Source organism: Ambystoma mexicanum, chromosome 10, assembly GCF_040938575.1.
Source record: "Ambystoma mexicanum isolate Mex_15411 chromosome 10, UKY_AmexF1_1, whole genome shotgun sequence".
Lineage (NCBI taxonomy): Eukaryota > Metazoa > Chordata > Amphibia > Caudata > Ambystomatidae > Ambystoma > Ambystoma mexicanum.
Genome location: NC_090932.1, coordinates 1,575,047,759 through 1,575,119,847, shown reverse-complemented (window position 1 = coordinate 1,575,119,847; position 72,089 = coordinate 1,575,047,759). Strand labels below are relative to the sequence as shown.

Sequence of the window (72,089 nt, the reverse complement as noted above, 5' to 3'; positions counted from 1 at the left end):
GCGGGAACCTTGTCAGGAAGCAGTCCACGGCTGCTGCGGCCCGCGGCTGAGGAGGAGTAAGAACCCTGACATCAGGGACCACCCATATGGCCCCAAGTCCCGGCGCCGCATGGATTGCGGTGATGGAAATGCTTTAGGAACAGTCCCAATGCTGCAGGGGCAGGCGAAACTGACGGCAGGGAAACCCGGTCTTAAGGGAGGCGGGACCAAACCTTCCCAACCAATAACAGACGAGCTAGGCAAGACGTCTGCTCATTGGTGGGATTTTGAAACCAGTGAAGTATATAAAAGCCCGCCTTTCCTAAACAACGCTGTCTGTTATATTCACAGGACACCGAGAAGGAGCACGCAGGCAACCCCGAGTGGTGGGCCTATCCAGATAACTCGAGTTAGAGGACAACAGCCTTATCCCAAGGGCAATTGGGGAAGGAAAACCCCTTGGTGAAGCAACCGCCAGAACTTTCAGTTTATTATTGGTTTACTACACCTTTCAGTTATTGACTCTTTTCCTGATCAACCATACAGCAATAATAAAGATTATTGCAGCACTTGTCTTGTCTCCGTCTTTCATTTCCACAACTGGCAACGAAGGTGAGATAGGCGGCGGCGCGATGGAGGCATTGATCAAAATGCTGTCGGAAGGACAGCAGCAACTGCAGCAGTTGGTTCAGATACAAACCCAACAAGCAGCTGCCGACCGCCAAGCCTTCCAACAGGCGTTGCAGTTACAAAGCACGATGCAAACTACTGCACAGGATAAGCATCATGACACTATATCGAAGCTAACCGATATGGTGGCTAGCTCTAGGACGCAACCAATGGTCCCATCCACATTACTTCAAAAGTATAAAGACGGCGAGGACCCTGCCTTCTTTTTTAAGAGTTTCGAAAGGATAGCCAAGAACGCACAGTGGCCCCCCGAACGATGGGTACATTATGTCGCCCCCTTGTTATAAGGCGTCATGCAAGGAGCCTACCAGGCGGCAAACCCCACCGGTAATACTCCCTAGTGAGATAAAGGCGGCTGTACTGGATCGCCTTGGCCTTGATGAAGAGGCCTATCGAATTCAACTAAGGGACATCAAGTTACGGCCTGGGGAAAGCCCACGGCAGTTGTATTATCGAATAAAAGACCTGGCGGAAAAGTGGCTGTCAACTCCGACAGCCGTAACTCAACCGATACTTGACAAAATTATACTTGAGCAGTTCGTAGAAGCCCTGCCAGGACAAATGCAGAGGTGGGTGAGGCAACATCACAGACCCTCCCTAACCGAAGCGGTGGATATTGCCTTGGCGTGTCGAAAGGCTGGGTACCACAGGTTTCCACCCACAGGGATAACAGCACGCATAGCAGTACCAATGACTGATGCCCCACTGACCAAAGGGGTCAGACCACAACAGTTGAGATGGAGACAACCCGAGGAGGCGGTTCGGAGACCAGAAGATAAGAGGTCTGGAGTCGAAGACAAGTCTGTTGGGGCCAGTCCAGATATCGGCAACCTCAGTGCTTTGAGTGCAACGAATGGGGCCACATAGCCCGGTTCTGTCCCAGGAGGAGACCCGCTGAATCAATGGATATTGGATACCTGCACGCGCTACAAGAAGAAAGCGTACCCGGTCCTTACATCGTGGACATACGAGTCGACGGCAGACCCACACGTGGTCTACTTGACAGCGGCAGCCGGCAAACCGCCATATCACCTACTGTAAGTAGCAAACCAAACTTACTTAACATATCCGTACCTATTAAATGTATACATGGAGATATAAAACATTATCCGATGAAAAATGTGGCTATTGAAATAAACGGGGAATTGTCACCCTTGAGGGCTGCCGTCCTACCTTTTCTGCCTGCCCCGGTAGTCATAGGGACTGATTTACCTAACTTTGACCAGGCACTGATGATGAAAGAGGGGAGAAGAGAAGTAGGTCCCGAGCCGGAACCCGGAAGGGGCATGTCTAGTCCAGGAACCCTCATCAATAAAAAGAGACGAAGCCGTATGGACTGGTGTCAGGCTTGTTATATGACTAGAGCCATCGACTGGAAATTAGAGGATAATGAGGATAGCATTAGGGCAGAAACCCTAACGGACAACACCCTCAAGGTAGCCCGAGAGAGGGCTACACAAGAAGGGGATCCAGATCTTTCCAGGGGACCAGGATTTGTGCTTCATCAAGCTCTACTGTACCGAAGATATAAAGCAGATGATGGGACTGTTAAGGAACAGTTAGTTTTACCAAGAAAGCAACGCACCATAGTACTGCAATTAGCCCACAACCATCCTTGTGGAGGCCACATGGCTTCGCTGAAAACGCAGCAAAATATACTCAAACGGTTTTATTGGCCGGGAATCTATGGGGAGGTGGCCCAGTTTTGCAAAAGATGCCTTACCTGTCAACTAACGAGTGGAGTAAAACCAGCTAAAGCTCCTCTACAAAAGATGCCCCTTATTAGAGTGCCATTCCAGAGAATCGGCATGGATATTGTCGGTCCATTGGATCCAGCCAGTAGAGGGTATAAATACATGCTGGTCGTGGTCGACTACGCTACACGCTATCCTGAAGCATTTCCCCTTAAGGGGACGTCAGCCAGACAACTATGTGATCAACTCATACCCTTCTTTGCCCGAGTCGGCTTACCCTCAGAAATCATCACTGACCAAGGGACGAATTTCATGTCGGCTTTACTACGACAGGTGTGCGAACGCCTACACATCAAGCAGCTAAGAACATCCGTGTATCATCCCCAAACCGACGGCTTAGTCGAAAAATATAATAAAACGATAAAGAAAATGTTGAGAAGGGTGATAGGACCAGATTCCCAGAATTGGGATAGGGCGATACCTCTTGTTCTGATGGTCCTCAGAGACACGCCCCAGTCCTCCACAGGGTTTTCCCCCTTTGAGCTCCTGTTCGGGAGACAACGCCGAACAATCCTAGACCTGGTTAAGGAAGAATGGGAGGCCTCCGAAGAAATGACCCTAACCGAATATACCGAGGAACTGAAGGAACATTTAAGCGCAGTGCGTGCTTTGGCAGAAGCCAACCTCTCTCACGCCCAAAACATACAAGAGAAAAACTATAATAAGGGGAGCAGAATGAGGTGTTTCAGCCCAGGAGACTAGGTACTCTTACCTACCAGCACCAACAAATTACTGGCCAGATGGAGAGGCCCGTATAAGATCACGGATGTTCTCAGTCCCGTGACCTATAGGGTGCACCAACCCGACTGAACCAACCCGGACCAAATATACCACATCAACTTGTTAAAGGAGTGGAATGAACCCCTAGTATCAGCACTAGGAACCATCGGCGACATAGAAACGTTGGAAACCGTGAACCCGGACCCCGGTTCCCTGGACCACGTCCAGTGGGGGAACGCCCTATCGCCAATCATGAGAACGGAGTTAATGTATAGGCTACTACCCTACAGAAAAGTCTTTTCCACCTTACCAGGGAAGACCAAAATACTTGAACATGAGATAAAAACAGAGTCCGGACAGGTGGTACGGCTCAGACCCTATCGGATACCCGACGCCCAGAGACCAATCATAAACACTGAGGTGGATGAAATGTTACACCTAGACATCATTGAGCCTTCAGTCAGCGCTTGGTCATCGCCCATCGTTCTGGTCCCTAAACCAGATGGCTCAATCCGCTTCTGCATGGACTACAGGCAGCTGAACAGCGTGTCTAGTTGCGAAGCATATCCAATGCCACGGATGGACGAGTTGTTAGAGGGACTCGGCGCTGCCTGGTATCTGAGTTCTCTAGACCTAACAAAGGGATACTGGCAGATCCCTTTGTGACCCCAGGATAAAGAAAAAAACGCCTTTTCAACACCGAGGGGACTGTATCAGTTTAAGTTTCTTCCTTTTGGCCTACATGGGGCACCTGCCACCTTCCAAAGACTTATGGACATCATCCTAAGACCGCATGAAGGATATGCAGCGGCCTACCTTGACAATATCGTAATATACAGCAAGACCTGGGAGGATCATCTGAACCACTTGGAAACGGTTGTAGCCGACCTACATAAGGCAGGTCTTCACATCAATCCAAGTAAGGCCACTATGGGAACTCATGAAACCAAGTACCTCGGACACGTGGTGGGGGGTGGAATGCTGAAACCACAGATGTCCAAAACAGAGGCCATTCATCGCATCCCGACACCTGTGAACAGATAACAAATACGGGCTTTTCTGGGGCTCGTTGGTTATTATAGGAGGTTTATTCCCGATTTTTCTTCCATAGCCGCGCCACTCACTGATGCGCTAAGACTCAAAGGGAACCCAAACCTGACCAATAACGAAGCCGCCCTAAGGGCCATAGACCTTCTAAAGGGAAGGATCACATCTGATCCAGTATTGTGTTGTCCCGACTTTCAGAGGCAGTTCTTTCTCCAGACTGATGCCTCGGACCAAGGCTTGGGCGCCGTCCTGTCTCAGGAACAAGAATCGGAACTGCGGCCCATATGCTTCATCAGCCGAAAGTTGCTGCCACATGAGTCGGCCTACTCCACGATTGAAAAGGAATGCTTGGCCATCAAATGGGCGATTGAATCACTCAAGTACTATCTGGTTGGTCGTCGGTTCACGTTGTTCTCGGACCATGCACCTCTGCAATGGCTTGCCCGACACAAAGATACCAACCAGAGGGTTCTCCGCTGGTTCCTCTCCCTACAACCCTCTGACTTTCTGACTCTACATAGACCAGGCAGATTTCAGCTGGTGGCGGACTACCTGTCCAGGTGCTCTCACTGGCCCGATCGGCCAGATCCCAGAGTGAGTATGTGTGAGTATGAAGAGGTGCGGGCAGCGGACTTGGGAAAGGCCGCCAATTCGCACACATCGGACGAGCACGGCGGGCCTGACAGGAGCGGAGCCGCCACAGCAGAACGCTACGGCAGGGTTAGCTACCCACCTTACTGGAGTCACCAACCCGGACTGGGAAGGGGGCGGGAACCTTGTCAGGAAGCAATCCACGGCGGCTGCGGCCCGCGGCTGAGGTGGAGTAAGAACCACGACATCAGGGACCACCCATATGGCCCCAAGTCCCGGCGCCGCATGGATTGCGCTGATGGAAACGCTTTAGGAACAGTCCCCATGCTGCAGAGGCAGGCGAAACTGACGGCAGGGAAACCCAATCTTAAGGGAGGCGGGACCAAACCTTCCCAACCAATAACAGACGAGCTAGGCAAGACGTCTGCTCATTGGTGGGATTTTGAAACCAGTGAAGTATATAAAAGCCCGCCTTTCCTAAACAACGCTGTCTGTTATATTCACAGGACACCGAGAAGGAGCACGCAGGCAACCCTGAGTGGTGGGCCTATCCAGATAACTCGAGTTAGAGGACAACAGCCTTATCCCAAGGGCAATTGGGGAAGGAAAACCCCTTGGTGAAGCAACCGCCAGAACTTTCATTTTATTATTGGTTTACTACACCTTTCAGTTATTGACTCTTTTCCTGATCAACCATACAGCAATAATAAAGATTATTGCAGCACTTGTCTTGTCTCCAGTCTTTCATTTCCACAGAGTTGCAGTAAACTATTGACCTGGGCAATTGGGGTAGGATACCAGATGGAATTTGTACCCTAGTGCTCTAACAAGGCTGTCTGTGACCACTGGGGGAAGATGACGGGTCACGCAACGCACAGGCAGCCCAAAATCAAAAATAAACGTGCACGCAACCCCTCGTAGACCACATGCGTGAAAAAATGAACCGGCACTACGCTGTGGCACCCAGAAACACAAAAATAAGCGTACGCATAATACACGCAGCCTACAATGACCTCTGAAGGGGAACACGACACACGGGGCAAGCACAGTTGCTAAGTACGTGCGGAACTCACCGTCTGCCTGGAAAAAGAACGTGAAAGACATGGACAAGCTCCACCAGGACACCACCTTCGGTGGCAGTGAAGCTGGTGGCCCTCTGCCTCTCTGGCTGGGGGTTGTCAGTGGTGCCAGATAGAGATGTGCCTGACATGGCAACCCCAGAGGCAGGAGTGGGTGGGCAACTGGGTCCTGGGGCTGGGCTGTGGAGTGATGGTATCCCAGTCGGGAGTCTTCTGTTCCAGCAGGGGTGGACACAGCAACTGGACCCCTGCAGATGGCTGATGTGCAGGCACCAAATAGCAGTGCACGTGGGCAGCAGACAGTCAGGCAGCAGCAGGTGGGAGCGTGCTCGGGGCTCTAGGGGGCAGGAGCGTGGTCTTCCGTGCGTGTATGCATGGCCAGCTTGATACGGAGTGATTTGGCACGTGAAAAATGTGCACGTCAGCGTGTGATTCGAGGAAAGGACCTCAGCGCGTAAGCCGGTCAGCACATGTACGCGATTTCATTGGACCAAAGGCCCTTAGCACGTAAGCGCGTCTGTGACGTATCGCGCATGGGCATTGCCCTTTCGCGTGTCAAACTTCACGCGAACCCCAGGAATACACGTACCCCACTCGCACAGGGCCCTTTCGCATGTAAAACTTCACGCGAACCCCAGGAATACACGTACCCCACTCGCACAGGGCCCTTTCGCGTGTGAAACTTCCCACGCACCCCTGAAATACACGTACCCAGATCCAATCACGTGTGTGACTTCCCGCAAACCCCCGTAATACACGTACCATGCTGAAATCGCGTGTGAAACTTCCCGTAAACCCCAGTTATACACATACCCCACTCGCACAGGCCCTTTCGCGTGTAAAACTTCCCGCAAACCCTAGTTATACACGTACCCCACTCGCACAGGCCCTTTCGCATGTGAAACTTCCTGTGCACCCCCGATATACACGTACCCGGATCCAATCGCGTTTGTGACTTCCCACGAACCCCCGTAATACACGTACCCTGCTGAAATCGCGTGTGAAACTTCCCGTAAACCCCAGTTATACACGTACCCCACTCGCAGAGGCCCTTTCGCGTGTGAAACTTCCCGCGCACCCCCAAAATACACGTACCCGGATCCAATCGCGTGTGTGACGTCCCGCGAACCCCCGTAATACACGTACCCCCTTCGCACAGGCCATTTTGCGTGTGAAACTTCACGCGAACCCCGTAATACACGTACGCTGCTCCAATCGTGTGTGAAACTTCAATTGAACCCCAGTTATACACGTACCCCACTCGCACAGGCCCTTTTGCATGTGAAACTTCACGCGAACCCCAGTAATACACGTTCCCCGCTTGGCTTTGCTGTTTGGCAGCCCTGTAAAGTGGTCCAGGGTTAGCGTAGCCCTTTGCGCTGGATTGGGGATTTTGATGGCTTTTCCTTGCGTGAGGGTGTTCTTGGGGGCGTAACTGGCACTGCTGCAGGGTCGCTGCGCCACTCTGCACCACGGCTGGTTTTGGAGGCTAAAATCCATGAATACGCTGTGCGCGGAAATCGATTTTAACGCACGCGGCTGGTGCAGACATTCGCACGCGCACACTGTGCGCCAGCCGCGCGCGACACTTTTGTGCGAAATTCTATGAATTACCCTGTAAATCACTGCATCCAATGAATGACTTAAGAGCATAACCGCTAACAATTTAAACGACCAGCATTGCCTCAGAACCGAGCGAAGCGCGTTCAGGTCGCAATATTCACACATTCGTGCAAGTGAAGGCATTGACATCGACAGCTGCTGAAGGGCCTCTTAGAAACGTGCAAAGCCTAATTCCGCGTTTCATCGTTTGTTGCTCAATGTATTGGGCCTTCCCTGCGCACACTGCAGCTCTGACCCCCTTTCCTTTTGCATATGAACCGATAGCGCTGTCCAGGCGTCCAAGCTAACTGGACTCCAGCCTACCTCGAAATGTGAGTTGGGGGGCGGGGCTTCCGCACTTGCTTTTTGTTAGGCAGAGAGGTGAAGGAGGCCGTTCTGGAAACAGGTGACCAGCAAAACTTTAAAGCTGCAAGTTTTAGTAAGGGTTTCCCTCACCTCTGCACAACAAAAATCAAATGCACACATTAGCGACCCTCACCACTGATGACAACGTATGGGCTCTTTCACATTCAAGGGTAGGGGGCTTAGGCTGTTTGTTGTTAAGCAGAGAGGTGAGGGTAGCATTGTTGCATGTTAGCTCTTGTATGTATGCATGTGTGCAAGGAGTCTGTATATGTATTATGTAGTGTGTGTGTGAATGAGCGTATGATGAATGGGGACTGGGTGTGGTGTGAATGAGTGAGTGTACAGTGAATGGGACCATAAGTGAATGGTATGTTTAAATGAGTGAGTGAATGTGTGTGTGTATGTGTGTGTGTGTGTGTTTATGTGTAATGCTGGGCAGAGGAGCTGATATTGGCAGGTAGAGGGTAGGAGTTGAGGGAGCATGGGGGTGGATGGGAGAGGGATGGGTGGGGGAAGGAGGAGGTCGCTAAACATGCCATTTTAGTGCACATCCATGATAAAGTTAGCATGATATGTGTTATGTGGCTAGAATGGCATTTTGGTGCAGCCAGTCTACTAATTTATTACTGTGGCATTACTTTATTTTTACTGGGCATTGTGGCAGGTCGGAAGAAGGAGTTGGCCACATTGAGGACATTTTGAATTATCTTTAATGAAAATATAGAAATAAAGCCTATCTTTCCCTATTGCTAGAAGCAATTTGCAGCCTACTGAAGGAACTAAAGGTGCTTGTGAGATGTGAGGAAGTCCAAAGTACAAATGTCCTCCATCCAAACTAACCCTACCTCACCCTACCAATATATATAACTAAATTTAAGAGGCCAAGAGAATGCCTTTCTTCCCATGGCCTTTTCTTCTCTTCTGATAGTCTGAATCTCCTTTTTCATATTGGCTTCTTGTAGCATTGCCTTCAGCCAAATGTAAAGATGCCATATTGTTCCTTATAGCAGGCAGCAGTTGGGATGGTGAATTTTCTAACCGGAAGGGCATAAATATTTGTCCCAGATATGCCAGAGCGACCGTGCGTAGCGAGGGTGCCCACACCACTCATGGCGGGTTCGGGGGGTTCTCCCCCGTGAATGTTTTTTGAATAATGGGGAGAAATTATGCATTTTAAAGCCCACTTTTTAGAATAATTGGGTAAAAAGCCAAACAGTTTGCAATTGGGTTTTGTTAGTAACACATTTTTATGATGCCTTTTCCCACAATATGTTCCAGTATAAAAACATTTTAATGCTGGCTGTGTCCATACATTTCTATGCTGGCTGCACCATTATACCCTATTATTCCCATATAAGAGCATACTCTATTCAGTTGGCTTGACCATTAAAATTGCATGCCAAACTATGAAAACATGTCCAAACTTGCTGTACTAGAAAGCCAGCCGAGCTACATAATAACACTTATCATGCCTGCGTTATCAAAGATGCCCAATACAAAATCTCATACTGCAATACGAAATTACTAGACTGGCTGCATTGAATGCCAGTCTAGCTACATAATAACACTTATGCTTGTTTTACCAAAGTTGCCTAATACAAAATGTCATGCCACAGTAAGAATAATACCACTGATCCTGCTTGCTTTATCAAAGATGCACAACACAAAATGTCATGCCTCAGTAAGAAACGGCTAGAGTGGTTGCATAAAAATGCCAGTCTTGCTTCATAATAACACTTATCATGCTTGCTTTACCAAAGATGCCCAATGCAAAATGTCATACCAGATTACGAAATGACTAGATTGGCTGCATTGGAATATCAGTCTAGCTACATAATAACACGTATGCTTCTTTTTACCAAAGATCCCTAATACAAAATGTCATGCCACAGTAAGAATAATACCAGTGATCCTGCTTGCTTTATCAAAGATGCCTGATACAAAATGGCACGCCTCAGTAAGAAATGGCTAGACTGCTTGCATACAAAAATGCCAGTCTTGCTTTGTAATACCACTGATCATGCTTGCATTATCAAAGCTGCCCAATATACAATGTCATACCACAATAGGAAATGGCTAGACTGGCTGCATTAAAATGCATGTTTAGTTACATAATAACACTTAATATCACTTATCATGCTTGCTTTATCAACCAGGTGCAGTAAATGAATGCCATGCCTTCTCCTTGCAGCCAGACATTATCACAATAATGATGAATGTGATTATGTGGGATTGTGAGGTGCTGGGGGGCCCAAGGTGTCATGACCTACAGAACACACCCCTTTTGGACTTCCTGGTACTTGTCTCAATGAGGCTTACACTCCCTGCTACTCTCAACTTGGCCGTCCACTGTGAAACACCTTCCTCGCTCTACACGTTGGACGTAGCGTGTTCTATTTATAGACCACGCCTCCCGCGGCTCTGCGCGTCTCAATGCTATTGCGAAGTAGCGACCAGATGTGTGCTCCGTAGCTTTCCTTGGTTCTTTCCCAGCCAACCCCATTCCTAGTCCCTTTCTTTCCTTTCTTGATTCCTGGACTCGTGTGCTGAGTAGCGCACTCTGTAAATTTCCTGGATTCCTGGATCTTTGCATCCAGGAACTTTGAACGCACGCTGGAGTCGGAAGAGACTCATGCAGCCTTATTCAAGACCCGATCTGTCCGCAAGAAGGCATCGACCAAGAAATCCAGCAAGGATCGAACTCAGGTGAGAAGGGGGGAACTCCTTGACAGTTTGAGACGCCACCCGACCGAACTCGATATGGACATGGAAGCGGCTGTCCAGGATTTGATGCGTGGCATGCAAGAGCTATCAACCGAGGTGCAGAATCTAAAAGCGGAAAACGCCACTCTCAAACAATTAGTTCTATCCTGTGATTCTGCCACAAAAGAAAGTGTGTTGCTGGGTGGCATAGTGGACAAATACGTTGGGTCGGCAAAAACCCTTCGCGGATTCCTGGATTCATGTTTGGTCCACTTTACTTTTAAGCCCTACTACTTTTTGACTCCCAGGGCTAAGGTGGGGTTCATAATTTCCCACCTTTCAGGAAACGCCTTAACCTGGGCTACGCCCCTCGTTAATTTCCGGCGATGCTCTCCTAGATGACTATGATGGGTTCATACAAGCCCTTAAGACCATGTTTGACCGTCCAGAGCAGGTCTATAGTGCCCAGGAACGCCTGTTAGACTTTCAGCAAGGATCCCAGGATATGCTCACCTATGTAACCCGATTCAAGCAATTAGTCAAGGAAGCTGATTGGTCCCCTGAGGCGAGTTTTACCCCTTTCAGGAGAGGACTGAATGAGGAGATTAAGGATGAGTTGACCAGAGTGGCTCGCCCAAACTCATTGCACTAGTGGACCTTGCCATGCAAATAGATTTCCGTATCCAGGAAAGGAAGGCAGAGAAGAAGAAATACAGGGGTAATCCTCCGAAAGTGTCCTTTGAGAGTACCACCAAGACGGACACAAACCTAGGCTCAGTCTCTGAACCAGAATCCATGCAGATAGGAGCCTTCCGTGGACCTATATCACCCCCAAGAAAGGATGAGAAGGATTCACACGGGGTTGTGCACGTATTGTGCCTCAGACAAACACTTGGTTAGGGAGTGTCCTCTAGCCCCTCCTCAGCGTTCAGGAAACACCAGCTCCCCGATCCTAGATGGAGCAGAGCTTCGGGAGAGAGATGTTTGCTCCACATCAATTCCATCCTTGAACTCTCCTGGACAAAACAAATTGGTGATACTACAGGCCATCCTATCGCCCTCCAAGAATAAGACCTATCCCATTCTGGCCTTGGTAGACTGCGGAGCTATGGGAATTTTCATTGATCAAGATTGGGTTGTTAGTCATCATATTCCGTACGAGACACAAAGCACCATGCAGCCGGTGGAAGCAATCGACGGAAGACCCCTCACTTCAGGACCCATAAGCCTGCAGACAAAAGAGATCCAGCTTTCTATAAACCATCACCAAGAGCGGATTACATTCGACATCATTAAGTCACCTCATTAGCCCATGGTATTGGGTATGCCCTGATTACAGAAGCACAATCCCTATATTAATTGGACAGCAGTATCATTATTCCTAGGCTCAGAGTTTTTTATGTGCCACTGTCTATTCCTGGATCCCTCCTCGACACCCCCTAAAGAACCACCAAGAGACTAGCAAACACCACTCATGGTTTCCAATATCATACAAGTCCCAGAGGCCTATCAGGGATATGTTGATGTATTTTCAACTGCCATAGTCCAGGCCTTACACCCTTACAGACCTGAAGACTACGCCATAGATACAGATCCCTCAGCAGTGATTCCCTTCGGCAGAATGTTCATCCTTTCCGAACCTGAGAAAAAGGCCCTCCGAGAATACCTGGATACCAACCTTGCCTCGACTATCGTGGCTTAAATCAATGCACCCTCAAAGATCGGTACCCAATGCCCCTGATCTCGGATATCCTGGAAGCTGTGAGAGGCGCCGTAATATTCACGAAGTTGGATCTCCGGGGTGCCTATCATTTGATCCGTGTCCGGGAAGGAGACAAATGGAAAACAGCCTTTAGAACACCCTTTGGTCACTATGAATATCTAGTCATGCCCTTTGGACTAGCTAATGCCCCCGCAGTTTTTCAACGTTTTATGGATAGGGTGTTTTCTGACATGTTATTCCTTTTGGTCATTGTCTATCTGGATGACATATTGATCTTTTCCAAGGATCCTCTAAAGCATGAAGAACATGTAAAGGCAATATTACAACGACTCCGTGAACACAAACTTTTAGCCAAACCCGAAAAATGCTTGTTTCACGTTACTTCTGTTCACTACCTAGGATTCATCCTTAGCCCAGAAGGAATTGGTATGGACCCTTCAAAGGTAAAGGCCATACTGGCATGGCCCGCTCCCACATCCGTGAAACAAGTTCAATCCTTCCTGGGGCTTGCCAACTTTTACCGGAAGTTCATATCTACCTTTTCTGAGATTGTTCAGCCGATCGTTGCTCTCTTGAAGAAAGACACCCCTTTTATCTGGTCTACACCGCAAGATAAGGCATTTCAACGTTTAAAGACAGAGTTCATGCAAGCCCCCATATTGGCCCAACCCAACATAAATCGACCATTCCTAGTGGAAACAGATGCCTCTAACTACGCCATAGGAGCGGTCTTGAAGCAGAAACTTCAGGATAAACTGGAACACCCCATTGCTTACCTTTCACAAACCCTGACTCCCAGCGAGACACATTACTCCGTCCTGGAAAAGGAACTGTTAGCCATCCGCCAAGCCTTCATTGAATGGCGACATCTACTTCTGGGTGCTAGATATCCAGTTCAGGTCCGCACGGACCATCGGAATCTTCAAATTCTACAGTCATTGGAGTGTAGGAACAGTCGTCAGGCGCGTTGGGCCTACTTCTTTGCCCAGTACCAGTTCCACATCACTCATGTTCCCAGATCACAAAACCTGATTGCTGACGCCTTATCTCGACGTCCTGACCATGCAGCTACTGAAGATAGGGCCTATCCTAAGATGTTTCCCCACACGATCTTTGTAGCTCAAGCAGTCAATCTCCTGGAAGAAATTTGAGTGCAAACCCAATCCTCTGATCTCTGGAAGGATATTTCAAGGAAAAATCAATGGAACCTAAGAGTTAAGGAAGGATATTTATTCAAGGACAATGCACTGGTCATTCCTACACAGAAATTACAACAAAGAATAATAAACCTCTGTCATGATACCCTTCACTCCGGACATCATGGCATAACCAACACCCTCCGCCTCATACAAAGACAGTTTTGGTGGCCTGGAATGAAGACCAACGTACAGCAGTACATCAAAGCTTGTACTATCTGTAGTCAAAATAAACTTTATAACAAGAGACCGGCAGGTCTTCTACTGCAACCTACACTGCCAACAAGGCCATGGGAATTCATTGCTACAGACTTCATTGTGGAATTACCACCTTCCCGAGGATACACGACCATCATGGTTACCATAGACTTGTTCACTCATATGGCTCATTTTACACCCCTGTGTAAGCTACCATCCTCGTCCAAGCTTGCTGGAATCTTCCTCGAACACATATTCCGTTTGCATGGACTTCCTTCCAAGGTCATATCTGATCGAGGACCTCAATACGTCTCTCAATTCTGGAAACATCTCTGTCGCATTTTGGGAATCCAAATGCGCCCTCTCATCTGGTTATCATCCCCAACCCAACAGGGCCACAGAACGCGCTAATCAGACCCTGGAGCAGTATTTTCGATGTTTCGCCACGAAGGTTCAGGATGACTGGTCGCTCCTGATACCCGTGACTGAATTCACCTACAACAATTCCGATACTTCAGCACTTAAGACCAGTCCCTTTTATTGTAACCAAGGTTTCCATCCACGGTTCTACCTTCTGTTCTCCCTCATCCTACACCAGTACCTACTGTCGACTCCTGGATAGAAACCCTCATCAACGTACACCGGGAGGCCAAAGAAAACTTAGAGAAGGCCAGAACACAGACTAAGAGGTATGCAGATTCCAAAAGAAGACCAGGCCCTTCTTATGCAATTGGTGATCAAGTATGGTTGTCCTCGAAATTACTACCCCGACATCTACGGCCAAACAAGTTGGCCCCTCGGTACTATGGTCCATTTCCATCAAGGAAATTATCAATCCAGTTTCATACCGGATCAGACTACCAGACTCCTGGAAGAAAATTCACCCAGTATTTCACACATCCTTATTAAAGCCCTACACCCAATCCTCCCGGAAATCCTACCGACCTCCTCCTCTGCTGGTCGACAACCAATTGGAATATGAAGTATCCCGAATATGTGACTCCAGGTATATTTATTTATTTATTTATTCAAATTTGTTGAGCGCACATCAGCCCAGAAGCATCGTGGCGCTTGTTACAGACATCTTAGTTGCAAAGGAAACCGTAGTTACAAGTAGTACATAAATTACAGAGGAAATATATACAATAGCAAGGCAGTATATTTACATGGCCTCTTGAGAGTTTGCTAGTTATTTTGCAAGGAACAAGGTTTTCAGTTTCCTGCGAAAGATGGGAAGTGAGTTTTCCGTTTGGATGTCTGAAGGGAGAGCGTTCCATGTCTGTGCTGCAATGTAGGGAAAACCTAGACCTCCGGCTTTGGCTTTTTTGATGCGTGGGATGCAGAGTAGGTTAGCGTATTGCGTCCTAGTGGGACGTGTGGAGGAAGGTTTGAGGATGGTATCTGAAAGATAGGACGGGGCGGAGAAGGAGAGGCATTTGTGAGTGAGGGTGAGGATTTTGAGGGTGATCCGTTCTTTGACTGGGAGCCATTGGGCTGAGAGCCTGGCCTGGGTGATATGCTCTCTTCTTGGGATACTAAGAGCGGCCTGGAGAGCGTTGTTCTGCGTGATTTGTAGTCTATTTATGTTTTTGGCTGATGTGCCTGCTAGGAGGGCATTGCAGTAGTCCAATTTGGCTCCAATGGTTGCCCTCGCTATGGAGAGGCAGTTAGGTTTAGAGAGGTAGGGCTTGATGGCGTTTATAAGTTTGGTGGTGTGTGCGGATGCGGAAGTGATTGCGCTGACTTGTCTAGTCATTGATAGCGAAGAGTCAAGGTATAAACGGGGTCAGCTTCAAGAACGAGTCTTCGGAGGAGGTATGCTGTCATGACCTACAGAACACGCCCCTTTTGGACTTCCTGGTCCTTGTCTCAACGGGGCTTATACTCCCTGGTACTCCCAACTTGGCCGTCCACTGTGAAACACCTTCCGCGCTCTATACGTTGGACGTAGTGTGTTCTATTTATAGACCACGCCTCCCGCGGCTCCGCACGTCTCAATGCTATTGCAAAGTAGCGACCAGACGTGTGCTCCGTAGCTCGCGGTATTGCTTTCCTTCGTTCTTTCCCAGACAACCCCATTCCTAGTCCCTTTCCTTCCTTTCTTGATTCCTGGACTCATGTGCTGAGTAGCGCACTCTGTAAATTTCCCGGATTCCTGGATCTTTGCATCCCGGAACTTTGAATGCATGCTGGAGTCGGAAGAGACTCGTGCAGCCTTATTCAAGACCCGATCCGTCCGCAAGAAGGCATCGACCAAGAAATCCAGCAAGGATCGAACTCAGGTGAGAAGGGGCGAACTCCTTGACACAAGGGACAAATGCATGTCAGGAGCTGGGGTCACAGGGTACAGACATGGCATTTTCTATTGGCGTAGGTTCCAAGGAAAAACTGCCATGCCCACCCCCTGAGGCCCAAGCGCCTCACAGGCACTCATTGTGTGCATGCAAGGGGCTGGGACCCAGTCATGGTATTTTTTAGTGGACATCTATCAGACAGTGGACAGCAACCAGTGATGGGAAAGGGAGCCGATCTAAGGCTACCAGGCAGAAGACTGCAACAAAGACGCTACAATGTGAGATAAGTGTTGCACTGAGCAAAAGAGAATTCTCATAGGCTAAGGTGGTACACACAAGTTACAATGCAGCCACATAGTCCTTCTTATTACCTTGAGAAGGCACACCAAGAGCTGAGAACCTTTGCGGATCCCAGGCCTGGGGAGGTCAGCTCTAGCCAATCACAGTCCAGGCTTCTAGGGGTGGTTAACAAAGGGCAAGAACCAATGGTAAGACACTCACACTGCATCCTTGTTATAGATAGAGGCTTGGGGATGTACCAGGCCAGTCACCTTACATGGGAGAGCCAGTAGAATAACATGTTTAGGGGATTATATAAATATATAGGCTCCTGACGACCAATCCAGTAGTTTCTGTAGAGGGGCCTGAGGTTGTGACGTCACTATGATGCAATTCTAGGTCAAAACTGGCCTGCGAGCCAGGAGATATTGAGACGTCCACAGATTTCTTCTGTCCTTGTACTGATCCCTGTTGGTTTTTGCTGTAATAAACTGCAGTTTGAACTTGCCGTTTGACTGAGCTCTACGTTCCTTTTGGGGAAGGTGTTGGACCTTCCAAGAGTCTGCGAACTCCTAGTGGCCCTCTGGCATACCTGGGAGTTTATCATTTCAGCTAACAGCTAGCTGTCTTCCTTTATTCTGCTGTATTGTTGCACACCTTGAGGAAGAGCTGGAGCTCCCTTCCCCACCTGCAGGAGCAGCGACATGCCAGGAGGCATGATCGACACCAAGGTAGGCCCCCTGCCATACCATACTGCAACGCTGATGCCTGCAGCATAACATCGTCGCCTGATCACTTTTTACAGTTAACCCTGATATTGCCAGCATAATTTACAAGTAACCCTGCTTTGGGCTCCGTTTCACCCGATCAGCAGCATTCTGCCACTATTGAAATCTCCACCATTGGAAGACACGAGTTAAAAGCTACTCCAAAATGGCCGCCCGCCATGTTTTCTCAAACTTCGTGGTATTCCTCATCTGAGTATCGTGGATGCAACTCTGATTGGCTGTCCACCCGCATTAATAGCCAATAGCGAGCCGGCAGGCTCAAGTCAGCCCACTCTCCAAAGGCGGCTGCATTTCCTGTTGTGAGCCTGTCTGGAGCCGCAGGGAGCCCAAGGCCACAAACCTTACACCTTCACCCCCACCCCTGGGATCACCTACACCTGCTGCCAAACCCTGATCCTAAGACTCTTTTTGCTCGCTTCACCACATTGCTAACTGCACCTGGCGGACTTTGAACTCAGAACCATGTAAGAACTCATATTTTACCGCCTTAAATAGATCGTGAACTGCCCTTCACTTGAGTGAATTTTGAGCATTTTGGGTGAACATTAGGCAGTAGGCTATGACATTGATGTCATAGCCTACTGCCTAATGTCACCTTTAATGCACACCTGTTGCAGGAACACGCAATTTTTTCTAGGTATCATGCATGTATCTCGCCCCAGTGGTGTCTTAGGTCACTACCTGTGTCGCTGCATCTAACTTGCTTGCCAGTATCTAGTAGCACTGTTCATAGGCACTATGCTCCCTTCATTGTGTTGCCCACCTGTGACCTGCTTATCATTACCTAGCACACATCAGGAAACTGAAACCAGGTTTTATAATTATTGCTCTTAATTTAAACGTTATTGCATTAGCTCTTACCTATCTCTACAGGCTATTCTCATAGTCAGACCCTGTTGCCATAGTTGTTCTTACATTCCTGCACACTGTATTTTTGCCCAGGTTGTGATTTTCGAATGCTGTCCAGTAGCCACCCGACTCTCTACCCGACTGCTGCACTGGACTATTGCATCCTTGTACCTAGCTGCCCCGCTTTTGAATACAGTCCCGGCCATCTAAGATGCACCTAGCAGCTACCTGCCTTGCCATCTGACCGCCACATCTCACCTACACCCAACAGAATGTACCTACCAGGCATCTACTCAGCACTGCTGAGAGTAATTCTCCACCTCATCCACATATCCGGCCAGCCCAGCCCTACCTTTAGCTCTGCCTCCATAGGCAGCACCTCCCCTCTCATTATGCACCTCGCTACACCATGCAGCCTCACTGCTAGAAATGCCCAATTACGGGCTAGACTACCCAAACTATATGAGCCTCGAGCCAGGGAGTCCATACAGTCTAAACTGACTAACCGGACCCCACCTATGTACATGGTCACTCCCACCAACCACCCCACGAACACACCCAAGCATAGCCTAACTAATACTACGACCAAGCATAAGGCTCACAACTTAACCACCATACCCACCAGCACCAAAACTATCACCCGCCCATAAGAGGCGCCTTCATTAATGCGCGTTCTGTAGTAGCCCATGCCACAGATATAGCAGACCTTATTCTTGCAGATGAATTAAATTTCCTAGCCATCACTGAGTCCTGGCTCCATGCAGCTGCTGGCCCAGCTCTCTCACTAGCCATCCCTGATGACTATACTATCCTCCGAGCGGACAGAACAGAATCCAGAGGCGGAGGCCTTGCCATAATTGCCAAAACACACCTCAACATTAGACTTGACACCACTTACCACTTCCCATCCTGTGAATCACTCACAGCCAAGCTTCCCACTGCCAACTCCCAAACCTTCAACATCCACTTATTCTACAGACCTCCTGGACCTTTAGGTTCCTTTGAGGAAGACCTCACCACCATCCTCACCAACAACCTAAAAAACACCTCCCAGAGTCTCCTTCAAGGAGATTTGAACTTAGGCCTCAAAGACCCCAAAGACCCCCAGGCTACCCTCATTAACAATACCTTGTTAGAATTAGGCTTTACCCAAAGAGTATCCACCCCTACCCACAACAAAGGGAGAACCCTTGACTGGGTAGCAGACTACAACTGTGTGGCCTCCATCACCGTTAATACTCCTAACCTTGGTCTGACCACCACCTCCTCACCTTCAACCTTGAAGCCACAAGCCCTTTCTCTAATAACCCACTTGCCACTGCTATTCCTACGAGAAGCAAGAAAAAAATTACAACTGAAAACCTCATCCCCCCATTCTACCGCCTTTGAACCATCTCTCAGCTACCTCCAATCCCCACCACCTCGTAGAAAGTTACAACAACAGCATGCGCTCAGCCTTAGACTCTATTGCACCCCTAAAACTGAGAAAATGTAAGCCAAAAAACACCTGAACACTTGGTTCTCTGCCCACCTAAAAGCTCTCAGATTAGAGAAACGCAATAAAGGAACACGCTTGGAGACAATCTCCCACAGACACTAACAAGCTGATCCTCAACAAAATAGTCTCCTTATACAAAAAATAAATCATTCTCGCCAAACAAGAATCATATAACCAGAGAATCTCACAAGCCAAATCCAGTACTAAGGAACTGTTTTCTATTATCAAAGAGCTGGAAACTCCTGTCCTAGTCCCAGACACGTGTGAAAGATAAACAATGGTGCACTAGAGTCCAAAACGCCCTGTCCAATAAAATCGCAGGCCTTCAAATCAAAATCAACAACAAGAAAGAATCCTTATCTAACTCCACTAACTCCACCAACAGTCCCCCATACCCCACACCTCAGAACCCTGTACCCAATCCACTTACCCGTTTCAGCTTTTCCAAAGTCTCTACGTTAGAAGTGGAAAAAATCATCCTCAGCCTTAAACCATCAAATTGCCAGGGCGACCCTTGTCCCTCTCAAATCATTAAAGACGCGGCAAGAGACCTCTCACCTTTCATTACCAAACTCATTAACGCCTCCTTCTTATCAGGCATCATCCCCAACAATCTTAAAAAATTGTGGGTCCTCCCCCTACTTAAAAAACCCTCCCTAGACCCATCTATACCCACTAACTACAGACCCATCACCACCTTCCCCTTCCTGCTCAAAATATTAGATAAGACTGCTTACCAACAAATACAAAAATAGCTGGAACAAAACCACCTCCTGGGAATCCAGCAATCAGGTTTTAGACCCCAACATGGGACAGAAACGGATCTCATTGATCTTAAGGCCCAAATCGACACTATGAGAGATAATGGGAAAACTGTCTTACTACTCCTCCTAGACATCTCAGCAGCATTTGATCTAGTAGATCAGAAAATCTTATGCAACCACCTAGACCCGGCTGCCCACTTCTCCCAAGAAGCCATCGGTTGGATTGAGTCGTTCCTGAGCAACAGATCGATGCATGTCTTTTCCACCTCAGCTTCTGCCGACCCTATCCCCATCACATGTGGGGTCCCTCAGGGTTCATGCGTCTCCCCCACACTGTATAACTTGTTCACGAAGCCCCTGTTTGATGATCTTGACAGTCTGGGTATCACCTACACTAATTACGCCGATGATAACCAGATCCTCATCCCGTTGACGGGAGATTACAAGGATTTGGCCTTAGTGAATACCTCATCATCCAGGCATGGATGGCCTCCCACAGTCTATGCCTGAATGATGACAAGACTGAACTCATCATCCTCGGATCCACCCCTAATCTAAATAAACTGGACCACAACTACACCAGCTTCATTATAGACGGCAATCACATCAAGGTAGCCAAAGAAGTGAAAACCCTAGGAATCTACCTAGACTCCGCCCTCTCCTTCCATAAACAGGTTAGCTCCATGGCCACTTCCACAGCCTACACATGTAAGCTTATAAGAGCAGCCAAACCTTTCCTATCCACTCAGAACTGCATTACCCTAGCCGGAGCCCTTGTACTATCAAAACTGGACTATTGTAACGCCCTCTATGTAGGAGCCAACAAACAGGTTATCAATAAAATCCAGACCCTGCAAAATAATGCTCACAGAACAGCGCTCAACATCCCCAAGAGAGAACACATCTCCAACATCAGGAGAACTCACAATTGGCTTACCACCACCGACAAAATCCAGCTCAAAGTAGCCTCCTTAACACACAAATGCCTCAATAATGCAGCCCCCGTTACCTAGCCGACAGAATAAAGAGATACACCCCTCATCATCCAGGCATGGATGGCCTCCCACAGTCTATGCCTGAATGATGACAAGACTGAACTCATCATCCTCGGATCCACCCCTAATCTAAATAAACTGGACCACAACTACACCAGCTTCATTATAGACGGCAATCACATCAAGGTAGCCAAAGAAGTGAAAACCCTAGGAATCTACCTAGACTCCGCCCTCTCCTTCCATAAACAGGTTAGCTCCATGGCCACTTCCACAGCCTACACATGTAAGCTTATAAGAGCAGCCAAACCTTTCCTATCCACTCAGAACTGCATTACCCTAGCCGGAGCCCTTGTACTATCAAAACTGGACTATTGTAACACCCTCTATGTAGGAGCCAACAAACAGGTTATCAATAAAATCCAGACCCTGCAAAATAATGCTCACAGAACAGCGCTCAACATCCCCAAGAGAGAACACATCTCCAACATCAGGAGAACTCACAATTGGCTTACCACCACCGACAAAATCCAGCTCAAAGTAGCCTCCTTAACACACAAATGCCTCAATAATGCAGCCCCCCGTTATCTAGCCGACAGAATAAAGAGATACACCCCTAACAGGCCCACCAGATCCACCAATGCTAACCTTCTTACAGTTCCCAGGTTCAATCGAACTAAAATGGAACTCCTTACCACCCTCCCTTAGGACACCTCAAACCTATCCCCACTTTAGGCGCAGCTACACTCAATGGTTAAAGAATAAGGACCAATAACTGACCTCGCCTTTGCTATCTATGTAAATATGTTGACCTGCAAACTGTATATCACTGACCCACTACTGACCTCGCCTCTGCTAATTATGTAAATATGTATACCTACATACTGTATCACCAAGATGAGAGTAACCTTGCTGCTCCTGCGCCCTCATACCTCCTGGTCTGGCGCGCAATATAAATGAATAAACATAAACATAAACGTATAGAGGCCAATACAAGTGCCCCGTGATAATCCGTAGTGACCCTCCCCTTCCCTTACTTCATTCAGGATTTTGCCACAGAATTAAGGCCCACGTTGGGGCTGATTCTATGCACAAATTCTCTAAGAGGGCATTTGTCTTCAGAAACTAAAGGCTATGTCACGTTAACTGTGCATAGCTGGCCAAGGGCAGAACTCTTTAAAAAGTGTTAATTTATCACTGATATGTTTAACTCAACTCTCTGGTGCCTGGCAGGGGGTATGCCTGGGGAATAATGAAGTTCAAGGTGGGGCTCATGTTATGCACCCTCAAAGACGAATCCGAGAAAATCGTCCATTAGAGTTTGCATTAGGAACCAGCTCCATTATAAAAAGCTGCCTCCGAGGGTGTTAGGCAGGTGGTCAATAAACAGCACTTTAACATGGTCCCATACACATGTTAAGCCCGCATTGAACCACATATGAGAAAGGGGACAAACAGCACCAATGTAAGCTATTGGCTGCTTTGCATAAAAGAAAAGAACATTTCGAGAACATAAGACAGACCACAGTTTTGTATATAGACAAATGGCTCTGACCGTGGGCTGTTCTGACTGAGCAGAAAGCAGTTTCTGTTTGTTTTCCCTGCACTGTATTCTTGTCACAGCTTCTTCTCATGTCTCAACCTTATGATTTGTTGTCAAAATTGTCTGAAAAACAACTGTGATAGACACCTTTTTTAAAAACAATCTTGAGAGCAGAACACTCACTCCCCGATCACCCAGTCCCTAGGGAGAGGTTTTGCTACATCGCTTTTCTTCTACTCTTGCTCCTATTTTGTGGGGGTTGGGGAGGGGGGGCAGTAGGCTGCATCTATTATACAAATCCAAAGTTACCACACATGACTTGCTGTAGAAGGACCGGCGGACCTGAACTTTGCAAGTTGGCGGCTGTGGCTCCTGCTGATTGGTAGGGAGGGACAGGTGGGATGCGACCGGCGGTGGGCGTGGGTAGCATGAAGGGGCGTGTCCTCGCAGAGGGGTTCTGGTGAGGGAGTGGCGCGAGGCCAGTCTCTCTGCTCCTTCGCTTGGGTCAGACTCGCTCTAACACCGCCGCCTCTCCAGCGCCCTCTGCCGGCCACGATGCTTGAGCTCTACCTGGACCTCCTGTCTCAGCCCTGCCGCTCTGTCTACATCTTCGCTAAGAAGAACAACATCGGCTTCGAGTTCAAGCAAGTGCAGTTGTTCAAAGGTGAGGAAGGCGCTCACTGAGGAGGTGGGGTTCAAATTGGAGCAAAGGAGAGAGTGGAATTCATGGTGGGGCAAAGGCGATGGGTACCACTTGCTTGCATTGCTCAATGTTTGGAGCGCCTGACTTTGCACATGCAGTGTGAAGCCATGGTTCGGATCACACATCCCGCTTGCAATGCAACGAGGACCAGAGGGGTCAAGGTACCTTTAATGTATCGTGTTGTGTATGGAAGGCGCCACACCTAGTTCCCAATCTGGGAGCTGTGATCAGTGGCAGATTTAAGGCAAATGGCCCTGTGGGAAAAACTGTCAGAGGGCCCCAAGTGGGCGTGTCCTGGAGGCACTCTCTGCCCAGGGACCCATGAGCGCCGCCGCTGGGCCCCCACTCCCAAGTGCAGCCACACATGCTGCGCACCAGCGCTGACCCTATTCCAGCTGTTAAAGTACAATCTGATGAGTGTGGGAAGGGAAGGGGCGGGGCAAGGCACAGGGGCCCGCTCGCCATTTGTCTGCCTGGCGACTGTTAAATCACCTCTGGCTTTGATCCTCTATTGGGGAACACAATTCCTCTCACGTGGAAATTTAGCACATCACATCCAGATAGCGATGCCAATAACCAATCCACTAACAACTTCACCCCACTGCATAGAGCTCTAACCAAACACAACTACAACCCTATAGCATAACAAACCGCACAAACTTCACTACACCACAACAACAAAACAAACCACGCGTAGACTCGCACACCGATCGGAAAACACCCCAAGCTGGGTGCAACAAGAGACTGAGCGCTGCAGCCCCCTTGCCTTATAACTGTGCCCCGGAGCTCAAGCCGGATATGGCTGGGCCTGGGGACACCCCTTCCAACTCTGGGGAGGAGGTGGGTGTATGTACCTCCGGGGGGCTGGCCAGAAGGACGGCCCCCTATGCAGGCTGCTGCTCTAGCATCCCCTCCAGGGTCTGGACACCCCCTTATAACATATCGGCAACAGTTACCTAACCTGCTGAGCTGCCTTTCCTCAGCATTCTGCTTTTGGAGCTCCACTTTCACCTACTAGTTCTGCACCTGTCAAACAACTTGGGCCTGTCCAGCCACCTTCTTCTCCCTCCACCTCCCAGTTCAGGTGCAGGTGGTGCAGTCATTTTATTTATTGAACATTTATAAAGGGCACTGTACAGCCAAATGTGGTTCCAGGTGGCCTCCCTACTTTGCAGGGCACAGTACTTGTTAATGTTGCTACCACTTTGCCGAGCCTCAGCCCAGCTGGAGGGGGGAAAAAAGCCCTGTCACGCCGGGAAACTCCCCAACCCCACTTTATTTCTGTTTGGTGGCCCCCATCCAAATACACCCAGAATATCCACACGGTCAAAATTGCCCTCCTGCCCCAGTCGTCCAAGGAGTATAGGGGTCAACTGCCCCCACAAGCTCGGCGCCTATTGCTCTGACATCCCAGCAGAAGGCTGCAACTTGTTCTGTTTTTTTTCTCTCTCCTTATTTGTGTGGTGTCTGCAGGGTGGGGGGGACCACGGCATACAATTACAGATGCATAGCTCTCGACTATGCCTGCTTCCCATCTGGGAGCACAGAGCTCGTTGGCATATACCTCTGTGCGAATGCGTTTGATAGCTACCCATCTATAATTTTATATGTAGAGGCCAAAGTTTGTGGGCTCAAATGTCTGCCAAATAAGCGTACTGGGGAACAGAGTTGTGATAGTGTGGCCAAGATCGCACAATGCGTGGCCAAGATCACACCATTCCGGTGATTTATGGAAGACAGGGTTTGTCTCCTGGTTGCAGATTCTGTTTCCACAACATATCTGGAGCCAGAAAATGGATTGGGTGTTGAGGGGGGCATGGGAGCTTGGCGGGAGGGCTAGCTCAAGGGGTTGGAGGAGGCAACATGGGGCACAAACAGGCACATTTTTTGTTGCACAGCGAGGCCGCTGGGGAGGAGTTGCCGTTGATTTCAACACATTATGTAATGTAATGGGCATTTGTATAGCGCCTTTCACCAGTGGTATGTTCCCAGCGCGCTGTAGGTTGAACCCCACCCCCCCCCCCCTTGGGGGATGGAAGTCCAGGCATGGGAAAAACGTCAGAGAGTAGTGGAATGCGTGTGTACATTTTAGTCAATTGGAGGAAAGTAGGGGTGGCCAAGTCCCTGCTAGCCCCCTATGTCGACCCGCTATATTGAACACATGTAAAGGTAAAATGGACAACATGAAGAATGGCCCGCAGGGAGTAGGTGGGGGGCTTAGGGTTGCAGCTCCAGCCCAGGTCGTGCAACACCCCATCTCTTCAGGGAACCCAATCCTTGTCATTTGCATAAAAGCAAACAGCATTTTGGGAACATAAGTATGCCACTTTTATTTTGAAATGTCTAATGATGTTTGAGCAAGTAGTGGACTGTGGGCTCCCTGCTCTTTTCATTTCTCAGACTACTCATCCTAGCAAAGGAATGTGTGGACATTGCAAGACATACAGCCAAGTTGGGCAGTTAGTTCACAGGATGGGAGGCTTTGACTGTTAATTTGTGTAGTTTATATGTTAAAGATTGTCGCGCGCTGAGGCTCCGGGATGCTTCTGGGGAGCGCTCAGGGAACAGATTTTGGCGTTTCCTGGGTTAGCTCGGAGGGTTTGGGATGCCCCTTCTCTGCCCCAGCCCAAATACGCCCTGCCTAGAGGGAAGTGTGTGGTTAGTAACCTCATTAGGAAAGCATTGAGGGTACTCCTAGATGCAAGGACAGTGACCGAATAGAAGGTTATTAGCCGGGCTTTAAGTGGGATACTAAATTTAGGGGTGCTCTCCTTAGGATGCGTGGCCTAAGTATGTGTTAGGCTACGCCCCTAACGAAAGCCCCCCACCCCTCTCCGTCACCTAGGGGAGAAGGGGGAGGGCTGGTGTAAGCAGGGGAGCTGGGGCGCCAGGCATTATTACCCCCAGCCCACCAAAGGTGTGACACTAGTGGGCCCCAGCTCCAAGACGCAACAGGCCGCCCTTTCATTCAAGAAGCCGCGTGATTAAAAACCAGGGGCTCCTTGGATGAACGGTCTGTCTGCTGTGGATGGCTCTTTCCTCAACAAGAGGAGGGCTGGAGGGCCCGGCTCTCCTATTGTTTTGGAGTAAAGAGTCATCACACAGCATGAAAGCCCTTTCATGCTGCGTGATGGGCGTTCATGCTGCGTGATGGGCTGCCCTCCTGCGTGTTGACTCTTAACTCAGAAACAAAATGGGAGCTGGGCCCGCGCGCTCTCCTCCTGTTTGTGAGTAAAGAGTCCTCAGGGAGCCTGTGTAGCCGAAGCCACGGTCACAGGGGCTGTCTGGAGGTGTCAGTACTTCGGGTTAGAAAGAGTCATCTGGGAGTCTGTGTAGCCGAAGCCACTGTCACACGGGCCTTCTGGTGGAGTCAGTTCTTCGGATTTGAAAAAAAGAAAAGGTGATGCCTTTTTCTTTTTTTCTAATCCGAAGTGCTGACAGCTGCAGGCAGCCAGTGTAACCGTGCAGCCCTTCGGTTACACAGGCTTAATGAGGAGTTGGCGTGGCTGGGGCTAGTCGGGCTGGGCCCCGGTTCAAGAGCACTTTCTCAAGACTGACGGTGCTTGGCCCCAGCCCACTTAAAGCCTGGTTTTTAGTGTGCATGCGCTTTTTACTTCACTTGCCTAAGTGTACCAGCACGCCCCACTACAGGGGATATTTAGATTTTTTCTGGAGCCGACGGCCACTCTTGCCCTGGACTAGAGGCAATGGACAGGCCACGCTTGCCCTGGACTAGAGGCAATGGGCAGGCTGTGCTTGTCCTGGACTAGAGGCAATGGTATGGGCGTAATTTTAGGGGGGCCAGGGGTGTTTGACCCCCCAGCTTTCATGGCACACCATTTTGTCCCCATTCATGTGGCTGGGGCACCTTTTCTTCAGATGTCATACCCCCCCCCAACATTTTCAGCAAAGTTACTCCACTGGGCAATGGGCAGGCTGCTCTTGCCCTAGACCAGAGGCAATGGGCAGGCCGATCTTGCCCTGGACCAGAGGCAATGGGCAGGCTGCTCTTGCCCTAGACCAGAGGCAATGGGCAGGCCGCTCTTAGCCTGGACCAGAGGCAATGGGCAGGTTGCACTTGCCCTGGCCCAGAGGCAATGGGCAGGCCGCTCTTGCCCTGGACCAGAGGCAATGGGCAGGTTGCACTTGCCCTGGACCAGAGGCAATGGGCAGGTTGCATTTGCCCTGGACCAGAGGCAATGGACAGGCCTCTCCTGCCCAGGGACTTTGGACACCTGGCAGTGCATTAAGTGGGATTAGAAGTAGAGGAGGGGGGTTTGAAATTTCTGGGAGCTATTTAGCGCCTGCTTCTATCGTAGAAGAGCCTGGTTAGCTGAAATCCAACAGTCACCGGGAGCTACTGTTGGCTTCCAAGGCAAACTGGGGCCTTACATGTTAACTATGAGTGTTTGATGAGTAAAAAAAGAATTGGGACCCATTCAATGTAATGGATCATACATCATGGGCAAACAGTTAAAAGCTTGCATCTCGTGCGGAAGTAACATTTTCAGTGTGCTCCTGGCTTCCCAGTGATTGCTCCTGCCTACTGGGTGATGCCTGACACTCGGGAGCTGGTTTTAGCTCCTGCTCACCTAATCTTCATTTCGAGCTCTGTTCCTATTTGGGTATTCAGGCATATGGGTGCCGCCAGCATGGGCATGTTTTTATATTCGCATATACTGTGGGCAAAGACATCATGAAAATGTGCTGGGTGAAATTCTCCTGTGCACTGTTGGTGACTTGCATCTATTGGATTTTTTTATGAGTTACCCTACAAAACCAATTGCAAACTGCTTGGCTTTTCACCCAATGTTTCAAAACATATGTGCTGTAAAAGGCTCGATTTTAAGCCATTATTTTAAACATTTTCTAAAGAGGTGGGGGAGTGGCCAACCCCTCGATTGGTTTGGGCACTCTTGCCACTCTTGGTTGCTATGGCATATTTGGGTGGGGCGGGTTGTACACCCTTCTAATTTAACAATTCACCAGCTGCCGCTGGGATGTACAGCCACAAACTGAAAACTATAAACCAATCTGTATGGCAGCGTACGATTCCTGCAACCACTGCTAAAGAACCCATGGAGCAGTGGCCTCCTTTCCCCCTGTATTTGGGGTCCGTAGTTGACATTTCGTCTGTTAAACAGACCCTCTTGGCTATTACTTGAAACTGACTCTGACATTTTCTGTGGTAAACAGACTCTTTTTCATTGCCTATTATTTAAATCTGAGCTGGAAGCGATGTCTCTCCTTGCTAAATATGGCTTAGGACGATTTTACCGAAAACAAATGGTCGCAATGACCAAAAGTTCTAAAAATGCTACCACCAAAGGTTCGAACACCAAAAGTTCGAACCTTTGGTGGTAGCATTGTAAAAAAAAAAAAACAGGGGATGCGGGGGTGTCCTCTGTATTGCCCCGCTCACTACACTTCATGGTATAGTGAGCGGGGCTTGGGGGGACACCCCCACAGCCTTCCGTTTTTAAAAAAAAAAAGAAAAGAAAAGGACTCTGTGGTGCCGTTTCCCGATCACGGAAGTGAAAGGGAACTGGCGCTGCAGGAACCCAGCGTGAAGATGAAGGTAAGTGGGGTTTGTTTATGTTGGGGGTCTGGGTGGGGGGTAGTTATGGGTGTGTTGTGTGTGTGGGTGTGAGTATGTATGTGTGTTCCCATGAGAAAGGTGCACATTTTTGGTAGTTCGCACCTTGCTCATGCAAACGTTTCGCCTGCGGTAGTCTCAGCCGCGGCCGGATCACTTAGATTCCTAAATACCACCTCTAGCTACACATTATTTGAAGCTGCGCTGGGAGGGATGACTGCTTGAACTAAAAGAATGCAGTCTCTTGCTGAGTGCAAAGCGCATTGTTGCATCTGTTGAACGTGAGTTAACTTTTTAGGATTTATATTAACGATGCAAAAAGTTTATTGTCTTACTCTGCTTCAGGTCGCATTTTTTTAACCAGCTTGGTAAAATATAGGTATATTTATCCTGTTTGGCCAGTTAACTCTTATTTTATGTGCCACCACCGTGAACACCCCAGACCCCGTGTTCTTTCTAGAGTGCTCCCGCCCCATCTCAATCCTCCCTCCCTCCCCCAAACCCTCTCCACTCGCATTGTTTTCTGCAGTTGCCTCCTTTTCCAAAGGCTGCAGAGCACTGGGCTCCTGGGTGACCGCACCTGTGTGTGGTTTGCACTTTATAACCGTACCCAATACGCAAAAATACTATAGCTATATCATGTTGCCCAGAAGGCTCACTGCCAGGGCGATGGTGGGTGGTCATTATTCATGGCCTTACAGATACTGGCGGGAGGGGACTGGTGATAACCGTGCCAGGGGGGTTAGTCCCCAACCATCGGAGTCCAGTACATGACTGCCCCTTATTGGCAAAGTTGCTTTTGAATTTTTTCCTCCTGTTGGCGCTCAATGGTGGCTCCTTCTCAGCCTTCAGGTTCTCAAGAGTGAAGATTGAGAGTAAGGAGGGGGAGGGGCGGATAGAAAGGGGTCTCCCTAAGCAGACATGGTCATACATTTCACTCTCCCTTTAAGGAGAGTGGGTTAATTAGCCCTCCATTTCGTTTTTTTCTAGTTTATTTGTTTTTTAGCCCACTTTTTTAATTGGGGAGGTTCACCAATTCAGGAGAGGTCCCAAGCAGCTCTGCTGCTTGAAAGGAGATGTGGGCATCCCTGGCTCTGCCCTGCTGTTAGGCCGGGGTTTCCCAAGCAGACATGGTTCTAACCTCCTGCTGGAGCGGTTTCTAGAGCGGAATTTGTCACTCTACTTGGGACCGTCTGCGGGACCCCCTTCCCCGTCCCCCCCTCACCGACTTCCTAGCAGCAGACATGGAAATAATTTGTTTAGCTGTGCAAGAGAAATACAGTCAATAAACGACCTCATGGCGAGTCTAGCAAGTTTTAGTAGTTTCCAGTTGTCTGCATAGGTGTATACCACTATTTTGACTATCCAATAGTTTTTTTGTTACCAGGAATTAGCCTATAGCGCCAACTGGGCGTGTGTTAGATTATCTCTTAGAGATTTCCAAAACGCTTCTTCGACCAGGTTTTATTGAGTTCTTTCAAAGTAAGTTCCAAATGATTATTGTTCCACACTTTTGGGTTTGCAAAAGAATTTTTCATTCCACACTTATTGTGTCTCTGCCACACTTTTTGTGAAATCTCTTAACACGTGTATCACCCCTATTATATAGTGGCTCATCGGGAGAGAAACCTTAGGTACTCCCAAAATGTTGCAAGATTTATCAAAAGCGAAATAGCATTTGTTATTTCTTTTTCAAATGGGAATTTGCCTTTCCTTCAATGAATAGTTTAAAGTCTCTATTTTGTAGATTAGGATCCGGAAATGCCAATCACTGCAGTGATTTGTTGAGGTAGTCTTTAGAACTCCTTATTCCAGATGACCTGCCCTCAACCCTACCAATACTCCCTCGAGCAAGGTGGTGGCAGAACCAATGGACGCGTCTGGTCATTTGGCTCCAAGGAGAGGATCACCGGAGAGGATCACCCTATCACTGCTCCCTAGAGCAAGGTGTTGGCGGAACCAATGGGCATGCGTTGTCATTTAGCTCCAAGGAGAGGATCACCGGAGAGGATCACCCTATCACTGCTCCCTAGAGCAAGGTGGTGGCGGAACCAATGGAAGAGCATGGTCATTTGGCTCCAAGGAGAGGATCACCGGAGAGGATCACCCTATCACTGCTCCCTAGAGCAAGGTGGTGGCGGAACCAATGGACACGCGTTGTCATTTGGCTCCAAGGAGAAGATCACCGGAGAGGATCACCCTATCACTGCTCCCTAGAGCAAGGTGGTGGCGGAACCAATGGACGCGCATGGTCATTTGGCTCCAAGGAGAGGATCACCGGAGAGGATCACCCTATCACTGCTCCCTAGAGCAAGGTGGTGGCGGAACCAATGGACGCGCATGGTCATTTGGCTCCAAGGAGAAGATCACCGGAGAGGATCACCCTATCACTGCTCCCTAGAGCAAGGTGGTGGCGGAACCAATGGACGCGCATGGTCATTTGGCTCCAAGGAGAGGATCACCGGAGAGGATCACCCTATCACTGCTCCCTAGAGCAAGGTGGTGGCGGAACCAATGGACGCGCATGGTCATTTGGCTCCAAGGAGAGGATCACCGGAGAGGATCACCCTAACACTGCTCCCTAGAGCAAGGTGGTGGCGGAACCAATGGACACGCGTTATCATTGGGCTCCAAGGAGAGGATCACCCTATCACTGCTCCCTAGAGCAAAGTGGTGGTGGAACCAATGGACGAGTGTGGTCATTTGGCTCCAAGGAGAGGATCACCCTATCACTGCTCCCTCGAGCAGGGTGGGGGCGGAGCCAATGGACGCGTGTGGTATTTGGCTCCAAGGAGAGGGTCAATATGCAAAGTGAAATTGACCTGTGTAAGTCACATTGGCTGTAATCATTGGACTTCTGAGACACAACCGAACAGATGGGAATCTGAAGTTTATGGGGAAAGGGACTTCTGGAGAGAATGGGGGATGGGGTTCTGAATTTACAGGTGCACACACTAAGAGCAAAATCCTCTCTGCTTTAGTGCTTTTAAAAGCCCAAGTCTACTGAGCCAATGTTTTCTCGTCTCACTCCGTTCATGTGCCCCAAGACCCTCTGCCTGTCTGCCCCCAGTCTCTGCCCATGCGCCACCGCTCCATGATCTGGGACCATGTATACCCCTGTTGGTCAGTCTATCCATTGTCTCCTGGCCCCTCAGAACTTTCATTCATGTTAGGGTGTCCAGACGTCCCGGTGTTGCCTGCCCCCAACCTTCTAGCTACAGGCACACGCATCAACTGATTGTGCCACAGAGAGCAGTTGCTGAATGAATGAATGAATGAACAGCAAGGCTAGTAACATGCATCAAAGCGAAAGCTCTTTTTATCTATCTATATGTAAACCAAAAATCAGTTTGTTCCTCATACAATTCCACAGCGTTCCACCAATCTGTACCAAATGTTGCACAGGAAACCCCACCCCCTTCCTCGGTTTTCAGCCCTTGCACACATGAGACGGTGCCTGGGAGAGGTGAAACATCAAGGTGGTCGTAGAAGGACCGGACAGCGCTCATTTCAAGTGTCTGGACGCGAGGAACAGAACTTCACATTTCAAGGACCCAGGACGCACCGAGAAATCTGCACTGCCAACATAAATGCTATAGAAGGACTGGACAGTGCTCATTTTTAACTAACTGTCGCTAGGAACAAAACTTGAAGGCCTAAAAAACACGTTTGAAGGCCCTCGGACGCACTGCTTCCGGATCTATGCACGGCAACATATTGCACCGCGCCGGGGCGAGGCGACAGGTGGGGGGGGGGGGGGTGCACAGAAGGGCCCATTATGCTGCAGCACGCCATTCTATACCTCCCCTCCACGTGTGCTCCGTGATGGTCAACAATGAATGAGTGTAATGTGTACAGAGCATGTGCGAAGCACGGGCACAGTTTGCTAGTTATTGATGAGCTTATCTTTTACAGTCCAAAGCACGCAGCTTATAGGAGCAGTCCAAAGCACGCAACTTATAGGAGCAGTCCAAAGCACGCAGCTTATAGGAGCAGTCCAAAGCACGCATTTTATAGGAGCAGTCCAAAGCACGCATTTTATAGGAGCAGATCAAAGCATGCAGTTTAAAGGAGCAGTCCATAGCATGGAGTTTATAGGGGCAGTCAAAAGCGCGCAGTTTATAGGAGCAGTCCAAAGCGCGCAGCCTATAGGAGCAGAACAAAGCACGCAGCTTATAGGAGCAGTCCATAGCATGGAGTTTATAGGAGCAGTCCAAAACGCGCAGGTTATAGGAGCAGTCCAAAGCGCGCAGTTTATAGGAGCAGTCCAAATCGTGCAGCTTGTAGGAGCAGTCCATAGCATGGAGTTTATAGGGGCAGTCCAAAGCGCGCATCTTATGGGGCAGTCCAAAGCGCGCAGTTTATAGGAGCAGTCCAAAGCACGCAGCTTATAGGAGCAGTCCATAGCATGGAGTTTATAGGGGCAGTCCAAAGCGCGCATCTTATAGGGGCAGTCCAAAGCGCACAGTTTATAGGACCAGTCAAAAGCGCGCAGTTTATAGAAGCAGTCCAAAGCGCGCAGTTTATAGGAGCAGACCAAAGCACGCAGCTTATAAGAGCAGTCCATAGCATGGAGTTTATAGGAGCAGTCCAAAACGCGCAGCTTATAGGAGCAGTCCAAAGCGCGCAGTTTATTGGAGCAGTCCAAATCGTGCAGCTTATAGGAGCAGTCCATAGCATGGAGTTTATAGGGGCAGTCCAAAGCGCGCATCTTATAGGGGCAGTCCAAAGCACGCAGTTTATAGGAGCAGTCCAAAGCACGCAGCTTATAGGAGCAGTCCATAGCATGGAGTTTATAGGGGCAGTCCAAAGCGCGCATCTTATAGGGGCAGTCCAAAGCGCACAGTTTATAGGACCAGTCCAAAGCGCGCAGTTTATAGGAGCAGTGCTGGAAATACTGTGGGATGTGGTGGAGGGGAGCGGTTTGAGGGGGGATGCAGGATTGAGGATGGGCTGTTGGGGGATAATCCTTCTTTTATGTTGTTGGTCACCCCGGTTTTTCGTCTTGCAAATCTGGTCTCCCTATTCCATATGCTTTGTGTAAGGGACCCCCCCAAGCGCCCTTGCCTTGGGCGCCACCCTGTGACTGACAAGGAAAGCTTAATGGCTTCTCTTAAACAGCAATTAAGGGTTTTCCGCGTCATTGCTGGCTGCCGTTCTTTGCTCTGCCGTGCAGAGGGCAATACATCTGTTCATGATCTGCGCACCGCCTGCATTGCTTTATCTGGGGTTTGGCCCCAGAATAGACGCGCATGGTAAGGTTGTCAAGCAAATAATCGCTTAGGTAGCCACATTCCTGGCACATTGATCTGGGAAGCCTGCAATTTATCAAGGTCTTTCAAATGTAAGCAACATGAGTTGCAACACAATTAAGTGCCCAAGAATTCTTTTCATTTCTTATATTGGCTGTGTGATCAGATAATTGCACTAGGGATATAAAACTGCTTGTGCCCCATAACACACGCCTTTCTTTTTACACTGCCCTTTTGCACCTTACTACTCCACATTCATGCATTTTTTTATGTGGGTTCTCCCCACCTCGACCCAAAAGGGAATCTCACCTCCCCCATCCCCTCCCTTTCCTGTCTGCCTCCCACATACTCTTTTTCCCCCACACGGGTGTGTGGTCTGTCTTTTGTTTAAGGACCACCGCACCTTTAAGAGTTAGGCCCGCCCACAAAAGGGCGAGACCAGTGATGTTAGTTGGGGGGAGTTGAAGGGGAAGGTGCGCTTGGCGCCAGTTACAGTTGAATGTTAATAAAGAAGGTTATGCAATATCCCTCCGGCTGTGCCTCCTCCTTTCTACGCACCCGGCCCTGTTCGGGTCAACACTGGCAACAAGGCTTTTCTCCCGCACGCCGGAGTCCTCCTTACCGGCAGTCCGCTGTGTGTCCTGCTTCCTGCGCGGTCGGTGATTCCACCGTGCCGATCCTCCATTACTGCACTGGCAGTCTGCCAAGCGTCCTCCTCCTAGCGCGGCCGGTGATCCCACCGTGCCAGCGCTCCGCCTCCTCCTCCATCCGCTATCAGTTGCCTCCAGCCGCCCAACGCCGCACGCCTCCCCACGCGGCCCTGCCCAGAGCAGCAGCGCCACGCTGTCTGTGGGAAAGGCGCTCCGCCCCTCAGGTTACACAAGGCCTGACGCCTCTACCAGCTACACGGATCAGCCGCATACAGCAAAGGACTTGCACTAGCTGCAGAGCGCAGCCCCCTCCCTCCCCAGCACACGCTGCGCTCTACTATTTCTCCCGGAGAAGACCTGCCACAAGCAAGCCCAGGTACTCCAGCACCCCGGGGAACGCGGCCTCCCAAAGGAAATCCACTGTTAGAAAGCTCCCAGTCCCTGGGACACCATACCACACGCAGGGTCGAATTGGCCCCTCTGCCTTTCGGCCCGTGGCTGGGCCAAAATCGTCCCTGGGGGTTGGGGGTCGGTTTCTGGGCATGCCTGGGCCGGTTTGGAAGAACAAAAATAGATTGTTTTTTTTTCTTCAGAAAGCCTTTCATCCTTCTTAGGTCGATAACAGAGTAACAACACAGTTTGGGTGATATTGTATGCATATTTGTTCTATAAAAAAGAGCTTAAGCATAAATGCTATACAATAACAAATTATCATTTGGCCTTGGACGTCTGCTTGCATTCACAGCAATTTAGTGTACTTAGGAACAATGCTATTTGATGCCACTCCTTATTTTGTCAAGGGGTGAAAGGTCGTGTTTCATCGCTTCCCGGGATGTCACTTTGAGGTGGGGTCAAATGACATCACATCTTGTGATGTCTTCAGAGGTCAAGGGTCATGAGGCAAGGGGTGGGCCACTTTTTTTTGGGTGTCTGGGCCTATTTCTTGTCCCAGTCCGGCCCTGACCACATAGCCTGGCCACACAGTCCAGTGCCCTAGGCTTTCTTCATGTTTGGCCTGAGCTCCTCACAGGTCTACCAGCCTTCATCCGGCTCCTCAATGTTTGCCCATGCGCTCCTCGCACTGAAGGTCTTCTTCTTCTTCTTCTAAATTACTGAATGCGTGGGCGGACCCACGCAGGCGCTTCCCCGACGTGAGCCCCGAACTTCACGCAGCCTGCCCATTGGCAAGCTATTTTGCCTCTCAGCCAATGGGCTTCCAGCTCCTCGCATGGCGTCCAAGCAGCAAGGCGTGAGTGGCCAAGAGAGGGGAGGAGTTATATTTATGTTCAGGTAAGGAGCAACCCACTTCTAAAACATAACACACATCTTTGGCTGAGTTTATCCAGGTGGCTGGGCTCTACTGTCCTTGAGGGGGGGGTGCAGGTGGGGGGAGGGGCAAAGTTTCTGTGTAAAGTACGCACAAAGGAAGACCTTGGGTGGCCGCTGCTCACGCAGCACCATGCAGGCGTGCCATCAGATGCTGTACAAAGGAGCTGTTGTGAGCCGACAGGGAGAGGACACTGGACTGAACCGCCCCAAGGTCATTCAGTCCAGAAATCCATGCTTTTGGAACTGGAAGTATTGAAATGCTGAACGTCAGTAAGATACCCCATAACTAAGCAATGGTTTAAGCAAGCAGAAGTAGTGCACGTGTTCTTGACGAACACAGACCACAAGGTACTTTAGCATGGGATTTTAAATACTTTTTTTTTGCTGTTAAGATTGTCCAATGATGATGGATCTTGTGGAAGAGTTGGCTGATTCCCTGCAGATTTTAAAGAGTTCCAGCGTGTTGTTGGATGCACCACAGACCTGTGCCTAGTTGTGGGCCCTTTTTTGGCATGGATGGAAAGTCTTTATTGCCTTTGAAGCAGGCAACAACCCAGTTTGTCAGAGGGTGAGCCTGAGGTCTGACACTTTCGTTCCGCAGCGCTACACTTTTGTTTGAGGTCTACTATTTCAAAGTCCTACCAGGTGTTATGCTTAGAGGCAGGTTTCAGGTGGATCCTGAAGAGAGAGAGAGAGACCCACCCCTACCCCGAGAGGAACAAGGTGGTAGAGCCAGGTGGCCTGTAGATAGTGACAATGGTCAGTGAGGAGGTGGAAGAGATGACCAGCTTGCAAACCAGGCTCACAAAGGAGGAGTAAAGCTGGGTGGGTATGAGGGAGAAAGGGACCCACTCAGGGAAAATCAGAGCAACCCCACCGATTGGGCAGTTGTGTCAAGGCTTGGAAATTATCTTATAGCCATCCGGAGGGGTACAGGGGCGTGGTACACCAGTCGGAGGGGGGGGGCAGAGAGAGTGGTAGAGGGAGTAGCTAATGCGGGAAGGAAGTTAATGAGGGATGGCAGGCACTGGTCAAAGAGAAGGAGGTTGGTTTGAGGACCCTGAACCAGAATAGGGCCAGTGTGATAGACCTTAATGATGCACCTGGATGATGCAAAGCCCGCCAAGAGGACTTCCGATTTGGTGCCACCATTAATGGGAGACGATGTGAGAAGGGAGAGATTGGAGATGAGGAGTCCATAGATCTGGAGAGGGAACAGAAAAGAGGATGTCAGTGAAGACCTATCTGGAAGATGCACTGACATGGGTGTCTGCGATGGGTAGGCCAGGATTATTGGTCAGGGTGCATTTTTAAGCTTTTCTCTTCCAGAGAGGGAGGATAGGAGATAATGTAGCAGTTAGAGAAGATAGGAGAGATGCTGAGTGCCCTGGGTGCAGCACAGGATAGTTCAAGGAAAAGGAGGGACTGCACAGCACAGTCCTAGTACACACTCACCAGGCTCCATTTCTCCTAAGGGACACTGTTCACAGGCTCTGCTCTCCCTGGGCTTGTGCTTTGTGCTGTCAGCTGGCCTCCATTTTCAGCTTGTGGTCACTCAATCTGTGTTAAATTTTGCCCTGTACCGTTTTTTTGTTTTGTTTTTGTTTAACATAATGGGCTAATCTGCTAGATTTGCCCCAGTCATCTGTAGCATTCTAGCTTGTTCAGCCGCCTAGGGAGGGTGGGAATAAATGGGGGGGTCTGCTTTTCCCTTGGGTTTTAAAATCTTTGCAGAAAAGCAAGTTTCTATGCAGCTTCTGTAAAGAAAATAGACTGAGGGGTTATTTCTGTTAGCACCTAGACTGGCCTACTTGTGAAGTGTTTTTGAAGGTTACCACTTTGAGTGCCAAGAGGCTCCTCTCCTGTGGTAAGTGGCATTAACTTAACGTCTCCCACAGAGGTAATTTCTCTGATCTATCTGAGCTGTAGATCATGCATATACTGAGGACGAGTTGTGTCCAGATCTCGCACTCCCAATTACCTCAATTCAGCGGTCCCCCATTTTCCTTGTCCTCTACATGGTGTTCCACAACTCGCTCCCCCAGGGGTGCTCAGATTGTGAAATACATGGTTGTGCACAGAGTGCTACTGAAAACCTGTGATAATGTTTCTTGGTAAAGTTTCTTGCCTGCCACACCTGCCAGCACCCCGGGTCGTCTCGCTAATGGTAATGTAGTCTAGTTTAACTTCTTGCAGCTTCCTTTGTGGGAGAACGCAGATATAAATGCATGCTTTGCTCTGCGTGTGCACCTGTTTGATGCACTAGTTTCTTTCTTTCTAGGTGAGCATCTCACTGGCGAGTACATGCGTGTGAACCCGCTGCGGTTAGTGCCGGCACTGAAGGATGGAGACTTCACATTGGCAGAGAGGTGAGGGGGAGGTCCTAGTCCGAACGGTAGCTGTCCTCGTTGGAGGCATGTTTTACAATTCTAGATTTTTTTTTATTTGAGTGCAAGCCTAACATCAGAGTGCTGTACATAAATTGGGGGCGGATGGGGGAGTGGAGAGGGTTGGGGGTTTACAGGCATACTTAAGATGGTTACAGGGGGTGAATGGAGTATTTATAACTAGCCTTCCTTTTAGGGTAGCAGGAATTATTTAACATTTACTGTTGGTGTGATGCAGGGGAACGGGCGCCATTTTGTGACTTACTTGTATAGTGTAGGCGCCCTTAAGTTATCCATGCGCCTTCCTAAAATGAAATCTTGAGCTAGCCAGAGATCAAAAACAAGATGAGGTTGAGGCTTCAGAAGTGGGCACTCCTGTGACTAGAAGCGTCGGCAGAGAAAGGTTTTATCCTTCTGCCGAACAGGCATGAAATGTTCCATTTGTCTAAGGCCTACCTAGTGCTCTGGGCTTAGCGGGCAGTCGCTAGCTGGAGAATTATCTGCAGCGTCTGCTGCGTGTTTCCACTACTCAGGATCCATAACGTTAACTTTTCAGTGGATATTTGCAAACAGTTAATGACACTTGGCTTGGTGTGGCTTTTCCCACTCAATCCTCCTTTCCCTTGAGGAATGATGCCGGCACCCTATTCCTAGGAGCCCGGGGGCCACTCTTCCTCCGCCTCTTGCGGCCTATATGCACAGTAGTGCTCTATTAGCCGCCAGACAAGGGTTTCGTCTCCTTCAAAAAAACACCTCCCAACAAATGGGCAAATTAGTAAAAATGAGGAACCCTGAGCAATAGCTAAAGCCTTGCAGGGTTCACAGGATGCATTTAAGCTCAGCGGCAACCAGTTTGTCTTGGAAGAAGGACAACGCACAGCAACACAGGTCCCATGCCAGAAGCACATCACAAAAGATCAGGTAATTGATATCAGTGGGGACACGTGCGATAGTGTATAGAGTTCACCAATGAAATGACACAGTGCTATATGACACTGGCGTGTTACCGACAGGACCCGATTTCAATATCCAGCGCACCCGTTAGTGCGAAGAGTCACTTTTGGGGATCCCAGGGGGGTCTACCAACAGCAAGGTCCTGGCTGCAGGCTGCCCCCACGGGCAGGTGAAGGAGCAAAGATGTGAGAAGTGCAAGCGAGAGGCAGGTGAATTTGTTTTCAAGCGGCTGTTCCGTGTATGGGAAAGTTGACCAATATGGCCTAATTGTACTAATGGATGGCTAACTTTGTAGGTTATGTGACAGGAGAATGGACCGCAGAAGGGAGCAGTAGATAGGTTTGTATCATGAGACGGCCCAGTTCTGGAAAGGGGGAATTGGGCATAGGTACCAAGGTTGCCCGGTAAGTATTGGAATGAGTACAAGGAACATTGCATGGTCATGTAAAAGGTAACATCACTGTAATGGTGTATGCACGGGAGAAGTGTGTGCAGTTCAGGAACTTGTGGTGGCAGCTGGTGTCGTGGACCGGACGCTCTGGGAGCTCGGGAGTGATCGCTCACGCCAGGAGTTAGGTCAGGGTATCAGCAGGCCAATGGTGTGTTCCTGAGTGTATCACACACACTGGGTTGTGCAGATTGGACATCAGACGAACAGGTGCACACAATTTTTACTTAAGAAGAAGAGGGGAGAGGAAAAGAAAAAAAAAACACAACTTCCAGTTGGCTTTCACTTTCATTTTCAAATCTCTAATTGAGTCATCCAATATCGCTAAAGTGTCCATAACCCCCTTTTTTAAAGGTTTGCAGCAGAGCATATGTAGCCTTTATTTTGGCTTGACATTGAACCCCCGGTTATAGACGCCCTATTTACAGCCAAAAGTTGGAATAATGGTTTCAATTTAGTATCTAGTAAAGCCTCCAAGCATTTCTTGTCATCGTCCTCATCTGAGGCTATTGAATCATCCCCTGGTAGTGCAGTGGGCCCTTGGTCATCCAGGGCCTCCCCCACATCCCTAGGAGGGGCCAATATGGTTACTCCCCCCCCCCGGCCAACCAGTTCAGTATCCTGGCTGGGTGATGGTACTCCAGCCAGCCCCCCCTTCCCCTCCAAGACGGCCTTCTGGGTGCTTAAGTTGTGCTGGGTGCTAGGAGCAAAAAATCCTTCTCCCTGTCCCCCATCCTCCAGTACATTAGTGGACCCTATTGAAGCGGCAGCTTCCCATATTGCTTTTTCTGTAACTTGTATCCTGTCTGCCAGGTTCCCTGCCATTGATTTTACATAGGAATCCAGAGACAGTTGGCTCACCAGTCGCCTAGGCTTGGGAGGCCTGGCTACGGGTTTACCAATGGCCTAAGGTGCCTTTGGGACTCTTGTTTGCTTAGGTTTTCTAGCACTGGTGGTCGTGGAGCCCTCCTCTCCAAGTTTCCTTTCTACCATTCTTGGTCACTATCCACCGTTGCCGTTACCGATCCAACCCTCACAGGGACCTGCACTGGGACCACCGTGAGCGGTGAGCAGCAGGGGACAGAGGGCGGAGAGAAGGGAGAAGGGACAAAAGACAGAAAAGGAGAACAGAGCGAGTCTAAAAAAACGTATTATTCGAGAAATAAAAAAGCTGCACAATCTAAAACCTAATATCCAAATTGCAAAATCTAGCTAAAAAAGGACACGCCAACATTAAAATTCATTAAGCTCGTTACGTTCATTAACTCTACATTCAAGAAATAAAAAAATATAGGCAAAATGTTAAATTGCATCAATGGATATGAAATGCAAGGTGCATAATTAAAAGAATCAGCAGCAACAGCAAGTCAAGTCATATTCGAAATCAGAATCAAAATCAAGGTGCAAAATGCAAGTGTGCAGTGTAAAGCAGCTCGTAGAGAACGACCAATGTTACTTGTCTTTGAGCCAACCGATATATAGTCTTGTCCAATATTGCCCAGGACGGAGGGACTTCGCAGCCCACAAGCCCACTGACAGCAAATTATTAAGCAAAAGCTATTGATTTTTAGACAGTGCCAAAGTAAGGGATGTTCTCTATTCGCGGGGGAGAGTACATTCTCGCAACCCCATTGACAGGCAACCAGAATATCACGTTGCAGTCAGAGGGAGAGAAAACCTTGCAGCCCCCTTGACGAGTCAGTACTTTCGGGTCCCTTCACTGTCAAGTTAATTGCAGACTTTACGGCTGTTTTAAGTGTTTTACCTGTAAATATAAAGTCTGATGGCGGTTCAATTGTAGCACAACAATAGCAGTGGACAACATGGACTGTTTCTTTTTGTCGTAGCAAGTCAGTATTCAGCAGTAAGCAGCACCCTGCTCCAGGGCGCCAGTGCAGCACTAACAGCACAGGTAGTACTGGCAGCACAGGCCAACTACAGCGTTCGAAAAACAAATTTGGCGACACGACCAGACACAGGCCAGAGAAACGTCCACAATAAGTGTGCTTTCCTAGCTCCCTATGCTTCTCAATACGCCTGTGTTCCCCCCTATATACAGCCAACAGTGAAGTAACAGTGGAGTAATAAACGTAGCAAAAATTACCAATCGTGTAAAGAACAGGCCTTGGGGTGGGGCACGCCCGACAGCTCCGACTCCCCCACCCACCCACCCCCGGGTCCTTATCAGTATTTCACCTGGTTCTATAGCTAGAGGCACGCTACCCCGGTCCTCCGCTTGTTGTGAGGATTTGAACAGTAGTCTCGTTGCTCTCTTCCAAGAAGGACACCAAGGACTCTGCGGGCTCCGCTACCCTGGGTCCTTATATCTGGGGAAGGCTCCTCCTCCTAGTGGTCACTGAAGGCAGACCACCCAAACAGAGTTTTCACACCAGGCCAGTTAGTAAGGGAGGTGGCCAAGCCAGGGATGCTGCAGTGTCATGTCGCAGGTTGCGTTAGGATGTCCGCATGGTCCAGGGAAACCATGCACATGGCAAGGAAGGGTGTACTTGCCGTCCAGGTAAGACATGCGTATTGAAAAGACAAGTTCCGAAGGCTTATCAGTAGGATCGGGGAGTACAGTCCAAGATGGAATGGCGGCAACTGGTGATGTGGACCAGACGTTCTAGGAGCATGCGCTCTCACCAGGAGTTAGGCCCAGGTACCAGCGGGAGGAGTTCAAGTAGGGATGAATGTATGGTTTACATGTATTTTCACAAAATATTTTTAATTGAAAGATGTTTCATCGAAAATGTTTAATTGAAAACTTTTTCACCTAATGTTGATTAATGACACTTTTCACCAAAAATCTGTATACCGAATGTACCAATTTTATTTAATTGGGCGTCCGCCCCCCCCCCCGAACCCTTGTTTTCTGCCATTTAAAACACCCCAAACATTGCTAAATTTTAGATTTTTATTGGGGGTCCCCCAAACACCTGTTTTCCAAATGTAACCCTTTACCCTGCCCAAACATGCATACATATATTTTAGATAAGAAAAAAAATCACTGAAAGATTTTTTTTTTTCGATGAAACATCTTTCAATGAAAACAATGTAATTGAAAAGACTGTAGAAAAGAAAAGACATTGAAAAGACATGCCAAGAGTTAGTTCCAGGTATCCGCTTGGCTGCAGAGGAGGAATGATACCCCAGTGGTATTGAGCCCTGTCAACTGCAGGGTGTCCCTGGGCAGCGCCACATTGAGGATATGGGAGGATATTACAGCAGCTGTCAAAGGACCACCCAGAGAGAGGAACGGTAATGGCAAAGGGCCACCTTAAATTGCGTGGGTGGGCCACCCAGAAATGGATACGGGATAATGGACAGGTACTTCTGACTATAGGGAGCAGTTGGGACTCCTCAACATCTGCTAAACGGCCTGGCTCCCGGCTCCATACAGGATGTGCAAGACCTTCTGGGAATGGTAAATGGACACCCGGAAGGAGGTATGGTGAGTAGATTGGCCTGAAATTGCAGGGGGCATTGGTATGGTAGTGATTGGCCTGGCAGTCGCATACCAGAGGCAAGCCATCCTCGCTAGAACGGAAAAAGACGTAATCCATACAAAGGTTACGGGAGTGACTGACTTGGCAGTCGGATACCAGAGGCTCTCAAGGCAGGAATTTGTGTTAACATGCACCACAAGCTTTTGCACGTGGAGGTGTTGCCAGCTCTAAAATGGGCAGGATGTGTTTAGAAGACATTGTGAGTATAGGTGCATGATAAGGTCAGAAGTAGGTGGGGACATTGGGTGCAGTGGGGGCATGGAGGAGTTAAGGTACGGTCCCAGCCAGGGCAGAGTTTTCGCTGCAGTTCCGTCCGCGAGTGGTACCCGATGGTCATGCAACAAGTCGGGTCCGGGGTTCGATGGGCATTGACCCCCTTACGAAAAGTTGAGACACCTCATCAACTGAATGCAGTAGTCCCGGGTTTATTCACTCCAGGCGAGGGCGTGGGAGCTCCGGCCTGGCAGTTGTCAACCACAGTCGGGCGTCTGCTATGTAAAAACTGGAGTGACAGGGGTCACGCGAGGACAATAAAATACTGGTGAAATCCTGGAAATTGAAAAGGGCCACCTAAAAGGGGCTCTAGGCTACCACGATGAAGGAGGCTGGGACCGCCCCATTTTGATTGTTAACTCCAATAACATGTGATCTGTTTGTTCCCAAAAATATAATTGTCTCTGTGGTCTAATTTGTAAGTGCATATTGCCTGTGGGTCTGGGGTAAGGGCAGAAGTTGGGAATGCCCCCTTTAATGGACGGCCAGCCTCTGGAGGGGGCGCTAGAGGGACAGCCAGGCCACCTATGGGGTACTCATTGCCTCTCCCGAGGGATGTGGAAGGGGCGTTCCCCTGGCCCGTCCTGAACCGGCTCTGGTCCCAAGGGGACGCTTAAGTGAAGACTTGTCCTCTTTGCAGCTTGGGGGGGCAGGGGGGGTAAGCCAGGGAAAAGCTGCATACCCAGCCCTGATTGCGATGCACCGTGTCCCAATGATGATGGCTAAAATACGGGTAACGCCCCCAATGTAGGAAGTGAGTGTTAGCCACAAACACATGAGGCTATTTTCTTACGATCTAAAATTAACTTGATGATAGTAAACATCTTCAACTCTGTTCCCGTGCGATACTCCCAATGCCATCCCGCTCAGATGCATGCCAAAAAGAAAGCTGAAAAGGCCGAAACATAAAGGCCACAATCATTGACCTAGACCCTCACTGCGGCCCTACGTCGGGTGCGAAAACCCTCCATAGGCCCAACTGCTCTGGCATCGGCACTCACTTCCTGCACACTTTTCTCCAGCTGTGTACAGCGAAGTGCCCTAGCCCCCACGTGATAAACATCTGGTGGCTTCCTTTCTGGCCAATGGCGGGGACCGTAGCAACATACATCACGCGTGAGACAGCACTCAGCGTTAGTTACAGTAGCCAAGCAATCACTGGTTGTAGGAGCAGAAAACGAATAATAACAAATGGCAAAGAAAGAAGCAAGGAGCTGCTTCTGCGTTCGCCCCCGACTACAAAGAGACAAGTCTCCACAGCACTGGACATTTAAGCGTCCCCCTGGGCCCAGAGCCGGGTCTGGCCGGCCCAGGGAAATGCCCCTTCCGCCTCCTTCGGTTGAGGCAAGGCGATGAGTACACCGGGGGTTGGGAGGCTGTCCTTCTAGTGTCCGCTCCGGGGGCTAGCCATCCACTTTTTATTCGGCTTGCGCCATTATGATACACAGTACAAAAAAATATAAATACACTGTAGTTAAATACGGAGTTAAAAAATAATAATAAGTGCACTGTAATTAAAGCCTATTCTGTTGGCCCTTATACATGTTAATGCGCTAGGAAGATCAAACAAATTGCAGCATCAATAAAGTGGGGCCTCATCATAATTGAGCGATGCATCATGAGCTGGTAAAATTGTCAGTACATTTTCCCCTCTTGTTTTAGTTCCCAGTCTAAGAAGGTGTGGCCTAACTAAATTAAAACAGATATTTGGTGCATAACAATAGAAAGTGAGGTAGACCATCTTTTCCTCCAATTTCGCAGTTTCAACACCTATTAGCCACAGGACTGAGCTTGCTGGTCCATGAATTGTTGCCGATTGGAAGAATGTTTAGTCGCTTACAAGTTAAAAAGATGGTGGCCTTCAAAGACCAGGGGATCTTTTGGGGGCCGAGGCCCAGTTGCAAATGGTAGTTCATTCCTTTAGTGACAAGTTGTTTTGAGTAGTACCCAAGATGGTGTTTTTCTGGTAAAATGTATTGAAAATGGTGCGTTATTAAAGATCATTTGCTCAGTAACATTGGTGAAAACTACTAACTGTATGGTGAAGTCACTCATTTGCCTGGTTTGTTAAAAACGAAAGCCCACTTTAACCAAAAGAACTGGATCACACTATCATGATGGGCCTGCACTTATTACACTGCCGTATTGCCCTCTCGGCCAGTCCGAGCAGGATCATGCTTGTCTCCAAACTCTGCCCCCAATACCTAACCGCAGTCCATGGGCTTAACGCAAACCCAACACCTACCCCAATGCTTAAGCCTGATACTAACCGCACCCAAAGAGAATAGCGCCCCTGTCCTAACCATAATCCCAATGCTGACCTAGAAGCCTTTGCCTAACCACGGTCCACAGAGACTAGACATACTATGATCCATAAGACTGGAAGCCTGACACAAACCTTACCCCCAAAGCCTAAAACCCTTACTCTGAACACTAAACCTTTGCACCCTTTAATCCAAGTCCATATTTCCATATACACCAATGCCCCCACAAGTCAAAACCACCTTATCCTAATCACCAAATGCTTATTCCTAAACCCCACCAAATGAGATTTCTGTGAATTCAACGAATGTGTTATTGGTCTAGCCGGATGGCAATGGCTCTATTTTGGAGTAGCCCTTATTAGAGTTATTCATTGTGAGTTGAGCAGTGATCTGACTACAGCTCCTCTGCAGGGCGCAGATCTCGCTGTTGACTTCCTTTAGGGGTCATTCTAGTGAATGCATTTCCCATATATTCTGGCTTCTGGAACTAGAATAGTCTCACTGGCCACGGGTGGTATCAGTTTCAAAATCTGTTTTGTGTCTAACAACCCCTTTTGTCCGCTCTTCCTCCCTGTGTGATCTCCTTACAGCATCGCCATACTTCTGTACCTGTCACGGAAGTACAACACCCCTGACCACTGGTACCCAGCAGACCTGCAGAAGCGGGCCCAGGTGGACGAGTACCTGTCCTGGCAGCACACGGCTGTGCGGTTTCATGGAAGCAAGGTGTTCTGGTGCAAGGTAAGCAGTAGAGGACATTTATCATTCTTTGGGGTGAGCTTATCGTTCTCCAAAGGAGGGATGCAGGGGAGGCAAGAGGAGCTTAGTAAGGAAGGTTCCGCGATTACTCAAACTTCACTCATACTCCTCCCTTTAGCATCAATCTGGCCATCAGTATTTTACATTTATGAAGGAAGATCTGAGCAAGTGACTCAAGCGATCACCCCCCCACTAGAGTGTCTGAACCTCTCCTACACATTTCAATCTCTCCAGCAAAACTTTGTACCAAGGTCTCTTGTCTCCCAAAAGAACAGAAAATGTTGCAACATCTCGTGACGGTGACATTGCCACACCTCCCCACAAATTCCTTCTTTCTAGCACCTCTCTGCAATGACCTCATGCAATTGTATTCTTTTCAAAATCTATAGTAACCAGATCATGCCATGCTGCTGGAAAATACCTTTTCATGCCCTCCTCCTTCACAAACCAATGCATCCTATGAGTTATAGTTGTACAAGATGTTTGCACAACCTTTGCGAGGGTTGTACAATTATCTATCCTAAGGGTTTTCAGAGTTCCCGCACCCAAATGATGGACCAGACTCCCTCTTAATCGGATGCTCTACCAAAGCTACCAATTCAATAGAGGTAAGAAAGCTGGTGAATAGGTACAGTTAGGCTCCCAAAATATACACAAAGAGGTTACAATACACAGATATCGTAAAAAATATATACTCCTCAATAAAAGGTTAGACATAACGCATAGATGGGGGGCGTGGCTAACCGCCATGTGAAGGAGACATGCCTCTCTGAAGCTCCTGCCTGATCCTGCAAAGATAAGCAACAAGCGGCGTGCTTAAAGCTTAATAAAAGGCTGAAATCAGAAAATCGGTGGAGAACACTTGGCTGGGCTCTCGGAGGCACAGGCTGCGGTGAATCAAGAAGATTTTGTTCCGCGCTGGAGAGAGAAGCCGAGACAAAATGGGGCGATCAGTGAGCAACAGCGCTGAAATCACTCCCAAGTGGAAGCAGAAGCAGTTCGGAGGATCTGCGCAAAGAGCAGTAAGCAGATGCGAGATCGAAGACCGAGCAGACTGCTGGAAGGAAGCTGTGAGGTGCTCAAAAATACCATGCGGATGAACTTGGACTCAGCGAATCAGGCAGGTCGGAGGCGGCGGAAGCCAGAGAAGACCGGATGAGCAGCACGGGACCACACAAGCCGTAGACCGCGTTCCCAATTTCAGAACTCCAAACAACTGCGGTAAGGAGCGGAAAGAGAGAACGAAGGGTGCAGTATCACCGCAGGGATCAGCGAGCACGATCCCTGTCAGAGCGCGACTAAAAGGAGGCACCCCTGACCCACAGACAAGCACGCAACAGAGCCCTCAGGGACACAGAGGAGAGGCCTAGTAAATGCAATGGTGCAGACACTGGATTAGGAAAGGACAAGGAGTGAGGAAGCAAATAAGCAGGAAGCTAAGCATAAAGGGCATAACACATGAGAAGTGGCAGCAGGCAAATATGCAGACCCACATTAATCGGAGCAGAAGCCTACACATGATCAGGCCCATAGCACAGAGCTCTAGCACGGAGGGACCACGAGCCAGGGACAAGGGAGGCAGACTACCCAACATAACGGGTGACAGGATATGGAGAATAAAAGAGATGGTGGAAGCCCTGAGATCTGCAGCTGAATAACTAGCACACAGCTGCAGCACAGAAAGGCCAGGGGCGAAAGAAGAGAACCATCCAACATAACTGGTGGGGAGACCGGGGAGAGCAAAAAGACTGTGAAGAAGCCACAGGCAGACTGTATAACTAACGCGCACCAGGGACCAGGCAAAAAGGAACCAGCAGGCCAGAGTAGTGAACATTCCACATAATTGATGTCGACTAAAGGCAGCAAAGCCAAAGACAAACAGACCACTATGGAAGCGTTTACTTATTAAAGGTCAAGACAGCCCTAAAGGAGAGAAGGCGGCAGGACCTGTTGAAGGCATGAAGAACACATTTGACAAAGGGAACCAGCAAATACTAGCCACCATAGCAGCACTACAAACAACCTTGGAAGAAAAGATCGATGCAGTAAGGATTGATGTGGGACTATTAAGGCAAGATGTGAGGTCGCTGGCTGAGCACACGAACAGCTGGAAGTGCAAGTGAGGGACAATACTAAGGTAGTGGCACAAACAACGTCAGACGTCAGTACACTACAACAGAGTAAAACTGCTGGAAGAAAGAGCAGATGATGCTAAAGGGCGCGCGTGCAGGAAAAACATCAGGATTCTGGGACTACCTGAAGGCGGCATGGAGGGGTCCAACCCAACTAAGTAGAAAATCTGCTGCTACAGGAACTGGCACCTGGGAACCTCGCACAGGGATTCACAATTGAGCGCGCACACCGATCCTTAGTCAGGAAACCACCACTGGGAGCTCCTCCTATGCCTATCATAGCCAACATTCTAAACTATAAGGATAGGGAGAAGATCTTTCCCATTTTCAAGGACTAGGGGACTATACAAAGAGCCTCAGCTAAACTGGCAATATACCCCGACTACACCTTTCAGGTACAGAAAAGAAGAGTACAAATTATAGACACAAAGGTGAGACTGAGGAAAGCGGGTCTGAAATACATGCTAACATAACCGGCCAAGGTGACGTTACTACATAATGGTCATGCCCTGTTCTTCGATAGCCCAGCATAGGCGCAAGACTGGATGGACAGCGTGAAAATGCCGACAATGGAAAAAGGCATTTTTTCACCACATGTGCTTGAAGCAAGAACAAACCCCACGAGCAATAAAAGGCAAAGTAACTAATGGCCGGATAATTGTAGTGGGGCAAGGTCTCACACACCAGAGAACAAAAGGGCTATGAAATGGAGGTGAGATCAAACCCGAGATTAAACATTATGGGTGCCATCTTGGAAAAACAGCACGGAGCAGGCAGGCAGAAGAGAGACACGTGCTTCTTGGTAGGAGGGACACTGGACAGAGGGACAGAGGGAAGCTCCTACTATCCCGTACATCTTTGTTTGGGTAGGTCACTAAGTACCCACCCGTTGGGCACCAAACACCTGGTCAGTTCACTAGGTAGGGAGTGAGCGGAAGCGGCGAAGTCTGAGCATGCACCGCAAGGCTGGACAGTTAAAGTTGGGGAAGGGTTGGTTGGGTAAAGGGGTGTGGGTGGTTTGTTTAAAGGAAGAGGGAGAAAGCCTAATAGAGTACTCTGAAGTCCTGACACACACAGAGGCACAATCTTCAGAACAGCTATGGCGTTTTGGAAGCAGCTGAAAAGACCATTCAAGATACATATATACATGATGGTGGGGAGCATTAATGTAATGACCTGGAACATTCAATGTCTTAATAACTATGGAAAGAGGCATAGGGTAATTACATAATTGCGCAGACAGAAAATAGGAATCACCCTATTACAAAAGACGCACCTCAATAAACCCAGACAAGGCAAAATTGCCCAAAAAGGGGCAGGCTTTGTAGTGGGATCCACATACTCGGCTTACGCTAGGGGTGGGGAGCGGGGGCTGGGGGGGTCCTCATTTGGGTGGACCCAACAATCCCTCTGAAGATTTTACAGACCAAGACTGATGACGAAGGCAGAATGGTAATGATCCAAGGTATGCTTGAAAATAGGGAAATATGTATAGTGAACATGTATGCACCGAATCATGACACTACAGCATTTATCCGGCCCATGTATGCGAGGCTGGGACCGTACATAGATGTGGTCATCGTATGAGGAGGAGACTTCAATTGCACACTGAATCCCAAAAATGGGTATGTCAGACAACAAGTTCAAAAGACCGGCTCCACCTGCAAAGGTGCTGAATGCCCTCCTACATTCCTTTAACCTAGTGGACATATGGAGGACAGTCCACCCAGAAGTGAGAGACTACTCGCACCATTCCACTACACACAAAGTGCACACAAGACTAGACTACCTGTTCACAGGGGAGGAACATATGAGGGAATTTGAGGAGGCGGAATATATCGCAAGAGTATTGTCAGATCATGCCCGCTAGTGCTAAAGTGGGTTGTTGCAGCCCCAAGACCACCAATACCAACCTGGACACTCAGACGTGAGTCACTCCTAGATACAGCATTCAAAGAACATGTGAGAGAACACACGGCAGAGTTTTCCAAAATTAAAGAAGGTAGTGTAAAATCAGTTGGAATGATATGGGAAACATTCAAAGTAGTGAGCAGGGGAGAGATGATGGCCAACGCTTGAGGGGGGGGGGGCACAAGGCCATCACCTCAGAATTAAATGAAACAGAACAAGAACTAGGAGAGGATGAGAGAATGAACAGTGCTGGTCAAGACCACTTGAGGGAAAAAACTAAACTGAGACACAAGTGTCTGACCCAATGGGACAGACAGGGCAAATTCAGCTATGCGCAATACCTAGAAAAAACTTGTACGCAAGGGAATAAACCTGGCAAGATGATGGCTTGGTTATATAAGAATGATAACATGAAAACACCAATACACTCGATCCAGGATGCAGAGAGTAACATAAGCAATACTCGGGCGGGGTTGAACAAAGCGTCTTATGACTCTATAGAGAGTTGTATAAGGATTCCCATGTCGAAAGAAATGAGGAACTGCAAGAAGCATAAGACCTCATAACCTTACCGCATCTAGAGGTGCAGCAAGTGCATATATTAGAGGAACCCATAACGACAAAAGAGGTGATGGCCATAATAAGAATACTTCACAAAAGGTAGCAGGCGCTCCTCTCCAGAGAGAACATGGCATGATAATCTGTTCTAAGATGAGAGATTGCAGCACACGTTTTTTTCTCACTGAACCTTTCACAGATGGGAAATAACCATTTGCATATCAGTCTTTGTCCCACCCCCATGGGCTGTCCAGCACCGAAATGCTATGGCAATTCCTCTCTGAACAAGAGTACCGACAGCAACACCATAGCATTTCGGTGCTGGACTGCCCATGTGGGCGGGACAAAGACTGATATGCAAATGGAAATTTCCCATCTGTGAAAGGCACAGTGAGCAAAAAGCGTGTGCTGCAAACTCTCACCTCAGAACAGGTTATCATGCCTTGTTGTTTCTGGAGAGGAGCGCCAGCTACCTTTTTTGAAATAATAAGAATACTGCCTTCGGGTAAGGCACCGGGCATGGATGGGCTGCCGGGCGAATACTATAAAGTATATGCGGACAGCCTTGCACTGATCCTGCCAAGAGTATATAACAAAGTGTTTGACACAGGGTCGCTCCCAGAAAGCATGAGAGAGGCAGTAATAATCCCTCTTCCTAAACCCAATAAAAAAACAGTTGATTGTGGCTCTTACAGGCCCCCGTCCCTATTGAACCAGGACAGCAAATTTCTTACTGCTGTGCTAGCGAATAGGCTCGGGAGAGTAATAATGAACCTCATACACCCTGACCAAATGGGATATGTTCCAAGTAGAAACATTTCCTGGAACATAAGGAGGTAATACAACGTTATTAGTAGTACTGATGGTAGGAAAGAGCACTGCACGGTAGCCTTGCTAGATGTGATGAAGGCATTTAATTTGGTCAACTGGGACTGGCTTTATGCAACAATGGTTAAACTGGGCTTTGGACCAAATTACATGAGATGGGTAAAACTGATTTATATTAAACCTATGGCGAGAGATAGAACAGGAGGCATCTTCTCTGACAGATGGGAGTTACAGAAAGGCACCAGGCAAGGCTGTCTGCTATCTCCGATGCTTTACATTATCGCAATGGAACCAATAGCGGCATTCCTGCGGCAGGAATACAAAGAGGCAGAGATAGCAATAGATGGGGTGAGACATATAGTATCAATGTACGCAGACGACATGTTATTGTATTTACAGAACCTCTAAGAGAACCTGCAGCACGTATTATATGTGATGGACAATTTTAGCCGTTTGTCTGGAATCTCAATCAACATGAATAAATCCTGTTTATTCCTGCTAGCCAAACTAGCTGAGGACAACAATGTAGAGTTGCCGACACTAACACTCCGGTGGGAAAGAAACTTCTTTAGGTACTTTGGACTAGACATCTACGATGACCCAAAACAGGAACACACACACACAATACCATAAAAATGATGGAAGGGCTAGTAAAATCAATGCAATTCTGGGGGAGGGTACCTCTGTCATTAATGCAGAGAGCAGCGCTATAAAAAAAATGGTGGCCCTACCCAGGAGGCTACATTGCTTTGGGAATGTCCCATAAAACATACCGAGGCAATTTTTAATAAGAATATAAAAAGAGTGCAGAAGCTTTCTATGACAGGATGGTAGACATAGGGTGGTACTCAACACTCTAGAAAGACCCTATATAAAAGAGGAGTTGAGGATTCCAAATTTCAAACTATATTATCTAGCATGCCAGATGCAATATATTGTGGGTTGGCTAGCAGATGACCCCACAGTAGACACAGCACTCCTACAACCAGCAATTCAACATCTACACTTGAAATACATATTATTGGTTGCCCCGCCAGAACCACAGGGATATCCACAACTAGTGAAACTGGACATGCAAATATGGTGTAGAACTTGCACAAAATGTGAGATCAAAGATAGGATATCACCTCAGATACCCCTAGCAGCAGTAATGACGGATAGTAGAGGACTGAGAGCTGGTGTGCGCTAACACTGGGAGGCATGTGGGATCATTACGATTGGGGACCTCCTGGAGAAAGTAACATTGAAATTTCAAGAATTACAGGAAAGGACAGGCATACATGGAAGGCAGTACCTGCTACACAGTTCTATAATAAACACGATTAAGCGTAGATGGCCATCTATTGGGGAGGATACAATAGCCAGTGAAGAAGTAGAAACAATAATAAATATCTTGGAGGGGGTGTATTCCGTATCAAGACTATATGATGTGTTAATAGAACTTCACTCCAGTCGAGAGCTGAGAACCAGGGCAGGATGCGAGGCAGAACTGGGAAAGTCCTTTAGGGATAAGGAATGGCTGAAAGTAGCTAACTATCATTAGAAGGTCTTCAGCAATGCGAGATTGCAGCTAATACAATTATATGAAATACAGAGAGCTTACCTAACTCCAGAAGTGATTGCCAGATTCAAAGGTGCAGACAGAGTTGTCCCAAATGCAGGATGGAAAACTCTGGAATGGTACACATTTTGGGAATGTAATATTAAACTGAAATTCTGGGGCGAAGTTGCACATAAGCGCCAGGCGACCACTCCGGTGGTGATAGTGTGCGGTACAAATATCCTTTAACATTAACATAAGGTGTCTCAGGGAGGCATACATTTAGTTATCCAATCCTCAGAAGCATGCATGCTGGGTCTCTTCCGGAGGGGTAAAAACGAGAAAGCACTTGGGAAGCTTAAAGACCTAATATATGTTTTGGCCAAAAGCAGTATAGCCATGAACTGGAAATCGGAGAGGGGGCCGATTGCAGAGAAATGGTGGCGGGATTTGCAAAGATGGACAATAGCAGAAATGGGAGTGTGGCAACAGCCGATTAATGAGCAAAAACAAGACCCGTGAGAAGACCAAATACAATGGACTGCCCTCACACAAACTTTATTCAACCCAAGTATGAGAGAAAACGAGAACTAAATGCACTCGAAGAAAAGGTTAATTGGGAAGGAAGTGTACAGGAGTTAAAGGGTAGTGGGGGAAGAACGGGCAATGTTTGAATGGGAATGCAGACAATTGGAAACAAGAAATACTGCTTATTTATATGCTTGAACGTATTCACCTGTATGCTGTTGTACTAAAGGAAATAAAGACATTTAAAAAAAAAAGACATAATGCATAGATCAGATACATACTGGAGTGGTTTACATTTGAACGGTAAAGTGGGAAAGGACAGACCCTTCCCATTCCTAAGCTAAGTCGATGGCACTTACCTGGTGGTACACTCAGCACAGGTATAATGATGGGGAACGCTGAGAAAAGAGGGCTCTCTAGACGCTAGCAACACACATTGAGTCATTCACAAATACCACACATGGATAGTCTCAGAAATGTCCTCCAACCTCTCATTCAGTGTAGTCACTTTTCTACATTTGTAAACCATATAATCAATAGAAGGCCGAGGGCGAGGAGGGGACAGTTGAAAACGAGGCCCAGTGGGACGATCGAGAATAGACTTAGGTTTACAGGACCAGACCTTCAGGTCTCATTACACTCCTAGAAACATTTTAGCCACAAAACAACCACAGTAAAACATTGTATCATTGTACATTTCAGTAGGCAGGACTGTAATATATTGATTTTAAGTCTGTCGAAATTCTGTCCTACCATCTCTAATTCTAGTTATTGGTAGTAAATTCTAGCAAGTGTACAACCAGTTTCCTAATTGCCTGGAGGAGGGGGGAAGCAACAGGAAAATGGAACAAACTGTTCCAGCATGGGGTATCCTTGCCAGACCTTCGAGGAGGCCTCGGGGTTCGGTGGAGAGGGTGGTGGTTGGGAGGTAGACACACTCAGCAGCCTAGAGGAGCAACTGGGGATGAGGGAAAGAACATGGGGGCCCACCAGTATGGTCAGACCTAGTCCTAAAAGTACAGCAACAGATTTTCATGGCAAAATCTTCCAACAGGTAAGCTGCAGGAAAATAAGGATAGATTAATGTACCAGTTTTCCCCTAGATATATCCATAAGTTCAAGAGTTCTTCTTTCCCCACCTGGGTTGGGAAAATACTGGAGTATTGAATATATGCTTGCACCTCTCCTCTCTACAGGTTGTGACACCCATGCTTCTGGGTACTGAAACAGACCCTGAGAGGATGGCAGCCGCGATTAAGGAAATGAATGCCACCCTGGATCAGTTTGAAGCAAAGTTCCTGCAGGACAAGCCCTTCATTGTTGGCGATGAGATCTCATTGGCCGACCTGGTGGCCATAGTGGAGCTCATGCATGTGAGTTTGGACAAGGGCAGAGTTTGACATTTGCTGTTGTTTGGGCATGGACTGCCCTGACTGTGGTTCGGTCATGTTTAGTGTCAGTATGTGGGAACCTAGACCATTCTGGCACAGGTGGGTGTAGTGTGGTTACTTATGTAACTTAAAGGAGGGGAGGGGTGAAAACCAAGCAGCAAAGGTCCAGGAACGATCTTCGTCCGAGTGTTTGAGTTTTTTGCACAGTGATCGTTGAAAATAGCCTCTTTGAACTGAAAGGCCCTGTGGTGATAGCAAGGCATAAAATAAGCAGTGTCGCATAGCAATTTGCTATGCAATTCTGTAGGTTTCCTAATCAAATGAACACTTGTGTAGCAAAGTTAGCTATTTAAGTTGCCCTCTTCAATGAAAGCAGAACTTGCCCTGCAGTCCTCTCTTGCCCTCTGTGCTCTCTTGACCCTCTCTTCACTGTTCACTTCAACTGCTAACGGAGGGAAAGTGAAGCAGTAATCATCTCCTCCACTCCAAGTGCCAAAGGCATGTGTAGGAATGCTAGGCAAGAATTTATTTTTCTAATAATTGCAAACCAGAGGTAATTGAGATGAGACTTTTATTAAGCTTTCTATATCCTGTCTGGCAAAGACCAGTATGTGTCAACTTTATATCTTTTAAAAAGAGTCATGCAATTCCATTCGTAAAATGTAAGGTGTTACATAATGCATAATTATAGTATTGATACTGTAAAACATTGCATTATCTCCATGCTTTAGAGTAAAGTTTAGGTTAGTGTATCTGAATTTCATGTGTCAACTATATTTCATTTTGTTGGGGAAGATGCATCATGTTGACTATTGAACTTTTGAAAATGTACATGATCACATGATGAAATCCTTGTGATGGCAAACCTAGTTATGTAACCTGCAGGTTGCATACATCTTGCAACTGGTACTCAACCCATAATCAAACCCATTGAAACACTTGTGTATAGGCACGCTATAAATAAAATATTATATATCATCATACTCCTTGAGATTCTATGATCACCCTGTTGCTTTATACCAGGGACCCTAAAAATGGAATCACCACAAAGTACAATATTTTACCTAGTTTGGCCAGTTCTCTGCCTGCTACGCAATCCACTCTTAGTCTTTCTTTCCTCTTACATAATGAATACACACAGCAAACTAAAGGATTACGCAAAGTAGTGATCAATATTTCCATCCACTATGTACATCCACAGATCTACTGCAATACCAAACACTGTAGTTAGCCTCTAGAGCTCGCTTTGCTTTATGGTTGCATTATATATTACCACCTGCAGGAGACAGCTGGACAAACTGTTTTCAGAGCCCTTTTATTATATATATATTTGTGCCCATTCATGCAGCTAACCTTTTACATTTCACAGTCACTCGCCTATGGCTCGCAAAGTCTTTTCGCCCACTCGCACCGTTGTGTAGATTTTTATGATGGGCGAGTAGCATTAACAAGAGTTGTTTGAAGCTTTATTTAACATTTACTTGTTTTGCAATAAATGTCAAATACAAGTTTCAGTGTGCATGGCTGGCCTCTGGGTTGGAGCAGTGTGCCAAACATTAAGTGGGTTTGTAGTGACATGCACCATTTTACAGAAATCACATTTTAAATTTGTTGTCCTCCGTTGCTATGGGTCAAGTGCATTTCTCTTAGGTTTAATAGGTAAACTAAGTTACCCGACATGCAGGTCTAGCTGAAGTTTAAAGAATGTGCCAGGCCTGACTCCTCTCACTAATGTCTTATTTCAGCCTTACGCAAAACAGCTGTATTGCTCATTTCATGTCTTGGGTACAAATAACCTCTGGTGACATTAACAGTAATAGTAAAACATTGCTAATCAAATTGGTCTGTTTGCTAATCAAAAATATTTTGATTAGCAAACTCTGCTAATCAATTTTTGAAAACTAATTTATGCCTTGGATAGTGCTGGGGAAAGACCTCTTTAACAGTACACGCTTTTCACACTGCCCACTTGAAACCCACCTAATCGGGGAGGAAGCAGGACTCCTTGGGTGTCCGCTCCCACCTCTCTGCAGAGCCTCCATGCAAAAGTGACTGTTTTATGTGGACTACAGTGGCGGTTCTGTGTTGAAAAATATATTTATGTGGATATTGGTTAAAAGGTAGAAATGCAACCTGTGGAATATTTCAACTGCTCTCTGATCTGTGTCCATCCTGGATGTCGTGGCTTCATATCTGAATTTGATTCCTCCTGTCGGGTTATATTTAGACCACCCTTAACCTGCGGAGTTCCTTCCCACTCACCAATCAAGGAGCCCTGCAATACTTGCTTAATTGTTTTAGTGCTGTCCTTACTGAAGACTCATATAGTCGCACAAACCCCCCCTCCGTGCCCACAGTGAGCCAAGAACCAGGCCCGGTATAGGAAATATATGTGTATTTATTTTAATTATAGGTAATAGAAATCACACCACACATGCCACCTTCTTTGTGGCTCACAATTAACTTCTTGTTACACATGTGAATCACACCAATGGGTCAGGAAAAACACAAATTACAATACTTTTCTTTCTACAAACTTTAAGTGATCATCAATACTGGTCCATGCATAAAATCACTTTACATCTGCAATGCTGTACAATTCTGATTTTCCTGCATGCTTAAAAGGCTAGAAGTTAGGTTACAGATGTGTACCAATGCATAGAGAATTATGATTTCACCCCTACCTTTGCTCAAAATAAGCACAGAGTGATTTAGCAGTGGGTTTTTCAGACCCCCACCCCTACTTTGGTCTGTGTTGTCGGACAGGAAAATTGGGAGGATTGAAGAATTTTGGATTTCAGACCAGCCTCCACTTAAAGGCCTGTGTTGGGGAAGCTGACAGTTTCAGGATTTGTTTTGTTTAGGGACAAAGACACCCCTCTTCTAAAGACAAAATAGGATCATCCAATTAAATCAGTATATAGTTTTCAGTGCACATCGGGAATGTGCTTTGTTAATTTCAAATTTTTACAAAAATCACCCTGTGGTCTTCTGCCAAGTTTTGGTTTCCCAGGGCTCAGTTAAACGTACATAGAAAGCCTCTGTTTAAAGTTCAGGAAATCCAGCTGCATTTCAGGTCTCTCTTGAAGCAGGGGTCTGGTCACTCCATGCTCAAGGATGTCCCCCAGAACTCCACCATAGGACCTATTCAGCTTTTAGGCCTTCCAGAAATAGAGAGCTCCACCCAGATGCAATTTCATCAATCTCCTTTGGGGATTCCTTTCGTCTGTCGGATGTTAAGTTTCAGCAGCTCTTCTTTTTCATGGTTCATCCACTTTATATAGCAGCGATGACACCATCAAGTTTACTATCTTGGTGAGTACCCTGCAAGAGCTCTTGCAAATAGGATTGGACAGTTACCCTCCTCTCTCTTCCCAACTCCAGCCCATCTCTAAGGATTTGTTTAGGAGTCTGGCGCAGACATATGGCAATTCCCATTTGTAATCCCCATTTGTTCTCATGTCAAATTTTTGTCGAAAAACTAGTTATGTATCAAAATCTTTGTAATTTACTAGGTACTGCCATACCATATATGTTTTCTGATTGAACTAATCAGAGGGAATTTAGTAAAACAGCCAGATCTGCATAATGTTGCTCGGCCATTTGTTTGTTTTCTGACATTTTAACAAAAAACATAATCGTGAGGAACATGCAATTTATTATCCATATACCTAATTTTACCCTTCACCCGTTCGCCAACTCTCAAATTTGGACCATTTTCAGATCAGCCAGAAACTCCTCTTAGATGGCCATTACAGTTCCCTGGGTGGCAGGTGGATGAATTTTATATCGCCAAAATCACATGGAAATTATCTAAATAAAATGAAACATATATCAAGAAAGTACAACTTATGGTTGCTGGGAAAAATGCCTGAGTTATAACAGTTCTTTTAAATTAATAGTTAATCTTGATGTTGGGCAAATGGAAGCTCTCCTGCCTCCAGAACATGGGTCTCTCTGGCCAGCCTTTAATCAGAGTTTTTATTAGTCTTTGCCGTTGAAGTTTTGCTGTTTGAAGTGGGTGTCTACAGATCATAAATGGTGGGATGCATTTGGTACATAGAGATCCCACTCCTCTGTAGATAATCAGCCCAGCCGGCCCTGTGATGTCGCAAGGCATGTTTCTTATCCGAAGGGGGCCATCATTCCGATTTGACAGGCACCTATTGCTTGTATTTCTTTCAAAGTTCAGATGCTCTTAATTGTAGCCCCTGTTTTCATACCTCCCCTCTACATTCCAGGCATGCACCAGCCAGGGCCATTTGTCTCTGTACATAGCCCAGCCTTCATGGACAACACCTTTCAGGCAGGCCACATTTTATTGCAGTTGTAAACAGCTGGGATGCAAACCAGGCTTTCAGTAGGGGAAGGTCTTTGAGAAGTTTGCCCATTGTCCCTTCATTTATCCTTGGCTGAAGGGAAGTTACGAATTGCAATTTCTAACATCAGACTTTATTCTTTGACATACAGTGTGTTTTACTGATCAGGGTTCACTTTGCTTTTACGCTGAAATTGCAGGGCTGTTTCTTTCAGTCATTACCCCATTCGCCCTTTTAGTTATCTGCTGTTCGTTATTCTTCTGAAAGGCGGGTCTGAATTGTCCAGTTTTATGGGTGACAGTTGGATTGAAAAATTGTGCATTTATTTCTCAGCCCTCAAAGTGATGTGCTTTTCCAATCTGCACTCAGATTACATTTTGTTTCTCGCTTTCTCTGGATTTCCCTTGCAGAAAGACACCCACATAGTCTGCCTAAATAGGAGCAATGTTGCATGCAGATTTCTGAATGCTGGCAGGTCATTTCTCATGAGCCCTTCAGTTCCGTGGAATGGGGCCTTTGATTATATCTCACACTCCAGCATCATTGATATAAAATAGTTTAACTTGGGAAATACATTGTGATAAAGACATTGGGATTATGATGAATTGATGCCCTGGGGGACGGGGGTTAATCTTGTGGAAATATAAATACCTTTGTATAAGGTAGGCACTCGCAATCCTGTCTCTCACACCCCAAACTGAATTTCCTGGGATGTGCAGCAGTCCTGTCACCAGGCTGTTGCATCTCCACTGCAGATCATCCAACTCTGAGCTGAGCAGCAATAATTTGCATTGCAGATGCTGCTTCCTGCACACAAATAACTATTTAACAAATAACTATTTACCTTTACTGATAAAGAACCTAAAGCGGTGAAATAAAGTTGCCATGAACTGGAGGAACTGGACCTTGACATCCTCGGTCTCACTGAGACATGGTTCATGGCCACCTCTGTCACCAGCTTTGACACACTCCTACCTGACGGTTACAAGATCCTCTCCTTGCCCAGGCCCAACTGTGCTGGGGGGGTGTGGCCCTTATCTTCCCTGAGTGGATTCCTGCCACTGTCACTCCTATGCAGACCTACTCCTCCTTTGAATGCCTTGTCTGCCGACTCTCTCTCTCTCCTAGCCATTCCCTTACCGTGGCTACTATTTATCGGCAACCTGGTCAAATTTCCTGCTTCCTCTCTGAGTGGGCTGACCTCTCCTCCTCACTCCTGTCCTTAACCACTCAACTCCTCTTTCTTGGAGACTTCAATATCTACCTTGATGCCTCCTGTCCTCCCTCTAGACTCTTTCGCGACCTCTGCGACTCTCTCTCACTCTCTGTTCTCCCGTCTGGGCCAACCCATTCTGCAGGGCACACTCTTGATGCTCTGATCTCTTCTGACCTTCCCCTCTCTGTCCCTCCCTCCACTCCTCTCTCCTGGAGTGATCACTTTCTCCTATCCTCCCACCTCACCCTCCCTACCCCACAGGCAAAGCCACCCTCATCACTGCCACCCACATTCGCGGTCATCCGACCCATGAAGCGCATGTCAGTTGAGGCTTTCACTACCACCTTCTCACCCCCCCTCCGGCTGACTCCCACCCTGACACAGCTCTCTCCACTCTGCTATATCTGATACCCTTGATATGCTTGCCCCTGTCATGAGAATCCGCATGAAGCCCAATGCCAAATGTAACTCTTGCTATGACTCAGATCTCGTCACCCTTAAACGCAAGTGCAGGGTGGCAGAGAGGAAATGGCGTGCTTCATGTTCATCCTCTGACAAACTGGCCTGCCGCCTACTCCAAAGGCAATACCGGCTCTCCGTTCTCACTAAGAAGAGAGCCCTTATCCAAGCCCGCATCTCTGCGGCATCTAACAATTCGGCAGAACTCTTTAAAATCTGCAAGGAGCTGACCAACCCTGCTGCAGTCTCCACCTCTCCTGTCCCCTCCCAGGCCCTTTGCACGGCACTGGCCTCTCACTTCATTTCAAAAACTCAAGACATCCTGTCCTCACTCTCCTCCTATCACCTCCGCTCCCCTATTCCCTGCTCTCCCTCTGGCCTTTCGGCAGCCACCCCTCCTCCCTCCTTCTCTGCCTTTCCCCTTTTTTCTGCTGACGAGTTTTCGAGACAAGTCCGATCTATGAAAGTCTCGTCAAAACAGGTCCACCTCTGTTCCTCCAAAACTATCAATGACCACATCGACTCCCTGGCGCCTGCTTGGCTGACTTCTGCAATCACTCCTTCACCTCTGGAGTCTTCCCATCCCCCCTCAAGCACTCCCTTGTGCACCCCCTTCTTAAGAAACCCTCCTCTGACCCCTCCTGCCCAGCTAACTATCGCCCAATCTCTATCACTCCCTTCCTGGGCAAGCTCCTGGAGAAACTGGCCATCTCCCAGCTTAATCTCCATGCTGAATCTGTTGGTAGTCTTCATGACCATCAGTCTGGCTTCAGAGCTGCCAGAAGCACGGAAACTGCTCTCCAGAACATCTGTGAGGACCTGCTCTCTAACCTTGACTCTAACACCCCTTGTGTTCTCATCTTGCTCGACCTCTCTTCTGCCTTTGACACTGTTAACCACACCATCCTGCTCAACCGTCTCCGTGATAACCTGGGTATCACTGGTCAAGCTCTGGCGTGGCTGTCCTCTTTCCTCTCCAATCGACCCTCCCAGGCCCAACTGGGTTCCTTCCTCTCTGACATCTTTTTCTCTACCTGTGGTGTCCCCCAGGGATCTAACCTCTCCCCTTGGCTGTTCAACCAGTACCTGGCACTTCTTGCTCACTGCATCGCCACTCTCTGTCCCAACTTTCAGTGCTACGCGGATGATGCCCAGCTCATTTTCAGGCTACCCTCGGCCTTCTCTTCCACTTCCCTCATCTCTGACTGTCTTTCTGCTATCCAGGAATGGTGTGCCGCCAACGACCTCTGCCTTAATGCCAGTAAGACTGAGATTCTACTTATCGGCACACCCACTCCCTCCTTCCATGCAGCTCTCTGGCTGGCCTCCCTTGGCCCTCTTTCTGCTCCTACCTGCACGGCAAAAAACCTCAGGGTCATCTTCGACTACCAGCTACACCTCCTCAGAGGTATCCTTCCTTTTCTCTCCTTCCCCCAGAAGCTCACTGTCTCCCGAGCCCTGGTTCTCTCGAAGCTGGACTACTGTAACAGCCTCTATCTTAATCTGCCTGCCTCCACTCTCCGCCCTCTGCAACTCATCCAGAACAGGACTGCGAGACTTGTCCTTGGCCTCAAGCCCAGGGATTGTATCTCTCCAGGACTGAAATCACTACACTGCCTCCCAGTGGCTGCAAGGATTAAGTTCAAAACCCTCTGCATTGTCCACAAGGCCTTCTGGGGCCTTGGGCCAAAATACCTGCAACTCTCTCTTCCTAAATATCTTCCTTCTCGAGCCCTTCGCTCATCCACCTCCAACTACCTCAGGGTCAGCCGCTTCTCCAAGCAACGAGCTGGGGGTAGATCTCTCGCCGCAGCAGGGGCCTCCCTCTGGAACATCCTTCCTGCCTCCCTGAAACTTGAGGAGAACCATCTCCGGTTCCGAAAGCACCTCAAAACCTTCCTCTTTGCCTCCGCTTTCTCTCCCTCTCTCCCCTGCTAAAATCACTGAACCTGCACTGAATCTGCAACTGGGCCACTCACCGATCTCATGTCCTGGCCCAGCCACTCTTCCTTGCACTACCTACATGCACTACGGGACTGTCTCTGTATCCTACAGCCCCTTCTCCCGGCACTTACCTTTGCACTTGCCACCAGCTGGCCCTATTATTTATATTGTATTCTATTAACCATGTACCGCACTTTTCTTGCAGTTGCCAGTAGTTGGCCCTATTATTTATCTTGTGTTCTACTAACCATGTACTGCACTTCCCCTCTCCCCTTCCCCTGCACTTTTCCCAGTCCCCCTACCCTTGCACTTGCGCGATCTGAATGACACCTGGCCTAGTAGGATCGTTGTCTGTCTCCCTTTGTTCCCCCCCGCCTCGTCGCGCCTTGAAACACTTGTGTATAGGCGCGTTACAACTGCCATATCATATCATCTATCATATCATATCATAGCTGAGAGGCAAGTGGGAATTTTGGCAATGTGTGTAAAATTCAATCCGCGATCAATCATAGGCCTTCTACGAAGGTAGAAGGGTTGCTACACTGTGTAAAGGCATTTTTTGCCAAATCTAGAACATTTTGGCAGCCTATATAAAACTACATTGGAGAGGATAGCATGACATGCATCACTCCATGTTCATATTGATTGATCTACAATACAATCGAGGGGGGGGGAGATTTTAAATTAATCCATATTCTTCATTCACATTTTATACAGCCCCAACACAATTAATTACAAGCTTTAATCAGAATTAACAAATCATTTTGTTTTCCACACAGCCTGTTGGAGCCGGGGTGGATATCTTCAAGGACCGCCCGAAGCTGGATGCCTGGCGTTTACGCGTTGAGACTGCACTGGGCACAGAGCTCTTCCAGGAGGCCCACAAGGCTATTCTGAATTGTATGAAGGTGAAGAGGGATCCCCTGGAACCACATGTGGCAGAAGCGCTGAAGGTCAGGCTCTGCCTCTTCAAGTGAAGATCATGGGGTAATCCAAAGAACAGCAAAAAGAAAAATAGCAGTGCCTGGAAGCACAGGATGATGGATTCTATGAATAATTAGCCCTAAATGCCACTATATCTACAAATGGACCTTTTCAGAAGACCGTAGCTTGGAGGGATTGAGATTACTCTGAGCCATAGATTACTCTTGCATTTTAAAAACCACCAAATGTGAAAATTACACTTCTAAAGATTGAACAACTCAAATTTTGGATGTGGGCAATAAAAATAGGGCCTTGAATCAAAGTACTTGCCTGGGGATAAGAGAAGAATTCTGGGCTGGGCTGGTGACTTCCTGTCCTTCGTCCTTTGTTATCCTCACAGTTGGTCATCTCGCTAGCTAGGGGCATGTTTTTAATATGGCACAGACTAGCCCCGTGTTAGGCCAACATTCTACGCGTGGTGGCCATTTGGTTCCATGTCACTGAGGCACCAGGTTTCCTGCAGTGGGCTTTTTCATTTTCAAACCATGGTAGTTGCTCTATTGGCTCAATTGAATATTGTGAAGACAATCACCTCTGTTGGCAGGGACTCCCAGGTATACCAGAGTATGGCTGGGGGTCCCACGACTTTGAGGGCCCAACAAACAGAGGACTCAGCCAACGGGGTTACCAGTCATTTGGTCGAAAACCAAATGGTCGAATGACCATTTGATCGAAGTAAAATGGTCAAAAAAAAAGGTCGAATTTTTTATTTTTTTATTTTTTTCTATTTTATGATGGGGTTCCCCCCCAAACCCCCTTTTTCTTTATTAAAAAATATTTTTAAGCAATCGAAACAAAAAAAAATATATAAATAAATAAATAAATGTGACCTTTTTTTTCCAACCATTTTGATTCGATCAAATGGTCATTCGACCATTTATTTTCGACCAAATGACCGGACACCAGCCAACAGCACGTAATACTGCAGTTTATTGCAAATGAAACCAATAGGGATCAATACAAGAAAAACGAAAAATTATCTGGTACATCTCAGCTTTCCATAGCATGCAGGCCAGTTTTGTGTGACTCTGGCATCATTACTTTGGCCCTTCCCCTATCAGCATGAGGGATTGGGTATTGAGAGTATAACTACCTATAGGGGACGCTATAGATGTTATACTACTGGTCATTGCATGTCAGGTGGCTGGTCTGTCCAATCCCCAAGAAACTATCCATTACATTGTTGCAGAGTAGTGGGTTTACCATTGGCTCTTGCCCCTTGCCATCCACCCCTGGGTTTCTAGACTGTGGTTGGTTAGAGCTGATCTCCCCAGGCCTGGGACTCGATCGAGTTCTCAGCTCACTGTGCATCTCCTGAAGGAGATGTGAATGATTCTGTCTGTATTGTAACTTGTGTGTACCACCTTTGCCTATGAAAATGTGCTCCTCACATTGCAACACTTGTTACAGTCTGTGTCTGGATTTGCTAGGATTTGCTCCCCTTTCCCACCACAGATGACTGTCCATTATCTCATTTGGCTGTACCACGTGTTTAGGGACCACGAAATTGAGCTCTTCAGCTTACAATTAGGAGGATTTATTCTGTTTATCTGCAGCTGGTCCCCTTGTCATCTGAGACTGGAATGTGTCCACGTATCTCTGATCTTGGCTGTGAGTCTGCTTAATGCCCTGTGCAGCCTGAATCAGATTTGCTCGTCTCATGCTCAGTGGCTTGAGGCCTGCTGTAATTTTCCTAAACTTTGTAATGCCATTTCTACACTGTCCATGTTATGCTAGGTTCTCTAAATGTTAGTCACAATTGGCCCTATCAGGTTCTGTATATCCCTGTAGTCCCATAGGGTTATTTGCGTTAAGCATCTGCAAGCTTCCTTACGATATCTTGTGCCTTGGCGTTCTGCATTACTGCATTTGGCTAATGAGAAAATAATAAAAGTATTGACAGTATGAATATGTATCTGTCCTCTGGCTATAGGACTGTGCATGCATGTTCTTCGTGTATACGAGTGTGTGTTTGTGTGATGCAGTGCAGGACTACGAGTATGCTTCATGTTTAACGCTGCAATGTCCTGGTGTCACTAATGACGTCAGCACTGTGGCTTCTCAGTGTTTAGTCGAGGCTGTCCATATAGGTGTCTCTGTCCATGATCTCTGGTTCCTCTCCTATACCTGGGAAGATTTGCATTGCGTTGCATTTGATCTGAGAGGATATCTTTCAGTGTACTTGTCTGTCATTGGTGCACTCGGGACTCATCCAAATTAAGATGGGTGGCCTCAAATGTTTCTGGCCTTTCGTCACAACATGAATCTGGGGGTGAGTAGGGACATCTTCGGAATCCTCTCTTCAGTCCCCCCTCTGGTCGACCTGTCAACCACATCCTTTTATGTTAAGCCTGTAGCTCTTGGTCGCCAAATATTCGTAATTCCTCTGAGGTGTCATTATTAATTGACATGATCATTAAAAGTCCACTCCATATAAGTGCACACTCCTACCGGGTTGCACCATACCCATTTCCCTTCTTAGTAATTCGCATCGAATGGATTGTCTATTTTAATTGCCTCAAGTGGGAAGTGCGGACATTTTGCTATTCTCTCTCTCAGCTTATCTCTTTCCTCCACTATTTTGTCCTTTGCTCCTCCTATGTTCACATCCATCAGGACCTTCATTCCGATAGTTTTCTCTGCTGTCTTCTTGTACTGTGCGATACAGATCTTCACCACGCATAGTGTCACTAGTGCCAATATCAGTGCTCCTGTAATTACCTTCAGTCAGTCTGATAGCCATGATGGCATCCATGACCATATGTATGCTATGATTCAGGACCATACTGACTCTACCCCTACATCTGTGATAAATAATTTTGAACTTCTCCCTATAACGGATGAAGTTATCAGAAAGGCCCTTCTGAGCCTGAAATCTGCCTCTCCGCTCAATGTTGTCCCCTTGCACATTCTGAAAACGCTGCCTAATCGAGTTATTGGCATGTTGACCGAAGCAGCCCAGTATTCCTTCTCAATGGGTGTGGTTCGGCCTGATCTGAAACACGCGGTGGTCCTGTCCCTTCTGTAGAAAACTAACTTGGATTCCAAAGTGCCGGCAAATTATAAACCTATTTCCCTGCTTCCCGCGATGATGAAGGTGATGGAGGCAGTAATTACTCCCCAGGTCTCCTTGTTCTTGGAAGAAAATTATTTCCTGCATCAATTTCAATCAGGATTTCGTCCCAAGATGGGGACTGAGTCTGTGATGATCTCCTTACTTGATGACCATGCATTGCTTCAGGACCACAGAGAGGCCAGAGTCCTTATTCTCCTGGATCTCTCTGCGGCTTTTAATACCGTGGACCATGAGATCCTGCTGACTAGGCTTGAGCAAGCAACCATAACTGACCCTACTCTTGCATGGTTTCGTTCCTTCCTGACAGGTCGTTCCCAAACGGTCTCTTTCCAGAACTGCCACTCCTTCTGGGTGGAATTACTTTGTGGAGTTCTGCAAGGTTCAGCCCATTCCCCTCTTCTTTTTAATGTATATGTTCGGCTCTTGGCTGACCTTAGCACTGCATGCAGAGTTCTTTTTTTACTCCTATGCTGATGATACCTAGCTTAAAATTTGGCTAGACTCCTTGCAGGCTGCTCCTCCTGAGAGGCTGCGACACTGCTTAGAGAAAGTGGGAAGTTGGATGGCAGTCGATTGGCTGCAACTAAATGGCAGTAAGAAAGAGGTTCTGGTGGTCGGACCTCAGGAGAGAGACCATCTTTGGAACTCTCAATATTGGCCGGAGTCACTTGGTCTTTGTCCATCCCCCTGTGCCTCCATAAAAAACCGTGGAGTTAAACTCCTACCTAATGGGTCACGAGAAGCCCAGATTTCTGGGATTTGCAGTGCTCAGTTTGGTAGACTGAAGGCTTTAAGGAAAATGTTCCCCGTTTCCCGCTGAAAACCAGACAACCCATGTGACTTGCACCATAATTTGCTCGCTGGAGTATTGCAATGGCATCTATCAGGGACAACCTAAGTACCAGATTCAGCGAATGCAAGTTCTTCAAACGCTGCAGCTCGATTGGCGCTAGGGGCTCCCCGATTGACCCCCTCCTTGACCTTGCTGCGTCATCTGCACTGGCTTCCGGTGGCGGCTCGTATTGAGTTTAAGATCTTGTGTGTTGGCCACCGAGCTGTCCACAATTTGGGTCCTCACTTTTTGAAAAACAAATTGCAAAAATACTGCCCAGTGAAACATTTACGCTCGGATTCTCATCAGCTTCTCTGGATTCCCAAATTCTGTCAGAAACGCCTGGGTGGCCGTTCTTTTTCATTGCTGGCGCACAGTCTATGGAATACCCTCCCGCTCAACATAAGAATTGTGGCTGACTATTTTCCTTTCAGGAGAGCCCTGAAGACGCATCTGTTTAATCTTTTTCTCCCTCTTTGCTAGAGCATTCGGCATATAAATTCTTTCAGCTTGCCCCGCACCCCTTCCTTCGTTCAGCGCCTAGGTGCCCTTTTGGGCCTTAGTGGTGCTTTATCAATTTTAAATATATAAATATAATATAAATATATATCCAGCTCTGGTCCTTTCATGTCCTCTTTGCTTCTTCCTCCATTTTTGCATGCATCTGAGATAGCTGGGTTCCTGCTTCTGTCAGTGTGCCATTATCTTTGTTGTTGGCAGGTGTGAATGTACAACAGGAACTACCAATTGTTGTGCAAACACATCCTTCCATTGCTGTTCGTAGATCCAAAACATACCTATTCTGGTGCGCCATCAACCTTACTGCTCAGAGTTCTTCCTTTATTGTGTTGAACCCATTCACTGTGGAGTTTATCATCATCAGCTTCAACCGGGTAATCTGCAGCCACTTTGAATTTGTATATGTCTGTACAGTTGAAACAACTGATGCGAAGAACGTTTGCGTTCTGCTAAACAGTCTGTCTTCTGCTGGCACCTCATCCAGAGCTGCTTCTGATTTCAGGGAGAAATACTTGCCTCTCTTTACTCTACTTATTTTCACCACCCTTTGCCCTTTGCCTGTTTCGTTCTTCCTCCACAGACCTTTTCTTCCTTTTGTTAGTGTCCATCTTCGGGAAGACATCAAGCTTTACATCCTTCTGTGGCACGGCCAATGATGGAATATTGATATGTAACAATGAGCAAACACCTCCCCAGCTGGGTGTGCAGCTTCTCATACGCTTTTGAGCTGCATGCCCAGTGATGATCCATCAGTACTGCAGTGCCTGTCTTGATCGCAGCATGCTTTTCTATGCTCCGGGACCCTGTATATTCCCCAACTTCCACCTCACTGTCATTTTGGTAACAGAGAGCTGGCATTTTCAGGGGTATTATAGGCATTGGTCCACCTTCATTCTCTGCCCAAGTGAGCAATTTTGCACTCGCATCCCACTCCTTCAGGTATTTGTCATTTTCTTTTTGTACCTTATTCACTGGTGATTGTGCTAGGGTCAGTGCCTTGCTCCTCACCACTCCATCCTTCCTTCCATCCATCCTTTGTGTACACTTGACCATACACAATAATCTGTGCTCTTTCCCAGCACCCTGGTTCTCCTCCTCTCTCTTTTACCCCTGTCCAATGGCAGGGCAATTCTTTTAACGTTATAGTCTTTCTTTCGCTTTTCTGTGGCCCATCAGTTATATGTTGTATCACTTTTTCTAACTGCCAATAATTGTTCATCATGTTGAAAGTCTTGATGTAACGATCGTCATACGGGAACATTGCTTGAGATATCCATCTCAATGTTGCTGGTTTCCCCTGAAATCTTCCTCTAGTTGTTATCATCAACAGGTACATCAGGCATTGAGCTCTTGCTGCTGGTATTTCAGTTGCTATAAACATCCTGGAGGCACTCGTGGTTTAGAGGATTAATGAGCAGACATAACGGCTCTCTCTGGTTGTTTCCTTACCTACTTTTGTCATGTGCTTGTACCACATGTTATTAAACACTTGAGCAGTGTCGGTGAGATAGAAATCTACCCTTCATGTCTGTGTCAACACTGCGCTTACCTCTTCTTACCATGTTTACAGTGCTCTCCTGTCCACCTAACATGGTTGTTCCACCTGCTGGGGTCAGGGTAATGTTTGAAGAGGATACAGTGTTAGCGCTAGCAACAAGCGAAATTCTCCAGCAAATACTCCACTTGGAATACAGAGACACAACAATATAATCACATTTTTTATTATTTCACCCATCTTTACATGTGCTGTGTGATCCTGGTGCAGCTTGAAGATATAGTTGCCTGCGTGAAATGCACAGAAATGAGCATTACTGTGTTAGTATCAAGTTAATCTTTAAGCCCCCTGAACCATATAGTCATTGATGGTGAATATGAACAACTGCTCCCACAGGTTTCTAGTTCCACGTTCCCTCAGTATGGAAAGAACAGAAGTATTTCCTTGTCCGAGTTATGGGTACACTCTGGCCGAATATTCTATAAAGGAGAGTATACTCTGGGCGAACTGGCCCAAAATCTGCTGGGTCTTCTCACATTGTGGACAAATTGATTCAAAAAAGTATCAGGGTGGTAGTCAGCGGGTAACATAAGCAATCATCAATTATCACAGTCAGCTTTCTCAAATGTATGTATAGAGAATAAAATAACAGACTGTGTATCCTTACTCTATGTATGTAGGCAGTCCGTTCCCTAGCTCTGCTGCCCTGGAGCGAGTAACCATTGGGTGTCCTCCACTCAGCAGTGTAAGTTCAGAATCATTGTTTTGCTCCGCTTGCTGCCGATCGTTGGCCCTGTTGAACTCATTGCCAGGTGAGGCCGTTGCCTGATAGGGCTTGACGTCCGAGAGATGGTTCCCCACAGGCTTTCCCTCGAGGTTTACTGCCTTGTCTGCCTCTTTCTCCACAGTGTAGGGACCAGCGATTCTTGGTGCGTCCCACCATAGGATGAAGTTCCTCAGCAACACTGTATCCCCACTGCTAACATGTCTTTTGGTTCTTTGCCACTGTTGCTTTCTGCGTTGTCTACTTGGCCTCCCCACTGTCGTTGTATCTGGCGAGAGATAAAAGCGGCACTATCAATCAAGGAAGTAATGTAGTCGTACATTTCCTGGCCTAACACATCTGCACTATTCTCACTGTCTTTCAGTGCTCTAGTAGGAGGAGTCAGTGGGAGTTTCAAGCACCGTCCTGTCACCACCTCATGGGGCATTAAATGGTGGTCGGTTCCGGGCTTATTGTGCAATGCAAAGAGCGCAAGTGGCAGGCAATGGAGCCAGTTTCTCTTTGTGCTCTGTTTTGTTTTAGCTATTGCCTCCTTAAAAAGGTCAATCAGGCGTTCACAAACGCCATTTGCTTGCGGGTGATAATCACAAGAGAATGTATGTTGAATACTCAGCAACGTAGATATGTGCTTGAACATCTCATTGGCGAAGTGAGGGCCGTTGTCAGACCGCAGGACCTCACACATGCCCCATATTGGGAAATCTTTCCGGACCAAAACACCTTACTGCTCTGAGAGCATCAGAATGTGAACAGGGGCTTGCCTCAATCCACGAGAGAATGCCTACACAACCACTAAT

The 72,089-nt window shown here is 47.8% G+C and overlaps 1 protein-coding gene across 1 annotated transcript; it reads left to right on the top strand.

Moving 5' to 3' along the window:
- Positions 1-23,141: 23,141 nt before the first annotated feature.
- Positions 23,142-66,491, top strand: LOC138492607 (glutathione S-transferase theta-1-like). Its single transcript, XM_069619897.1, has 5 exons — positions 23,142-23,319; positions 38,467-38,554; positions 46,608-46,758; positions 55,470-55,646; positions 64,382-66,491. Exons 1-5 carry the CDS (start codon positions 23,211-23,213, stop codon positions 64,577-64,579), a joined length of 723 nt encoding a protein of 240 aa, XP_069475998.1. The 5' UTR covers positions 23,142-23,210; the 3' UTR covers positions 64,580-66,491.
- The last annotated feature ends 5,598 nt before the right edge of the window (positions 66,492-72,089 follow it).

Bases quoted from the DNA above. Each gene is read 5' to 3' on its own strand.
- LOC138492607 (XM_069619897.1), top strand. From the start codon at position 23,211: ATGCTTGAGCTCTACCTGGACCTCCTGTCTCAGCCCTGCCGCTCTGTC. The intron at 46,759-55,469 runs GTAAGCAGTAGA...TCCTCTCTACAG, and splicing joins GCAAGGTGTTCTGGTGCAAG to GTTGTGACACCCATGCTTCT. The intron at 55,647-64,381 runs GTGAGTTTGGAC...TTTTCCACACAG, and splicing joins CCATAGTGGAGCTCATGCAT to CCTGTTGGAGCCGGGGTGGA.